Source organism: Corvus hawaiiensis, chromosome 13, assembly GCF_020740725.1.
Source record: "Corvus hawaiiensis isolate bCorHaw1 chromosome 13, bCorHaw1.pri.cur, whole genome shotgun sequence".
NCBI lineage: Eukaryota > Metazoa > Chordata > Aves > Passeriformes > Corvidae > Corvus > Corvus hawaiiensis.
Genome location: NC_063225.1, coordinates 4,792,388 through 4,855,987, shown reverse-complemented (window position 1 = coordinate 4,855,987; position 63,600 = coordinate 4,792,388). Strand labels below are relative to the sequence as shown.

Genomic DNA, 63,600 nt, shown 5'->3' with positions numbered 1-63,600 from the left:
AGGAGTTTGGGGCATTTGTGACATTGTGACAATGTACTTCAGTTGGGCCAGACCTAAAGGTAAAACAGATGTGGCCGTGAGTAGGCTGTGAAGCCATGTGTGTGATTCTAGGAAATGGTGCTGTGGGTTTGGGATCTACTGTCTGACAGACAGCAGTGTTGGAGGAATTGTTCTTGTCTTGTGAGGGTGCTCAGTAAGTTTCTTTCTTCAAGGCTGCCTGTCCTGAGATTGAAGTCTGTGCCTCAGCCCTGGTCATCTCCATCACTTAAAGGTGGTTTATGTAGTGCCATGGAAACTTCAGCCAGTGCTGCTTGTCACCAGATCTAACTGTACACTAATAAAGTAGCACCAGCTCCTCTCCAGGTGGTCCTGATGTGCAGTTGAAGTCTCACTGGGTGACTTGCTGCTGCATTTGTGAAACAAACGTGATTGCACAGCTTTATTTGAAACATTAAATTTTTAATCAAAGCTGGCTCCATTCTTTAAAATTTGGAATGCTCTTTAAAAGCTACGGCTGGCAATTAGTAGATAAAGCACTACATTTAGGATGTAAACTGTGCAGCAGAAGGAGCTTTCTGTGGTAGTTACAGAAAGTAATCTGCAAGACTCAGTAATAAATGAAGTAGCTTGTGCTTGCAAAAATGGCCTAACCACAATCTACGAAGCACATGGAGTTTATAGTAAAGGAAGGAAGGAATAAATAACTCTTAACTGCCTTATCATGGCTCAGAGATCCTGTATTTCCTCAGAGCATTTGCTAAACTTCCTCTTGCCCAGCTCAGAGCGTGGAAGAGCAGCAGCGTCACCTTTGGTAAGTGTTTGTTTCCTCTTTGCTGCTACTTCCATATTCTCTAGTCCTTCTCATTTTGATTCTTCCCTATTTCTGGTTTCTCTTTTCCTAAATATGTCCTTTTCTCTTTCCTCTTTGCCCTCCTGACCAATGTGCCTTTCACGTGATGGTGATGTTTCTGGGCCAGGCGGAGAGGAGACACCATAGATTTCCCAAGGAGGGTGGGGAAAACCTGTTATGTTTGTCTTTTCTGGTATCTGAAAAAAGAAAAGGTACAGGAAAAGTATTCACATACTCCCTTTACCACCACCAGTTACAAAGCAACTGCTCCTCTGGCTCTTGATGACACAGTGGGATCCTCACCTGGCAGTGCCCACAGTGCGGCAGAACCACACTGCTTCCACACCTGTCCTTCTCCAAGCAATCTCATAAACCTTCTTTGGCCTGGCATGTGCAGGGGCTCAGAGTTAATATTGAAGGAGTTTATGGTCCTGTTGTCTAAGCTTACATTTAGACTGGATATCCACCTTTCCGTGACACCTGAGAATTACGTGTCATGTTTATTTGCTTTGGCAGCGGCTCTGCATTTATCCTGGTGGTTGATCTGCACTTCAATCTGTATTTTGTGTCATCAGTTTGAGGTTAGCAGATTAACCTTTTAATTAACACTAGCACATTCACAGCACTACAAAACGCTTGAGTAAATCTGTCTCCTCACGTTGGACACTGTATTGGAACAGACTTTCAATGTGGTTTTGTTTCAGTTTTGGAATAAGCAGGTTCTATAACCCAGATCCTATAATCTGGCCACAAAACATCTTCACTGTGTTTAAAGCATTTCCAACAGTCGGGGGAAATTTTACAGGAAATCCTCCACAAGTTCATGCTAGGGGCATTGTGTTGTTTAAATAAGACCCCTTTTTAAACAGCACCTTGTGAGCTTGTGTCTCAGCAAGTGAGCAGCTGTCACAAATGATGCTGTTAGGTTATCTTGCACTGAATCCCTGGCTGTACAATTTGCTGCATTTTTTTCTAAGGCCTCTTCTGCCAAAAAAAAAAAAAAAGGTTGAGCAGCAAACCAATTCTTTGGCTTGGCATTCACAAGTATCTTCCTCTTTTTATTGGAGAGAGGTGGTCTTTGCTGTTTAGTTCTCATTTCAAGGATGTTTCCTCATTGGTTTCTACTTCGGAAAATGAGTGAATTTTCTCCTGCAGGTAGGAGAAAGCTGGGACTGGGAGCAGAAGTACCAGCCTCCCTGCTCTTTATGGTTGGCTGCACATGTGTCTTTGGTTTTAACATGGAGAAGATGGAAGGACTCAGTGCGGTGCAGCAGCACTGCAAAACTAAAAACCACACACAGTGCAGTTTCACGTGTGAATTGTGCAACTTCAAGGGCCCCTGAGCTCGTGGTGGGAGAATCAGTGTGGATGGAATCATTTCACCAGGGCCCTGGCATGTAAGTGACCCCTCTGAAGGTGAATGAGGGCAGTTGCCTGTGTCTTAGAGCTGTTGGATCCTTCACCCGCAGCGAGGTTCCCCTGTCATGGGAAGGCCTCGGTTTCATGTGAGGGTTTGTAAAATCATGGAAGTGTTAAGGTTGGAAAAGGCCTCCAAGAACATCAAGCCCTAACCCAGTGCTGCCAAGTCCACCCCTAAATTAAGTGCCACGTCTACCCATCTTCTAAATACCTCCAGGAGAGGTAACTGTGAGCAGGAAGACCCCATTTCACCAGGGTCACTGCCTGGCTGGGAACAATTAACAGCTGCTGACTCAGGCAAATCTCTGGCACTGATTAACCACTGCCAGGGACCAGGCAGAGGGGTGGGATGGTGACAGAGCAGCGATTGGTTTGTGTCTGAGGACAGAGGGTGGGATTTGATGCTCCTCTGCTCTGGGTTATGCCACCTGGAGAGGATCTTCTTCCTCAGAGGCACTTAGCACCTGGGAGGAGGGAGCTGTGTGTAAGCACGGACTGCTTGGGGTTCAGCATGTCTTTCATCCAGGTAGACAAGGACTCAGATTTTCCTCTCCAAAATCTCCCCTATGGGGTTTTCTCCACGAAGGAGGAGGTGAGTAACAGCAAACTTTGTTCTTGAGGTGGTGTAATTGTTCAGGGCTATGAGGGAGCAGAATCTGCCAGCAGTGTGGGATAAAGGAAGACTTCCCAGCCTGACACACAGGCTTCCTGACTTGATGGCAAAACTGTGGCTGCCACACTGTCTGTTTCCTTAGGGTGGTTATTTTGATGTCAGCTTCTTTGAAACTGCATAAGAGAAATCAGAAGTGTTGCTACTGCTGAGAAGTACTTTGGTTAATAAGTACAGTATTTGTTGTTGTGTGTTTTTGACCATTTTTGTGACATCATTAGATCTGTGTTTGACCCTTTCACTCCCTACGTGGAGGCATGGTGCATTTCACACTCAATTTTTTTGGTTTTTAACTCAGTCCATTTTCTTTGTGACTGTAATCACACCATGACCCTAAAGAAGCCCCATTAACTACTGCTCTTGGGGAGTTTGTTGGTGGCTGCAAAAGCATTAAAGCAGGACACCAAAGGCGTGTTTTACCTGTTTTTGCAGCTGACCTGTTGTTTTATTGCTGCCTATGTTTATGCAATGCTGCATTAAACGTGTACAAATGTGTCCTGTTTAAAGCTGGGCCCAAAGCCTGCAGGTTGAGCCAGCTCCAGGCCTTCTATTTTATGAGCACATAAGAAAACGTGGCTCAACCTTTCTGCCAAGGAGGTAGCTCCCAATTCCCAATTTTCATGAGAACTGAGCCCAGCTGGGCTGAACCTCACACCTCCGAGTGCCTGATGGGATGGAGCTCCAGAGGTGTGTCCTGGAGAAAGGGGAACAAGCCAAGAGCTGCTTCTCAGAAGGAAAAAGTGGAGAATTTATTTGTCATTGCTTATGGAAACTTCATGATTATCTCCTGGTTTCTACTGCTTATCTGTGTAGATTTAAAAAAAAATTTAAACCACAAGATTGTGTTTTCTGATGTGGTATTTTCCAAAGATAAAGCTGAGATGGTGCTTAATCTATTCCTAGATGTGCGTGCTGTTATCTGGCAAGTTTGGATTATTTTTCTGCCTTCCTCAGTTACTGTTCTCTGAAAAAAAATCTTCACTCATACCCTATGAAATGACAGGCAAGACTTAGAGAAATTATTTAGGAGAACAATGTTCTGATAGTAGCTGAATGTTTTAATGATTTCAGGCTCAAACAATTGGTGTCATTCCTGACGATCCCAGTTACAGATTAACCTGACGTGACCTTTAGTTTTTTTTTCTGCAGGAATGTTTGCTGAATAAATACTTACTACCACTTTTGGAATCTTGTTTGGAAATTAAAGGTTAAAAAATAGGTTTAATAGCATGGATCTTTGAAAATGGTTACCTTGGTGAGCTGCTTTTCAGAGTGGCTGCAATAGTTTGTCTCTATTTGTGTCCTAGAGACAAATAAATGGGGGCTGTGGTGTGTTCTTGCCCTGTGCAGCTGCCGTGGGTCTGTCGGTGCTGCTGCCCCGCCGTCGCCGCCGGCTCCGCACGCGCCCGGGACATGAACAGGAGCTTTGTGTCCTGGGCTGCATCTGTCAGGGGCTGCAGCCACATTCCCCCGTGTGTGTGGGATGCTGATCCTGCAGCCAGGATCCAGCGGGGATCCAGCCTGGGCTTGGCATGCGGGTCCTGGGCTCCTGGCATGGTGTGAGGATGGGTGATGTAGGGCAGCCTCGTCCGATGTGGCACAGGAATCATGTGCCCGAGCATGATGTGCTGCCTTCCTGGTGTCACCAGAGGAGTCCAGAGCATCCTCAGTCTTTTGGGGAGGAGCTGGGGGTGCAGAAATGCCTGTTTCTCCAATGGCATGCCCAGAGGGATGGGATCCATCCTGCCCGTAGCCCCTCCCTGCTTGCAGAAGGAGCAGGAGCATTTTCCTACTTCACAGCTTGTTCCAGACTTATGAGCTTGCTCTGCCATGCTTGTCACAAATACTTCTAGGGGAAAGAGGGCAGGGAAAGAAACCTCTGCTTGTTGTGCTGTCCTTTCCCCAAAAGGTGGGGATGAGCTCTTTTCCACCTCTCAAGGTCTGCCAGTGCTGCTTTGCCCATGGGTCTGAGCATTTTTCAGCAGCCAGACTCAGACTGGCTCTTGGTGGTCTATTGCTGTGGTACCAGACCTTTGTCCTGGATGGGTTAAACCCTCTGTGGTCACTGTCTTCCTCTATGCCCTCTTTGGGGCATTTTTGGGTACAAGCATAAACTTTTCTTCTCTTCCCCCCATGTCTCGATGCTTTGCAGCCTCGGCACAGGCTTGGGGTAGCAATTGGAGACCAGATTTTGGATCTCAGCGTCATTAAACATCTTTTCAATGGACCAGCTCTTGCCAAACACCAGCACGTCTTTGACCAGGTATTTATCAGAGCCTGTTCTAATTTCCACACGCATTTTAGAAATATTCCATAAGGGGCTTTAGCAACTTGTGGTGAGATAATGAACATGAACTGGAGATATGTTGTCAGGCGGGTTCTGGTAGAGCAAAAACCATCACAGGTGTCATAGCAAGGAGAGCAGGGGTGTTAGGAGTCCAAAGGTCATTTCCCAGGAAAGTGTCATCAGCCTTTGGCAATGCAGGGGTCTGACATGAAGCCCTAAATGTTAATTCACTCCTGTTTGTGCCTTCAACACTCCACGGATGGGATATTAATGACAGGGAGGTTATGTTAAGGATAAAGGCGAATACAAATGACCTCTGACTGCAGCTGGTTGAGATACCAAAGCCACCAGGGCCTGCAGTGGTGTGTTAGGATGGGGTGATGCAAACATCTGGCAGGTCCTGCTGCAGAGGGCTTGTGGTGTGTGGATGGGGGTGCAGGCAGCTGCATAACCCTGGCCATGGGCTTCCAACACCAGGATGAAAGTGTGGGACATCTTCCAGCATGTGAAGAATAAGCAAAATGTGGTCTTTTCTCTCCCCCCACCTCTGTGTGGCTGTCAGCCCACCCTGAACGCCTTCATGGGGCTGGGCCGGCCGGCGTGGAGTGAAGCCAGGGCTTTCCTGCAGAGGCTGCTGTCAGCTGGAGAGCCCACCCTGAGGGACAACGTGGAGCTGAGGAGAAGGTGAGGGAACAGAGAGTGGCTGCAGGCACAGTGAGATGTCACCTGTGTCACCTGAGTGACAGGGCACCAAAACCAACTGACGTGGCCACCTGCCTCCTACATGGGAATTAACTGGTGTTTGTGCACATTGAGTGCTTCCTTCTCTTAATTACGTAAAGATTAATCTCTGATTAATCCTGTGACTGCCCGCAGATCCAGGGTGTCACCCTCCAGCTGGAAACAGCGAGCTCTGCCCTGGGGTGTGTCCGGACCTGCTGCCTCTGTGGAGGCTGAGTGGGGCTGCCCAGGCGTGGGCTGGGCTGGTCCTCTGACCACGGCCCCTTCACCATGGCCTTCCATGGAGACACAGCTTCAAGGGTCCCCACCTCTCCCACCTCCCCCTGTGCCTCCCTCCCTGCCTGTCACACCTGGAGCAGCCATGGGGAGACCCCCCCCAGTTTGTCCTCAGCAACCACTCGACTTTGCTAAAACTGAGTATGTGGTCACGAGTCAGCTTCAGATTTGGGGCAGTGCAGTGGTGTAGGGGCAGGAGAGGAGGACTGTGCTCTGTGCTGTGCTGGTGGAAAGCGTGTGTGTCCATTAATCCCACACCTCTCGTTTGTCCAGAGTGATGCTTTTAACACCCCAAGTGCCTGCCCTGGCAGTGAGCAGGAGCTGTTCCTCCCTGTCCTGCCAGGGAGATTGGGAGGATTTAGGCTCCCCTGTGCAGGAGAGGGGTTGAACTGCTGCTTGCCACATGGATCTTCCCTGAGCAGGGCCAGCAGTTCACATCAGACACCCCAAGAGCCACATGCCATGAACTCATCCTTCCCATGCAGCAGAGGCGGTGGTGTCCTGGGCATGGGCACTGGGGGGTTCTCTGCACCCTTTGGGAATCCAGCCAGCCCCAGGGATGCCCCCTCCTCACTCACGCCCTTACAGCTGCTCCTTTTGGTGTAACCATCCCAGTAACAGCAGCCTGGGCAGTCACCAGCTTTTCTGCAAGGTCTTTTTGCTGCAAGGCTTTGCAAACTAAGTTAAGGAAGGAGCTGGGAGAGCGAGCCAGCCTCTTCCACACTTCTTACGGGTGGGAGCTGCAAGTTTTCCGAGATCTGAAGGCATCACTTTTCATTTCAGAGCATTTGTACCTCAAGCTTCTGCGACGATGCACCTGCCCGCCCACATCGGTGAGTCCCTCGCAGCCAGGGGCTCCTCAGCACTGCCCTTTGCTCCCACATGGAGCAGCTGCTTTATTTCCAGCCTGCTCAGACAGACAGATCATAGCTGTGACAGGGAATGTGGTTTGCAGCAGCCAGAAGTAGATTATTGTACATAATGAAAGGTAGGTGCTGTCCGTGGCACAAGAATAAAAGCCTGGGGAAGCTCAATAGCAGCCAGAACACTCCTGGATGCAATTTCCACTAAATCAGGGCTGTCTGGTGGTACATAACTCCTGTCATCAGGTTGGCATCACTGAAGGCCTTTGTGACTAGAGCCAGGCAAGAAACACTTGTTCAGTTTCCAAAAATTTCCCCTTTTGCCATCAGAAAATAATTCAGGGATTGCAAAGTTTCCAAGGCAGATACTCCAGCACAGCCTTATAAACAAGCATGAGTTTCCACTCCCAGACCATTACTCTGCATCCCATATCTTGCCTCCACTCCCATGAGGCCATGGACTGCTTTGGGATTAATATATTCATATAGATACATAAGCATTTTCTGTTTTCAACAGGAGTTTGTATTTGGACCCAAACCAACTTGATCAAAGTCACTTGAGGGCAGAACCTTCACAGGGGCAGGGATGTGAACTCGCCCATTTTCCATCCAAACTCTGTTCTGATCTGGCTTTTGCCTTCCACGGGGCACAGCCCTGCTTTGGGACAAAGTCTAGCCTGTCCCAGAGGAACCATGAGGAGTTCCCATAGGTGTGATACCTTCCTGAAAATAGTTCCAGGTTGAACATGTCAGAAAATTGCCGGCTCCCGGCTCCCACGAGTGCTGGGAATGGAGCCCTGCCGTGGTGTGACGGAGCTGTATCACACAGACACAATGCATTCAGGATTCCACAGCACTCAGGAGCAGCTCTGTCCTGTGTGTGGTTCCTGCTTCTCCTGAGTGGCTGGATCCTCCTCTGCGAGGCTGGGAATCCAAGGGATACCTTTCTGCTGGATCCTCCTGGCGCTGCTGGATAACTCACTGGGCTCACCAACGAGCAAAATGCAAACGCACCTTCCCAGTTTGAGCTTTCCCCCTCCTTGCCTGGGTTTTCCCGTGGATGCGGAGGGTGGGAGCTGTTTGCAGGGATGGCAGCAGAGGGCAGCAGATGCCCTGAGTATCTGCCGAGTCCCTGCGCCGGGTACCGCCGGCAAGAGGAAAAGCAGCGGGAATTGCCTTGTCTCTGGAAAGGGGGCTGCTGCTTTATGTCCTGCGTTTTCCCTCCTCTTCTCTACCGGAGACTTAAGGAAAAAAAAGACATTTTTTGCCTGCATAATTTATAGGTGAACTGTTAATCACCCCTTTATGCTATTAATGACATCCCCCGAGCGCTCTCGCTGTCTCCTCTCCTGCTCTTTTCTTTGCCAGGAGTGTATGATGTGCTTTAGCCCCCGCAGATGAGGGACTTTCCTGCCACTGATCCCTATTTTATGGCTTTTTTCCTCCTGCAGGAGATTACACTGACTTCTATTCTTCACGCCAGCATGCCACAAACGTTGGGATCATGTTCAGGGGGAAGGAGAACGCTCTGATGCCAAACTGGTGGGTGGCTTGGATTATTCTCTAGTGCAGCGATATTTTGCAGGCTTATCTGTACATATATGTGATGTTTTAAAGGTCTGAGTATTTTTTCAGGATCACACTGGTTTCAGTTCACAGCAGCTGAGAATCAATGTTGTCCAGAGTTCAATACCAGAACCCAACCCCACATGTCCCCAGCCTCAGCTGAATCTGCACTGCCCTTCATTACCCCCCACAGCAGTTACTGTGCAGCCCCCCAGTTCAAAGACAAATACACCTAAAAAAAAAAGGTTTTGCTGAGTGACAAGAAAGCAGAGTTTAAGATCCAAGGAATTAATCGGAGAAGTGGCACAGAAGTGCATTAAGACTGCAACACAGCTCTGGATTACATTTCACTTCCATCCTTGTATCAGTGAGGTGCTGAGGTCTGTGCCCATCTATACAGAGCTCCCTCTCCTTGTACCTCACACTCCCTTGGTGCTTCCAGCCCAAAAAGCTGCTCTGGCACACAGCTAACCCAGGCACTGTGGTGCTCTTTCTCAAGGCTGCACCTACCTGTGGGTTATCACGGCCGGGCATCGTCTGTTGTGGTGTCTGGGACGCCCATCCGGAGACCTGTGGGGCAAACGAAACCTGACAATGGTGAGTCTGTGGGAGGATTTTAATGTGGATTGTTACTTACTTTGGTTTTTAATTCTACTCCACATCATAAATTAGTGAAGTGGAAGGGTCTGGGATTCCTTGCCTAAAGCCCAGCCTGGGGTCAGGGCAAGAGAAAGCCCTGTGTTTAAGCCCATTTTCTGTTCCATGCCAAGCAGCACCAGCTGCTGTTTCTGCTGGACATCTATTTTCCTACCTGTGCCCCTGATGTAAAATATTCTTTCTTCTACCCCCAGATAAACCTCCAGTGTTTGGTGCTTGTAAACGTCTGGATATCGAGTTAGAAATGGTGAGTGGGTCTTTTTTTTTTCTCCTTATGACTTGAAAAACATTAAAATAGAAACGGGGAAGAAAGGGTGGGTTTAGCTTCTTCTAAACAGAATGTCCCATAGGGTCCATTCCTGTGTTCCTCTCTGAGCTGTCAGTGCTACAGGCAGTGAAGATTTCTGTGGTGCAAACCTTCCCTTTGGATGAGGAGCGGGGTGCCTTAGCTCATTGGGAGGTTTGCTCATGCAGCTCTCAGGCTGGAAAAAGCTCACCTGGCCAAAGCTGAGCACCCGTGGTGCAGTCAGGCAGCAGAATTCTTTCCATCAGCCACCACAGCCTGTTTCCTGGTTAGCAGTTCCCTCTGCACTGCAGCCAGGATCTTTCAGTGGACAGCTGGGGGTTTGGAAGTACAGGCTGTCTGCACCTTGAGCTAGAGCAGAGGAAGCCCTGAGTTCTTGGGAGTGGGATTCAAATCCCCATTCTCCTGCCTGGAAAGCTGAAACCTGTGCTGTGGGTGTTGTAAAAAAACATGTTGGGAAGGCACATCATGCCGTGGCTTAGTGTGATCCAGAAGGGGGAGTTTCATAGGATTGTTCATTAAGATTTATATCATTTTAATGGCTTATATAATTTTTTAATGATTTATTCCCAATCTTTCCCCTTTAAAAAAAAAGAAGTGGAAGAAGTGTATTATTGATGAAAATGGTTATAAAAATGAAGTGAAAGTCTTTAATGCTCTGTGCTTTGCCAATCAGTGCTATAAGGGGGGGATGAAGTCCCATAAAGTGGGGTTCCTGTGGTGCTGCCATAGCTCTGCTTCATAGCTCTGCTTCCCAGCCTGAGTTCTACTGCTGCCTGCTGTGAAAGAAAAAGGAAAAACTTCCACATTGTAGACAGAAAGAGACAGCTGAGATTCCTTGTGGAATCCTCTGCATGTGCAGTTTGTAGATTCTTAACGGAGCCGGTGCAGGCACCCAGTTCATGGCCTGCTTTACTTGGTTGGGCACATTTCTCCACCTGCCTGTTCTTCCCCACTGTCTCACCAGGCTCCAGCCACATTCAGTATCCCCTTGGATGACTTTAAACTCCTTCCCGGTCACTGCCTGCAGCAATCAGTCCCTTCAGTGGGCAAACCTGTCCTGAATCCAGACTGTAATTAGGAGGGAACATTTCTCCTCCTGCATTTTGACAACATCGTGTCCTTGTTTAATGTCTGTCTCTTAGCAACACAGAGCTCTTAAGTAATTCAAGCCTGCCAGCTTCATGGAGGGGAAGAAAAGGGGAGTAGGCCATGGGTTTTGTCCAAATGTGTGTGGGAAATGGTGCAAAACCCATCCTGCCCAGCCTCTGTTGCTGCTGTCTGTAACTCTCTGAGCAGTAAAGATTTTTAAGTTCACAAACATAATCAACATGTTGCTTTTTGATTTCAGGCATTCTTTGTAGGCCCTGGAAACAAGTATGGGGAGCCCATTCCCATCAGCAGAGCCCAGGAGCACATCTTTGGGATGGTCCTGATGAACGACTGGAGCGGTAACCGGTGCTGTGGGGATCTGCCTGGAGAGGGGGTTACAGCACCATGGGAAGCCCTGGAGAGGGATAAATTCCATATTTTAGTAGCAGAATGCTGATCCCTGAAACCACTGGGTACAATTGAAAGGGATGAAAATAAAGTGTTGCCTGTATTTTTCAGTGCCTGTATCAATCTGGCTTCGATCAATTAGCAGAACCAGGAATTTCTGCCTAATGAAGATTTATTTACTTATGGAAGAGCTAATATCAGTCTAGTTTCTTCTGGGCAGGGATGGAGGAGTCCTAAGAATGGTGATACCAAGGATGGTGATTGGTTTCAGTGTCAGGAAAAGGATTTGGCAATCACAAATCCCTCAGTCTCTGCAAGGACTTAACTTGTTGAAATTCTCCCTATGAGTGGCAAAGACAAGTAGCTGGGTATAAAAGCATTAATTAAACTGGAGGTAAAAATACTGGTTAAATAGGGCCTGGTTTGTTTTACTTATTGCTGGTTTGCCTTCCTAATCTATCTGATGTAAGAAAATTGGGTTGAAGCTTCGAAATGGATGGATTTAAATTAGGATTTGGGCACAACAGCTGGAAAAGGGCGGGGATAACATTTTCAATTCATGTTACTGCTTCATGGGTCTGATGGATGTGCAATTCCTAGGATATATTTACCTGCATTGCTTTGGATGTTCTCTTCCCAGGCCGTGACATCCAGAAGTGGGAATATGTTCCTCTGGGTCCTTTCCTGAGCAAGAGCCTTGGCACAACCATCTCTCCGTGGGTTGTCACCATGGAAGCTCTCATGCCATTTGTGTTGCCAAACCCTGTCCAGGTCAGCAAGGGAAAGGGCTGAAATAAAGGAAAAGCAGTGCTGGGAAAATGTCAGCAGAGCTGGAAGATCCTATCAGTAGAAATCACTGAGCTGTATCCATGCCAAGGATTGTCTCCATGGAATTTACAGTTGTGATTCTGCTTCTGAGCAGATGAAGGCCTCTGAGTTCAAATGCTCATTGGTGTCACTGGCCCTGGCACATGGTGTGCTGTCATCCTGCTTGAGCAGGACAGAAAAATCATCTCTAAAACACCTGGAAAATAAACTAATCAGAGCTTCGTCTGGGTCTCTAGTAGCACTTAGCAGCCAGCAAGTGGTGGAGGGAGGGTGGAGTCAAGCCAGAACATTTTGTTCAAGCATTTCCAGTTGTCTACATTATGTAGGTGGTTAAAACTGGAAAAGATAACAGAGTCTTGCAGAGACCTCACCATCTTTTCTGTGTAGGCACAGAGCAAAGGTGTGCTGGCACTCCCTTTGTGTTGGATTAACATCCATGCTGAAATGATGGACATGGCTTTTGCAAACCTTGTGCAGAAAAAGGAATTGGATTATATGGGTATCATATCTGTTCAGGAAGAACTTTAAAAGTGTGTGCATGAGACCAAACACAATGATAATCTGAGCAGTAGGAAGGGTGAAGTGAATGGGTTGTGCAGCACAGGCTGGGTACACAAATACTCACTGGAATGGCTTGTGGATTTTTTTCCTTTCTTTTTGTTCAGACTATGATGTGTTTTATATGCTCTTAGGATCCTAAGCCTCTGCCCTACCTTCAGGATAAAGAGCCCTACACTTTCGACATCAAGCTCTTTGTTGCTATTAAAGGTAGGGCAAAGCTGAGTGGGTTGCAAAGCTGAAATTGCCAATTAAATATTGTGGCACCACCACACCTTTCAGGCGCTTTGCTCTGGGCTCTGCACTCCTTCTTTTCCCTCTTTGCCCAGATTGCCTCTGTCACAGAGAGACGCAGAGCTCCTCCTGCTCCCTGCTGTGCCAAGCAGGGAATGCCCCCCAGGTGGTCAGCTCCCCTTGAGGAGGGTCCCTGAGGGGTCTCCTTGCATCAGCAGGGGTCATCAGGGTGTGGAATAAGCAGGTTTGTGTGGGATCCAGATGTTAACCCAGCTCAGCCCCCACCTTATGGCCCTGCTGACCACTAGGTCCAGGTGGTTTTCCTATAGGAGAGCAGAGAGTAGGAAATGGGCAGCTTGATGCTACTGCAGTGCAATCCCCACACTTGTTCTCTATGAAATCCTGGTCTTCATAGCAATAAAAAATGTTATTACTGGTTTCTCACTAGGGATTACAATGATAAAAGAAGTTTCCATCCATCTGTAAAATAAAAAGACTCCAACATCATTCATCCAACACAAACAAATTGCTTCTTTCTTTCTTATTCTTTATTTTCTGCAGGAGAAGGAATGAGCACACCAACTACTGTATGCAGATCCAATTTCAAGGTAAGACTCCAGTATCTTTTGTTTATTTGCAATCTTGCTGATGCCATCAGCTCCAGCCCTAGGCAATTTCAAACACTGCTCTTTGCATTAGAGTCATAGAACAGAATCACTGAACCACTAAGGTCGGAAAAGATCTCCAAGATCATCGAGTCCGAATGTTAACCCAGCACCGCCAAGCCCATGACTAAACCATGTCCCTCACATCCCCACAGCTTTTGAACACTTCCAGGGATGGTGAATCCACCACTTCCATGGGTAGCCTGTTCCAGTGCAGCTGAAGATCAGATCTGAGTCTGCATAGGAGACAGAGGGGGAAAAAATTGGAAGATGGTGATAGTTCCCCCCTGTGAGATGGAAACACCTGAATGCTCGATGGGGGGGCACCTCTTCCTGCTGCTGGCTTTGGGGTGCTCAGAGCATCCTTAGCTCTGTGCCCATTTGGTGGGGAGCTGTGAGGACAGAGGACTACAGGAAGAGGGAAATGCCTCTTGCAGTACAGCTGTGCAGCCACAGCTCTAATTTAGATGCCACTCACTGCTGCCAGCCTGGGTCTGCCTCATCCCCTCTGTGGGCAGCGTGGTGGCTCTGCCTCCACCCCCTGATTGAAGCCAGGAGATTTATGTGCCAGCTGCAGCAATTCTCAATCAATTTCATATTCACATTTGGCTCTTTGCATGGTAATTACCTTAATCAGTAAATCAGTAGTCAGCAAATCAGTAATAAGTAGATTTTCCTATAAGGCTGTTAAAATACTGGGTGTAATCAGGGAGCCTGGGTCAGCAGTACCGGCCTTAGAGAGGAAGAAGAGGGAAAATGACATCCAGCTGAAATAAGAAAAATTTAAAGGGATTTTTAAATTGCATGTTAAAATGTGGGTTTTATGAATGCCATAGGCCAGGCCACATGACTCCATTCTGCACAGCCTAATGGCCCACCAGAGAGGTTCATCCTTTGTTGCCTCCTTGCTTTAGCCTCCTCTTCCTCCTTCCTCCAGCACATGTACTGGACCATGAAACAGCAGCTGGCTCATCATTCCATCAATGGCTGCAACCTCAGACCTGGAGACCTCCTGGCCTCTGGCACCATCAGTGGACCTGTAAGTGTTGAAACAATGACAGCCTCTGGTCAGCAACTTGAAACCAACTGAGCAGGGCTTGGGTCTAAGCCCTGCCTGACCTGAGCACCACGAAACCATTTGCAGTTCTTTCCCTGGCACGCTGGGCTGCTGCTTTGGTAGCCCCAAAATCACCCTGAGAAGTGGTTTGGTTTGCGTAGGGTTTTTGTTTGGCTGGTTTTTCATGTGGTTGAGTTTTGGGGTTTTGATCTCTCCTACTTCTTTCCCTAAGAACTATTTTCCAACAAATGCAGATTAACTTCTGTGTGGAAGCATCCTCCCAATCCATTTACCCTCTATGAAGTGCAGCTTTTTATTTCTGAAAAGAATGTGAAAGGTGCCTGGGTGCAACTTTTAGTTTCTGCAATGAAGTTGGAGCCAGCTTCACAAGCTGTTACTCCCCTTGAGCTGCCATATGGACAGTGGCTGCAATATATGGCCAGCTCTCACTTTCTGGAACACCAAATACAAATCCTGTACACGCCGTTGCAAAGACAGCCTCAGGTAAGCTGTTTGCAAGCTGGGCTGCCTGTACTTCTCTTTTGAGCATTTCTGAGGTGCTTTTTGAATCTTCAAATTATTGTACTGCAGAATGACATTAAAGACTCACAAACACTCACCAGCTTTTTGTTCTTTTGAAGAACAAAATGTAATTAAAAATCTTAAACGTGACAACATAAAAGCACTGGATTTGTAGAAGTTTCCTCCACTTGCTTCCATTCTTGCTGTGGCAGACCCAAACTGCTTTAACAGGTTGAACACTGTGTTAAGTACACCAGGTAACAGCTGTAAGCACCACTGCTAATAGCCAACCAGCAATTAAAATGCAAAGTCAGGAAAAGGACCCAATGTATCAATGAATTAAATCAACAGCAAAACTCTGTTCTGTAGAGGTAACATACTTGTGTGTCTGCTCCCAGCAGCAAGAAGCTGAACAGCAGGAAAGATACTAAAAAATTGTTTATTTGTTTATGAACTCTTGCTGCAGGAGCCAGAGAGCTTTGGCTCCATGCTGGAGCTGTCCTGGAATGGAACAAAAGAAATCCCCCTTGGCAGTGGACAGTCTCGTAAATTCCTGCAGGATGGAGACGAAGTAATTCTGACAGGTAATGGCTGGATAACTGCTCTTACACTGCAGCAAGGACACATTTCCATAGGTTGATCCCAGCAGGACAGGCACCTGGTGTGGAGCTGGGCTACTCTATACATACCTGCTATGCAAGCACAGTTGTTTCCATCCTACCTGTCAGGAGGCTCAAGAAGGTGGATGGAAATTTCCCTGCCATAAATGCTTTCTAGATGAGATTATTTGCTTTGCTAAGTCCTTAATGCTCTTGTTATGCCACTGTGTGAGCACCAAGGAGATGATGGAGGTAGGTTTGCCTTTATGGGCAAAAATACCCTGGGACTAGGAGCAGTTAATGTATTGCTTCCACCCCAGTCCAAGTTCGCATGTGGAGCAGAGCTTGCCAAATGCTGAAAAAAGTTATTTTTCAAATAATATTTCATTTGTAACCTAGGCATATTCAATGGAGTGTGTTGCAAATGAAGTATGTGGGAAACAGCATGAAGCCTGCTGGAACAGCTGCCCAGCTCCCCTCTGAAAAGGGCTCTGCTTGAGAGCTGTTTCATGCTGAGACATGTTTTAGCTTTCATCTTGATAATCTAAGGATTTTATGAATTAAAATCTACCACAGTGTTTTGTGATCTAAATCCCACTCCTGCTTCTTCTTAACCCAAAGCCTAGTGCAAAACAAATCTATTTTTTCCTTTCCTCTCATCTTTGTGGCAGCAAATATTTGGCAAGAACAGCCATGAGAAACTTTTGGTTCAAGCCTGCAATGTCTTTGCTATGTCATCCACTGAGATTTTAGGGAATGTCCTGTGGGATGTTGTGCGTCACCAGCTGAGGCCCAGCCAGTGCCACACCTGGCTCTGAGCAGCTCCATCCTGCTGATGTGATCAGAGATACCTGCACAGGAACAAATGGCTCAAGCGATGGGAAAACACTTCACAGGCGTGGCTGAGGGCAGAGAAAATGCGAGTGATGAACACCCAGGCAGCTGCCTCACGGTGTGATGCTCATATGTGCCTGTGTACCTGCTCAATCCAGCCAGGACTCTCAGGATTTTTGACAAAACAGTTTCAAATTATGATCTCTTTTTTTTTTTTCTGAAAAAAATTTAACAAAAGCCAAGAATTTTCTGTGGCAAAAAAAAAAAGAAAGTAATGTATGTATTCCAGTCCCCTGGCAGTGACTCCTTAGTGGTTTTGGTGGTGCTGCAGCCAGAGGCCCCGTGGCTCCTGCCTAGCAGCCCATCCAATAGCCTTGAAAATCGTGTTCCTGTGAGGTGCTGCTAGTTTGACAGAGGAAGATGCTGATACAACTGGAGATTGAGAGGTACTGGAGAGAGCCATAAGTGATGAACCCGAGGATTCCCAAATGCCTCTGACATCCTTCAGCCTCCCAGCAGCCCAGTGACTGCTCATGCTGCAACGTGGAGACATCTGACAGTGCTCTCTACAGGCTCCCCATATACCCAGGGACACTCCCCTGGCAATTCAAAGTGCCACACTGCCCTCCAGAGTCGCCAATCTCCCTCCAGTAACTACGCCAGGAGCCCTAAATTAGGGTACAGTGATGAAGATCCCTGTGGAGTTGCACCCTGATACCCCTATTGGCAAGGAGCACCTCACAATTTGGGGGCTGCTGGCATGGGGAGCCAGCTCAAGAAAAAATGGGACCAGTGCCTGAGCCATGTTGTTCTTCACACGCAGGACAAGCTATGTTAATTAATTAAATACTTTGAATCCTGAATGTCTTTAACCTTTAAAGATGGCATGGTGGCATTGCTGCAGAGCTGGGTGAAGGCAGTGAGACAGTCCCATGTTCATTGATCTGCTGGGCTGTTTTACACCAGCACAGTTTGTGGCTGTGCACGCCAGGGCATTGCAAGGAGCCCGCTGCTGCTGGGGCACTTTGGGAGCTGCTCCTATTTAGTGATGTACAGCAGGCCCAGTGCCTTAAGGCACCCTTGGGGCAGGGCTGGTGCTATTCCATCCTCTCCCAAGGCGCTGCCATAAGCTCCTGCCAAGTGCTCAACACATCATTTCTAGTTTCCTGTTTCAGCTTTGTATTCTTACGCCCCGTGTGGGACCTATTTCAGAGACCTAACACATAAAATGAGAGAAATATATTTCTCCCAAGGAGTGTCTCAGGGAGGGAGCATTTCAGGGGAAGAGCTGCTCCTGGTGTTGGCAGTTGCCTGCAAAGCCCTCTCAGTAACTCCTTGGCACACACAGAGCTCAGGCCAGGGCTGCTGGCAGCACAGGGCTCGCTTTGTTCAGTGTGCTGCTCCTTGGTGCTGCTCTAAATTGTGCCTGACAGCAGGGATAACCAAACTGGACTGAAATAATCAGCCGCTGCTCAAAGGAAAGCTGGCAGTGAAGCCTAATGAGTCAAATGGAAGCTGAGCTGAGCCTTACAGTGCCTTACTTATGGATGAGGATTACCTGGCAGACACCAGGACGGTGTCTGTGGCACCACTGTCCTTGGAAAACTTCGTTTCAGCCTGGCTGTGAGAGCTGCACTGTGGGTTAGAGCTGGCAGGGTCTCTCTTTGTGCTGCAGTAACTTTGGCTGCCCTGCAGCCTGAGCCCACCCTTTCTCTTCCTCAGAGAAGGTTTCCACTGATCTGTGCTAAGGGTGGGAATTAGGGTCTGTTCTCTTGAGCTACTTCTTAGCTTCTTGAAGGCAGCTGCTTTTTATCACATGCAGGTGATTTTTCGTCAGGAAAATCCATCTCTAGCTATGAAACCAGTCCTTAAAATGCAGCATATGCCACTTGTCCTTCCTTTGATCAGCTGCTGTAGCAGAAGGCTACAGTAGGTCTCCTCAGCTGTTTCTTCCCAGAATAGACTTCCCGGACAGGCCAGAAGGCCCTGGCTGTGTCCCTCCCCTGCTCTGCCTGCAGCTTTGCTGGTGGCTGCTGTTTGTGGAGCAGCTTGGCTGGCCCATGGCAGCACGAGGAGCTGCAGCATCCCTGTCCCAGCGTCATCTCCTCCATCACACAGGAGCAGGGAGAGATGGAGTTGTCCTGTAGTCAGAGATGCTGTCACAGCCCCGTGAGCTCTGCAGCAGCAGCCAGCAGACCTTCCACACCCTCTTATATAACAGAGGATTAATGAGAACTTGGAGTCAGATGCAGAATTTCTCATGGAACTAAACCACTTAACTTTAGCAAGCAAAACAGCTTCTGCAAGGGTAGGTCCTGCTGTCTGAGGGGTTTAATGACTGCCTCTCTGGCTGTCAGCATCCGGATATCCCAAGAGCAGCCCTGATGCTGCAGAAAGAGAATCCAGATTTACTTGATTAATTGCAGGGCTGGGCCAGGCAGTGAATCAGTTTGCCAGGTAAGATTGATGGTGCTGCAGGTTAGGTTTGAAAACAGAAATATTGCAGGCACATCTTGTTTGTTCTCTGATCAGTTCACTGAACTTGCATACTGCTGTGTTTAACAGCTTGTGCTTCTTTTTTTCTCATATTCCTGGGCTACTTGAACTCTTCCAGGTGTTCTCTTTTTTTTACCCCTCATTGCATTTCTTAAATGTTTTCACTTGGTTTTGGTCTCTTTATGCCTTTATTCACTTTTATTCCTGGTAAAATCCTTACAGAACAAGCTGTGTGTTGTTTTCTGTCCCTAGGTTACTGCCAGGGCAACGGCTTCCGCGTGGGATTTGGCCAGTGCTCGGGAAAAATCCTTCCAGCCCTGTCGAATCCATGAGGACTGGAATAATCTAACATCCAAGGAGGAACCCTCCTCCCAGCTCTACCAGTCATTGTGCTTTATTCTGGTTTATTATTTTTATATGAGTGATTGGAATCTTACTATTTTTAATTATCAATAAATATCTGAAAGGTGAATGTGGCTCTCTGGTGTGATAAGAAAAGGATTTTTCAACGCTAGCTTAAAATTCTCAGAATATGAATAAGATGATTGAAATGGAAAGTGAGATTCTTAACTCTTCTACCATATTAATGTTTTTTTCATAATTATAAAAAGAGGCTTTCAAGTAAGCTTAAATATTCAGAGTACTAGGCTGATGATAAGAGCTGAGATTCCATGCTGACTTCCTTTTTCCACAGTGTTAATATGCTGGAGGTGAAATCCTGAAGGCGAGTTGCATATGGATATTAAAACTTGTAGACCTTCCTGAGTAAGAGTTACATTACTGTGCCCTAAAATAATTTGCAACAAAGCAATTTGGGAATGTGATAATCGACACAACTGAAGGCAACAGGCAGGAGGTCCCTGCTCCTCCTGCCCTTACATAACCAGAAGCAACTCTCCTGCCCCAAAAGAGATTTATTCCAGTCCAAAGATGGGAGCCTGTGTTGGGGCACCCCTCAAAAGGTCGTGGAGATGCCCCCTGCCTCCTGCCCTGGTTTAGAGAAGGGAATTCCCTATTTCTCTCTCACCCTGTGCACCAGCATCCCAGGGGTCAGGGTGGGGGGTGGAATTTCATCACTGGAGTGATCCCCAGGCACTCACTGGTGGCAGTCACACCTTACCACCCAACAGGGGCTGTGGATAGAGGACACCAAGGAGGCCAACCCCCTTCCTCCACCCCTAAAAGGCATCTCGTGCCATGGCATCCCCTTGCAGCAGCCAGTAAACAAAGCCACATGCCACTTTCCTCAAGTGTAAAGGGCATCTGCTGTCTCCTGCTGGCCTACAAATCAATTTAACTCCATGGCCAAGTGCCAAATCACATCAATTAGAGGATATTACTGACTGAAGGAGCTCGGGAGACCGGATAATGAACTCTGGTATAGTGCAAGGGGAACTTGTTAAATATTTGCTTGGTCCTCAAAGTGAAGAACCTGATGAGGCTGCTGGCTCCATGTGGTGACAGCAGGATGAGCCCAGGCTGCTGCTTTTCCAGGCTGGCCCATCGCTGCTCCCAAGGCCTACCAGGTAGTTTTGCTGATGTGGGTCATGAGGGTGTGTGATGTCATCCTGAGGAGCACCTGGGGCTGACCAGGAATCTGAACCTTATGGCCATGCAGAAGAGGAAAATGAATTTGAAATGAAAATTAAAGTGCCAGTGCAGATAAATCACTGCTAATGGGGCATGTGCACTGAAATGCGCTCTCTTCTAGTGTGCAACAATAATGGTTCTTTAAAGAATGATATTGGGAGGTTCATCCCCAAATCAAGGATGACCTGGCCAGGAAAACATTGGCTCATTGTTGTTTATCAAGGAAAAGCTATTTTGCCTTCAGGCTCTTGGAGCTGAACTAATAGGCAGATATTTATTTAATGTACTCTGACTGGGTCATCAATTTATAGATGCTTTGTGCTCTCTTTTGACCTCAAAGGACAATTGTGAGTTGACACCTTCCCTCTTGGATTTAGAAATAACCCATCCTGTTCCTCTGAGCACAGCCCAGCTTTGCTGCTGGCAGCAGCAGGACACACAAAGCGTTTATCCAGGAGAGAAATTTGTCTGCAGAAGCAACATCCACGGTGCAGCTTGGCATATCTGATGTTCTGGAAATGAAATGTCTGAGGGGAGGGGTGCACCTATACAGAGAGCCAGGAGCTGATGTCAGGGCAATATGTCATCAGCCATCAGCTGTGACCTTGCTGTAAGACACTTCACAGCCAAGAAGGACCGTGGTGTCAAGGCTTTCTGGGTGCAGGAATCCTTAGGGGAACTGTAAATCCATAGTGCTCTTCCAGAACTTTGGGCAAGGTAAAGGCGAGTCCTGTACACAGTCAATGAGTTCCCCTCCCAAAGAGCCAACTGGATGCTGCAATTCCTGCCAGCAAGTGGAAACTGGGCTCGTTGCCTGGTCAGGCAGAAGGTCAGTGGTGCTGAGACCCCAAACCTGGCCAGGATGGAGGCACCCAGCCACAGACCCTTCCAAACTGGCTCCTGCCCCAGAGCCAACCTGCCATGCCGCAGCCCTGAGGGAGGAGGGTGGCTTTGCAGTGGCCACTCTGCACATCCCTGGGCCAAGCACCCCTGCACCATGCTGGGGATGGGTGGGAGGTGGAAGGATCCCAAGGTGGCTGAACTGAGCTTCTCTAGCCCAGGGACATCTGGAGAAGTCCCAGATTCCCAGAAGGTGGGTAATTTCTGGAAAGAACCTCAGACACAGCATGTTTCAGAGGTGAGCTGGCCAAAGTCCAAAACCTCTCTCAGGACAGAGCTCAGAGTCATCTGCCGCCTGCTGCATGGATGGGGGCCAAAATGCCAGGAGACGATAAAAAACGAGACAAACTTTTCTGTGTGCCCACAGAAGGCCACTTTCTTTTCGCCCCCAAAGAAGGCAGCTGGCTTCTGTTTGGGTGGGCACTGCGGAGAAGGGGAGCCCATGGCCACGCTGCCCTCGCAGCGAGCCTGGGGCCACCAGCACTGCTGCTTCTCCTCCCTGCCGGGGTGCCCTGTGTCAAGGGGAGAGTGAAGGGCACATCTGTGCTGCAATACCCAGTGCTGCCCACAAAATAGCTTTGGCCTGGGACCAGCAGCACCCACTGCCTGGGGGGGAAGCAGCCTCTGACCCAGATTTTGGGAAACACACAGGTGTTCTGGGCACCTTCCGCTTGCTCCGCCTCCCCTGGGGCAGCTGGGACCACTTTGCACCCTTGTCCTTTAAACTGAAGGTCATGGAGCTTTCTTCTGGTTTTGGGGGAAGCTGAATAGGGGTGAAAAGAGCAGGCTCTTGGAACAAGAGGGTGCTCTTGGGTCAACAGGCTGACTGGCTGCTTGGAAAAAGTTTATTTTTGAGGTGCCAGTTTCAATTGGGTTGATTCCCTCTACAAGAGCTTCTCGTGCACTTTGGGAAGCTTTTGTTGCAGTTAGGGTTGAGCATGGCTGTCTCTGCTTCTAGAGGTTATTAATTTTCATTTGATTTAGATCTGTTTTTCTTAGTTTGCTTACAGTCTGGCTTCCAACAAGAGTGGAAAAAACGTACAAACAAACCCAAAGCTCCTTTTCCATCAGCCTGTCATAGCACCAGGTTTGTGGGTTTGTAACCCATGTGTAGAACAAGAAAATCCTTCCTGGATCTTCAGAAGCCTGGAGGAAAAAATAAAACCTTTCTGCTGTGTCAGCCACCTGCGAGGCCTCATTCATGCAATGCTGTGTGGGGAGACAGACCCTGCATTCCTGATCAGAGGGAATGGAAGTGTGCGTCTAAGTGGAAACCACAGCTCTTGTGCAGGCCTGGAGCATCCTTCTCCTGCCTGGTGTTTCCCTCTCAGCAGAGCTCAGCAGTTCCCAGCAGCAATCCGTGCTGGAGCACAGCGATCCCGGGGGTGAGTAGTGCTGGGGTGTTGGGTGAGAGGTCTTGGAGCTGCTTCTGGGTTGTGCTGCTTTATCACAGGGTGGGCATAGAGGCAATAAATCATCCTGCCTGAGAACATGCCACCTGATTTTCTTATTTTGCCGGCAGCAAAACTGAGGGCAGTTTGGTACTTTGAGATGCATTTTTTTACAGATCAAAGCGTCATCTGGTTGGTGCGTAGCGAAAAAGCTGGGTGTAATTTATAACGGAGCTGTTGGTATAATTAAGTGTCAGAAAAAAAAAAAAAAAAAAAGCATGGAATAAACCCCTAAAATGTATTTCAGAATTTAAAGGAACCACTGGCTTTTTGCTGTGAAATGCAGGCACTCTTCACCTGAAGTCATTTTCTGGAGAGATTCTGAGTAGAAATGGATGCTGTATCTTGGAAAAAAAAATTCTTTTTGATGTGTTTGGGTCAGCAATATTCATAATTCTTCCATTACCCAGGCAGAAACGAGTCAAACACTCTCTCAGTAGCTGTTCAGGGTCAAGGTAGTGGCTTTGTGAAGAGGGACAGAGCTGGTAGGTGATATTCACATGGCTTTTGGTGTTAAGCAGTGAGGCAGGAGACCATTTCTCAGGTTTGATTGCTGCTTCTGTTCAGAATGCCTGCACAGGTGCTGCTTAGTGAGAAAGGAGGAGATCATTTCTGGGATTTTAAAATTGATTGAGGGCTTTGGAAGTACGTGAGGGACATGCTGAGGTACTGGCACCATGCTGCTCCATACAAATCTGCTGTGAGCTGCTTCTCCTTCTCATCTTTCCTCATTCCTGAGAACTTCCTCACCTCAACTCTTTCTCTGTTTGGTTTTCCTTGAAGTTTTAATGACAGACCTGTGCTTTCTGATTTTTACTCTGCTTTCTTGATATTGTTTGCTCCATGAGCAGCTGAAACAGAGAAGTTGTTAACACCGTTAATGAACATCCACGGGAAATGCTGCAGGAGCAGAAGTCCCTGGTGGCAGCTGGGCATCCCTTGGGTCAACCTGGAGGATCAACACCTTGGTCCATGAATACTGAGGGACTGGCTGGAAGCTGCAAGCACAGGGAGGGTTTCCTGTCCTCTCTGTGTGCTGGATCCAGGACAGGTGTGCTCAGGGCTCAGCACTTCCAGCTGGCACCGCCACTGCCCTGCAGAGCATTGGATGCCCTGGAGCTGTCGTGTCCTGGGACCCTGTTTGGGGGGGCTCTGGCATCTGCTGCAGGGGCTGAAGTCTGCCCAGCTCTGCTGCCTGCTCACCCCTGCCAGGTACTCCCTTTGATCTGCAGAGGCAAGACGGCTGCTGCTGGAGAAATCCAATTCATCTTAAATATAAATAAGTTTTGAAAAACTTTGCATTCCTTATGGCTTTGGCACACTTAATGCAATTTTAATACATTTTTGGTTTCTGATTTCCTTGTGTGGGCTTCCTGGCCAGGTTCCAGTATGAAACATGGAACTTTGTAACTAAGAACTGTCATTCAATATTTCTTAACACCGTAGTGGATTGAATTATATACGATGACCTGAGAATACCAGGAATTTCAAATTGTTTGTTGCTTTAAAAATGTGTGTGTGAGCAGAGTTCTCCTGGTTAGCAAGGTATTGACCATTTTTAATGAAAATGGTTTTAAAAAAAACAAAAGGTGCAAAGGAGATGGCTGAAGTCTGAGCACAGCATTTCCCCATCTGAGTCATGTGTTGGCATCTGGGCTGAAGCTGCCTGCTGAGACTGTAATGACCCAGCAAGCTGGGGACCCTTTGGCCAGAACAGGCTGCAGCAGCATCGCTCATGTGAGTCCCTGGCTTGCCATCAGTCCCTGTCTCTTTCAGAAAAAACGTTTCCAGGGTGTCCGCTCAAATTCAGCTGCTGCTGGCCTCAGTTCAGGTCTGCTCTTACCTTAGCCAGAGTAGCTGTACTGAAAACAGAGTGAAGACTCCAGCCTCTGCTTCTGACTAGGAGAGAGGTCATGATTTATCAGTGGGGTTTAGTCTTTGTGGCAAACTGGGTTCTAGGCACAAAGATCCTTCTGCCAGAGGACTTGCTGCAGGGACAAGCAGATCTATAAAGCACCCAGCTTTCAGGCAACAGAGCCTTTTTTCAAGATGAAAGAATTAGCAATTCATCTCTTCATGTTTTCCAAGAGGAGGAGTTCCCTGGGTGCTTTTTACACTGCATATCCCACACTCTGTGGCTTCTTCAAAGAGACCCCCACGGAGGCTCCATGCTCTTCATTTTCAGTTGCTAGCAGGAGGGATTCTGGTCTCAGTGGCCCTGTTTCTTTTGGTATGCAATTTGTTACTGATAATGAATTGCTGAAATACAGATACTGCAGTCCCCCACTGAGCTGAAGCTCAGCTGAGTGCTCTTCCTGACCAAGGGAGTAACCTGAAATAGCCCCTTTGGAAAAGCTGATTTTCTGCAGAGCCACAGGAACACCTGGGGCTCCATCAGCTCTTTCCTGAGCTCCCAGGAATCTGTAGTGGTGCAGCTACACAGGGAGTTGTTCTCTGCTCTCACTCTCCAAGGAGAGCTGTCACGAATGTACACCCTTCTTGTAAGTCGTGTTGTGTTGTGAGTGTTTTTACAGATGTCCTGGCAACTGGAAGAAAACCACAACAGAGACAGCAAGGAGCTTTTCCATGTTGAAGCTGTTTATTATGTTAGATAAATACACTTGCAACAAGTTTGAGTTCTATCCTCTGAGCGCAGTTGCTGGTAGTATGGCACAATGATTAAAAAAGAACCAAAACTAGCAGAGGCACTTGTTGCATGCAGCTGAAATTACTACCGAGCCTGGTGATGCAGCTCCTGCTGAAAGAGACATTCCCTGGCTGTGAGCACGGATTTGCTGGCAGCGTCGGCACCAGCCGGAGCTGCAGCGATGCACCTTGGGTGGGAGAGCCCTGGCTCCCAGGGGAAGGAGCATAAAATGTCTGGCTTAGGCATGATGCTCAGTATTGCTTTTGGTTAAAGAGTAGTGAGGTTGTGTGATTGTAACCAGTGGGGAAAGGCAGAAATTAGAAGGAATCATAGAATATGCTGAGTTGGAAGGGATCCATCAGGATCAAGGAGTTCAACTCCTGGCTCGGCACAGGACACCCCAAGAATGCCACCATGTGCCTGAGAGTGTTGTCCAAAGGCTCCTTGAACTCAGACAGGCTTGAGTCCTGTCAATGGTCACAAGAGTGAAGAGATCAATAGATTGACATTATCTCTAAAAAACCAATCTCGTTGACTTTCATGAGGTCATGTAAGTGAATATTCAAAGTTTTATGAAGACCTTTCTTGTCAACAGAAGGATGGACTTGACAGGCTATGCCAGGAGGACAAGTGCCTTTTTATTAGAAAATAGAGCTACCCAGAGGGGCCTTTTCATTAGGATTTTCAGGAAAATCCATAAAATGGTTTGTTCATTCAATGGCCAAAGAGAGAAAAAGTGGCAAACATTCTTGCAAAGCAAATTTATCAATTTGCTTCCTTAGCATTTGTAACCCTTCATTCTCACACAGGCTCTGCTCCTGCAAGGACTGTGTGTTGCTGTCCCTGCCCTGCCAGGGCCATGGCACGGGACTGACCCTGGTCTCTGTAGTCAGGCAGCCTGCTCAGAGGCTTAAACTTAAGCACCTGAATAAGTCCTTAGCTGAACTGGGGCTTATCAGTGACATGTGACAGTGCCAAAGAGTCCTGCATGCAGATAAACGCCAAGTGAAGTATTGGCACTGGGAGGTGTGAGGACAAGCTCTGTCCTTGCTCTGCATCAGCTGTGAACGCAGCCAGGTGACCTGAAAACTGAAAGTGTCTCTAGCCTGGACATTATTTTGTTATTTTGCTGAATTTGTAAGTAGCCCCACAAGTGGGATACGAGATTTAACGACAAAAACCAGGTTCCAAACTTTAGCCCAGGGAACAGAAGTGTCATTCTTTGAGCTAGGACACCCATTCCTGTGGTACAGGTAGCCTCAGCCACGAATACAAGAACAGTGGGTTTGCTCCAAGGATGATGAATATTTAACATTCAAGCCTGAAAAAGTGTGCTGTTACTGGTGATTACCTGGCTAGCAGAAGCTGAGGCTAAATAACAGCCTGAGGAGCACTCTGCAGTGGGTAATGGAAGCAGTGGAGGCTATCAGGGTGAAAGCTACTCTTCGAAGTTCCTGCCTCATGAATGGGATCTCCTACAACAGAGATCAGCAAAAATTGTGTGGTTCAAAAGACCCATGCAAAATTTCCATATGCCTCATAGCCTGCTATTTTGGGATCTCTGTATTTGCAATGTTGAGCACCTTGCATCCTCAGAAATCAGTGAGCTGTGTAAAAAAGCCAGGTGCCGTTTGGCTTGGCTCAAAATGCTGCAATGAGAGAGTAAACGGGGGTCTGGACAAGTCCTCTGCCTGGGGAGAACTTCCCCTGCAGTATAACGAGATCCAGAACTTCCCTCTTGGTTTCAGCAGGAAGGGTTGTAAGTAAGAACCTCATTTCTGTGTCCCTATCTAAGGCTCTCCAGGTGCTTTCTGGTATTATTAGATAGACAAAAGGAGGTGTGACAAGATCATGTTGTTGCACCCATTTCTCTGATGAGTAGACTGAGGCACGTAAAGAATTGACTTGTGAGATTATCAAAAAAATGTGTCGGAGCTAGAACAGTGCTTCACAAAGTCTGTGTCCCAATTCCTTGTCACAGCCTTTGCTTCCACCTTTCTCACCCACTGTGCGTTGTCTTATGGCAAGAACCTGGGGGTCAGGTAGGATGGTGAGGAGGAGAAATGCAGAAATGCCCTTCTTGAAGTTTTGTGCTTTCAAGTCTTGTCGGTTCATGGTGCTTGCTGTCGTTGCAGTACCTGCTCTGAATTGCTTCCTTTCAGTCCCGTAAGCTGAACATGTAGCCATGAAGAAAAGGCAGCCATGAGCAAACCTTAGAATTTGAGGAGTAGAGGACTTTGGAATCCTACAGTCCCCACTCTTCAAAAGTAAATAATAAATTTCCAGAGCTCCCATGTTCTCTTATGCCTTCTTGCATAATGGCTGTCTTAATGAATTGAGAGAAGGAAATGTACCTTACAAGTCTGTGGGGAAAAATCTTCCTTTGAAGGAGCTGAATTTCTCTGAGGTAGAATGCTTATTATTGTGTGTTACTGTAAATGTTATGCTGAGGAGTCTGAGTGACAAAGCTGGGACAAAAGTCTCTCTGCTTACTGTCCTTGTCATTCTAGTCCTGTCTCATCCCACTGAAGTACACCTGAAGCAAAAGATGGGTGAAATTGCATGTGGAAGCACTCTTTGAAAATCACAGCAGGTTCTATGTAGTTGACACCAGCAGTGTCCAGGCTCTGCTCCAGGGACTTTTGGTGCCTACCAAACTCATAGTCAGTGGCCTGACTAATCCAAGGGTCCATGGCAGAGGATATGCAGGGGTTTCGCATGAGTAGGGTAGAGCAAGGTGGTGCTATGGGGTCAACAGCAGTCCAGGACCCCCTCAGTTGGAGTGCTCCTGTGTCCTGGTCACTGGAAATATGGCTGCAGTGGCCAGGGAGTGCATGCGCAGAACCAAGTGAGCCAAGAATAAATCTGCTCGTGTAATTCTACTTAACCAGAGGTACTTCAGCACTTCTACTTAGTGATGCTCTGGTATATAAAATCTGGGCCTTTCCTAAAGTGCAACTATAATGACTGAGAAAGCAATTGATATCTGAGGGAATCTGTTTCCAGGAAAGGCAGAATACCCTTGTTGCTTTTTCATGGTATTGATGGTTACCCTGGGTTTGTGGGTGACATTGAGGGTGGGACAAACTATGCTAGATCAAGAGTTATGTTAGGAAAAGTCTGGAGAATCTTGTGCTACTTGAGTTACAATGACAACTGTAAAATAAGAGTTGCTGCATAGTAGTAAACTCTGCTGCCACGATGGCTTGCTGATATCTTGACCTGTTGAGCAAAAATAATTTACCCTATGTGCTCTTGGAGATAGTGCCTTTGCCCTGCATATCTAGAAATGGCTGTTCATGTGCCAGCCTTCCCTGTGGGTAAAGGCCTCCAGGACCTCAGCATTCTATGGCTCTGTCTGGGGAATCCCTGTCAGTCGTCGAGATGCTGCTCCTCCCACGTGGACGTCGGGATGGCGCTGTAAGGGTCCATGATGACTTTTGCACAGCGAATGATCATCACAATCAGGAAGAGGCAGAGGAAGACAAAACATGCTAATGTCAGTCCCTTGTCCACGTCAACGTACACGGGCTCTGGGGTTGGTCCCTCCATTGCTTAGGCCGCTCTTCATCTGGGTTTGCATTTACTCCTAACATCATCAACCACCTGCAAAACAAACACGGTGTCAGGCACAGGTGATTGCAGCTCCTGCACATGGGGAAAATCAGGGGTTGTACTGGACGCAGATACTTTTTGTAGCCCTGATAAATTCTTGCAGGGGAATAAACCCAATGAAAATGTTGTAGCTCAGGTAACTGAGAGCTGTGAGAAGAAGAATCCTCATCTCTGCCTTAATTTAGCCCACAAATGCTTCTTGCTAAAATATTAGACACTAAAAAGAGATGTTAACAAGGAAAAGAGAAGCAGTGGTGAATGAGCACTATCCACTTGAATTATCATCTCTTAAAAGAGGCACAGACACTGTTCTTGTCTCAGCATTTCCTAATCAGAAAAATATTTCCATTCCTCTGCTAGTGTGAAAGATCAGACACATGGCAGAGCAGACTGTTTCTATCCCAATTTTCCTCTCTGTCCAAACATTCTCTGTCTTTCACTGGTGCAAAGCAAAGTGGAAATTATGCATACTTATTTTCCATAATCTTTTAATCTCCGGTACTCAAGGTTCTCCAGGCAGTAGATTTTTTTAGGAGCAATATCATTTTTAAGTGGATGTTTTATCATCCAGAGAGGTACAGGTGATTATGTGATCAGAACAAGGATTATCTTATTCATTGCAGATGTCTGCACAGCTGAAGGTCTCCTCTGGCCTTCCTGAATCCATAACCAAAATGGCCTCAGCAGTGATTGAATCCCTCTGCAAGTTTGATTCTGGAGAGTTCATCAGCTGATAACACAAACTGCTTTGCACAGTTGTGCTGAAGGAGAGGAACTGACCTTACACAGAATTGAGTCACTGCCCAGGGATGGGAGGTCTTCTCCTGACATGTTTGGCCAAGGTGGGAGAGAGAAGTGTTGAAGATCACAGTGTTGAAAATCAGGACTACAGAATGCCTCTTTACAGCAAGCAAAACAACGGAGTCGTTCACATTAAATGCAATAATCCATCTGAGAGCCAGTCCCTGCTTTTACTGGAGAGGAGAGATGGGAATAAGGAGCTGTTGAGCCATAGGGAGGATTGGGTGAAACTGGGGTATCAAACAGCTCAGCTGCTCTCTATTTCTACATCAATACAGAGAGGAACTCCCAGGTTTTGTTACACAGACAAGTTTTCCTGGTTATGTTTCCAGTGAGCTGATGCTGCTGGCAGGGCTGTTGCAGTGGTGGTTCACATCTGGCTGGAGCATCGTGTTCCTGCAGCATTGTGCTGTGCCAGCTGCCAGTGATGTCCCAGAGACTCCTGAACTCCTGTGCCCTGTGAATCTTCCTCAGGGTGAACCAAAGACCTTTTATTTTAAAAGCGCACAGTTTCTTCCCTGTCTCATAATTTTTTCCTTTTCAAGTGGCTTTCTAGCCTCACAACCTCCTAGATCCCACAAGGCAAGTACAAATCAGCTGGGCTCTTGAATTTATTTTAAGCACAAGGATGTCCGTTGTTTTTTTTTTAATTTCCTGAAAGCATAGAAATTACTGCGACAGCCGGTCCTGCAGCAGGGGAATGAAAGAAGCTGATGACACAGAGCGAATGAAACCAAGCAGACATCTCATGATCTCATGTATTTACCAGTCACATCTTTAGGAGCTCATGGAGAAATCTCTGAGGAGTGAGGTCAGGCTTGTAATGCTCACCTTGCCTGGCCAGAGGTCTAATATTCCCAAGAGACTGCTACCCCTCTATTTCACCAGCCAAGAGATCTTACATTGCAGTTTATAACTTCATTTGATGAAAAAAGGGTTTGTCAGCAAAGCTGAGTATTAAGTATGAATACTTTATGAATACGAAAGAAAAAAGTGTTATCAAAACTGCTAATGTATCCCAATCTTTTCCTGCAGTGCTCTTGTGAATGTCCTACAAGGATGGGTGTGATTTTTAAATTTATTTTTTTGCCTTCCTGATGTTCTGGCTGTTGTATCATGTGGGGTTATTTTACCCTAAGTTACCTCCTGCAGAATATCAGAACTACCTGGTAATTTCCATCAGTACTGATCTTGGAGGGAAAACTGCATTTCCACTCAAATGTACTTTCTTTGGAAAGATGAATCATTTACTCAGAAAATGATCAGAGGTTTCAAGTAAAGATCTGTCCCTTGGGGATTTTTCTCTTCAAAATGGCATCACCCAATCTCGTGGGAGTTTGGTTTAAGTGCTGCATCCCTCTGCTTCCTTCTGCCCCCAGCACTGTGCCTGGAGGGTGCTTCTCTCCTGCTGGAAGGGAAAAGCACATTATGGAAAGGATAGGCCAGGCAGAAGGTTTTACCCAGAGAAAAAGGGTGAAAGGCTGCGGCATCTGAGCCGTAGTTTGCACAGTAATTTACGGTGACAGCTTGAACCTGATGGTTCCATGTTTATATTGATCTGTTTTGACAAAAAGTAGGCATTTTCAGTGGGACTAGAAATATTTTTTTCCAAAAAGCTGTATTTTTGATGTTGTATAAACCACATGTTTTCCCTCCTTCTGGTCTCCCCACGAACTTGTTAATGTTTTGATGCTTGGCACTATTCTGCATTAAGTCACTGCTGATGGCCAATGTGTTTCTAGGGGCTGGCCAGAAGGATCTGCCTTTCCAGGAGGCTGTCCTCACTCTCAGCTTGGCTGCTGACCCACATCCCTCAGCGCACCAGCACTGTCAGAGTGGAAACCTCTGCAGCTCCTGCCTGTCAAAGTGCTCACGGGAGGGTTGGGTGCCAGGAGGCATTTGGTGGTGTTCCATGCTGTTAGTCACTGCAACTGCATTCCAGCAGGCTTGGCAGTGCAGGGAGTCCTCAGTGCTGAACAGAGCTGGGTGCTGGAATGGGGTTGTGCCTGAGGCAGCTGTCTCCAGATTATTTTATTGTGCCTGGAACGCATCGCTGTTCTAGATCAGGCATCTGGGGACCGGCAAGGGACAGTCCCCAAATGCAAAAGGAGTTATTTACATGTGTTCACCAGGGCTGTTTCCTCTTGGGAAAGTCCAGCTCCCAGGTATTACCATGGACATGCTGTGTCCTGCTCTCTGCCAGGTGCTTGTGGCTCTCCATCTCTGTAACAGCTGCACAACTTGTCCTGCTTAACTTCTATTTCCTTGGCCAGCACCTCCACTCCCCTTTCTCACTTCCTTGGTGCCCAGCAGTACAGCCAGCCTTGGAGTGGGCTGTGGAAGTGTCTCACAGGTTGAGGCAGATTGGGTCCATGCTGGATGCTCTACCTGCATGTCCTGCCCTGTATCCCAGCCCCGGGGGATGTGCTGTGCAGGTGAGCAGAAGGGTTTTGCAGTCGGTTTTTCTCAGTCTGGCTTGTGAAATCCATCAGTGCTGTTGAAGTTAGCTCTCTCTCCAGCTACAGACTGGTTGGCTGAATGTTTGCTGTTGTTTACCAGCAGGGTTGATGTTGACAGCATTATATGTGTGGGGAAAAAAAAAAAAAGATCTGTAGAAACAATTATAAAGTTTCACACTTGAATGATCAAGTTTTCTCTGAATAGCTGAATTGTAGAAAATTACTTTTTTTCCTAGCTTGACAGCAATGGGCCTTAGAATTGTATTTTTAAAAGTTTTTTCAGATTTGTTGAAAACGTGATTTGGTCTAAACAAAGCCAAAAGATGAAGAAGGACAATCCCTGGTTCAAACTAGGCAGTTTAGCAGTCCTGAGTGAATGTCTTGCTGTACACCCCCAGGTGTTTCAGTGCTGTCTCTCCCCCTCTAACTCCTCTGAGAGTAGGTGGGTGCTGCAGGCAGGCTCACCCAGGGGTGGAGCTGTGCTGGCTGAGTAGCACCAAAAGTGGCTCTGTGCACTTGGCTCCTTGAGGGTTGCAGAAGGCCAGGACCAGGCAGCAGCTGTGTCTCTTCAGAAGGGTTGGAATCCTTGAGTTTTGATGCCCTGCTCCCCTGACTTGTTTTTGTGCCTCTGTTCTGGCAGTCAGGAGACCCTGGAGCTGGGTCAGGTGCATGGCCCAAGGACCAAGAACCCTGGTACCTCACTGAAGACTCCATCCTGAGCATTAGCTCTTGGCTGGCTGTTTTGTGTCCCAGTGCCCTTTTCAGGAGGGATTGCCACAGAAAAGAGATTGTATTCAGTGTTTATGACCTTATGCATGACATTGGCACCCTCATTAGTGTACCAGCTCTGTTACAGGCTCTCTGTAACACTTGTGCTCACCAGTGTGTCTGCATTTTGCAATCAGCCCCACCTGATTCCAGTTCCAAGATACTTTAGAAGATATGGGTTTGTTTTTTTTCCTGACCTGACAATCTTGGCACTGTCACTTTAAATATAAACTAATAATGTACCACATACATTGCAGAGAGCTGGTTCCTGTGCTGGTTAATCATGTTTCAACTCAGCTCAAAGGATTTATTTCAAAACATTCTCTGTTTCTGGTTTCTTGGTTGGTTTTTTTTTTTCCCCTTCTATACTCATTTCCCAAAACAACAGCTGTACAGGGAAGGAAGGGAAATGATGAGATTTCACGTATGCAAACAGATCCATACCTTCCAGACCTGGGTAGGAAGCCTGTCACATCCCAGCATAGCAGCATTGTGGAGATAAAATCCTCCCTGCAGTCATATTTTAAAAGTTTTGTCAGTCAGTGGGGCTTTAACGGCGTCTGGGCTCCGCTCAGGTTCACCTCTACCCAGACCTGGAAGCAGTTCTCACCGGGGTGCTCTGAAAAAAAATAATAATTGACAATTGCTCCTCACGCAGGATGTGGGCGTGACGGACTCGTTAAGCGGTTGGGAACCGCTCCAGCGACAGCCTGAGGCAATCGGATCCACTCATGCACAAGATGGATTCATTTGTCAGGCATTCCCTAGAAGAACATTTACGATAGGAAGAGCAATGTTCAAGCCTGAAGTCATATCAATATTTCTTCTTAAACGAGCAAAAAGTCCTGTTTTTAAATCATAGTGAAAGATCAGCCAGGTTTGAATTGATCCTGCTCAGGAGTCTGCATATTTAGTTGGGGCCTGGATTATTTGTTTAAACAAAACTGCTTGATTTGTCTGAACTGACACACCAGCACCGAAAAACTAATAATTATTTGCATTTTTTTTTTTCAGTCTGGTTTGGGATAATATTCTATTTTTCATGCACACAAAATAATTTCAACCAGAAAAACTTTTAAAACTTGATGGATGACAAACCTGGTTTTTTACACATTGCTGTGGAAAGGAGTTCTAAGGTGTAGGATGGGAAGGCTGAGAAGAACAAGGCAAAAGATGAGCCCCAATCCCTCGTGAGGGAACTCAGCAGGACAGGCTGCTGCTCAGGCAAGGGGCTAGAGGTGACTGGTCAGGCAGGAAGGTGAAATGCTGCTCCAGATAGGTATTGTGTGTGTTTGTCAAACAAAGTCACCTTCAATTTGAAGTTCAAATCTATAAAGGAATAGCCTGGACACTTGATCATACTCTAATATTCTTAACAATCTAGTTTTGATTAAAAACTCACTGCCTCTGAGCACAGGAGTGAAATGCTGTAGATAGATACAGACAGATGAGCTTCCTGCTACACCCTGAGAGCAATAATAGGACCTTTAGCTTAGTCTAAAAATTAATTGTCCTTTTATACTTACAATTCTTTCAGCAGAAAATCGATACTTCATTTCAGTAACTCTGCCTTCCTATAAGCATGATTTCTCCTGCGTTCCTGAAGGCAGGTTTAATCTTTGTTTTTAACTCACTGTTTGGCATTTTGTTTTGGTTGTTGGACTATTTTATTTCTTGCTTTACATAATGACTTTAAATCTTTATGCTCAGCTTAGCTTATGCAAACTCCTCTATTCGATCTAGCCCTCGGTTACAGTCAAGAGACAAATAGTCTTCCCTCCACACACTTGCTTTTAGCCAGTTGTAAATCACTGGATGCCAGCATTCCATCAGAAGACTAAAGACATCATTTGCAAGTGCCCAAAAGTTGAAAACAAATAAACACATAAATCAATCTGGGGAAGGTTTTAAAAATTGCTGTTGCACAAATGTTTCCTTCCTACACAGCCCATGGCAAGAATAACATTGATCTTCATTGAGAAAAAAGATGCAGCACACACTTAAAATAACTGTGGGCTGCTTATAATTTGAGAGCATCCTGAATCAAATAACCATTTCTCCCTCACTTCAAGGAGCACGTGGAATTATTCATTAACAAAAGATTAAAAAATAGAAGGTTGTGGTTGGGAGCAAGTCTCTGTTCAGAACTATTGAGTGAACTGCTGGACAAGTGGATCTGGAGTAAAAAGTGCTTCCAGCTCCCCAGAGCTCAGCTTGTGTGGAAAACCCTTGATTAAACTTTGCCGAGGTGAGAACATCTGGGAATCTTTCTCAGAGGCTGGAAGTGGTGGTTCAGAGGCAAAAAAGAGGGGTAGGATCAGTGATGGACTTTATGGGTTGCTGGCTGGACACGAGGGTGGGAAGTGATAGGACTCAAGTAACACAAACAAGGGCGAGTTATCCAGGATGGGGTTGCCTTTGTATCAGCTGCTTTACAATCCAAAGGGGAGCAGGAGGAGGAAGGAAATCCAGGGCTCTCTCAGACCCCAGCTCAGGGATTTTGCTACCCTTCCCTGGCACTGTCCTGGGCTGGCCAGGCTCATCCCTGGGGAAGGGAGCTCTGTGTCTCCTGTGAAGGCGGCAGGGACATTCCTTTGGTTCCCTGCTTGTGTTTCTGCTGCGATGTGAGAGCTGCAGGGATTTTGCAAAGTGGTCCAACCCATCCTCCTTGCAGTACTGGCTTCCACCCTGGGGCTGTTGGGGACACTGATTCATCCTTTAGCAGATAATGCCTGGAAAATGCAGAGCAATACCTGTGATACGAAAAGTTTAGATGAGAAGGAACATCTGTCTGCAGCAGGACCATCCTTCACACAACGTGTATTTTGATAAGGGGGCTGAAGCTGCTTTCCTTATCACTGCTGTGATGCAGTGTGTGCATCCCCTTTCATCAAGGCAAGTGGCAAATGCAAAGGAGCCTTAGAGAAACAAATGGATTTAGGCTTTAAAGCCAAGGCTTGTAAGGTCTGAATAGATATGATATAAACTCATTTTAATGGAGTATCTGCTTTTTAAACTCTCTGCTATTTAAATCCTCTGAAAGGAGACAAACATGCCTGTTGGTCCTGGCAGTTATTTTATAAATTAAGCAGTGACTGTTATCCAGGAGAATTATAAGCAAAGCTATGGAGAAATTTTTCACTGCAGCAAAGCTGACAAGGAGGAAAAAAGACCCATATTTTTCTGTACTGCTCTGAATTTGTTTATTGTTAGTTTTACAAAAACAAAAGGCTCACTTCAAGGTAGAACAGCAACCCCTTGTTACATAAATATTAACTTGTGGTGGTGATGTCCAGTATTCTCTAACTTGCAGGATACCTCTGAGAGACATCTTTTGCCCTTTCTTCTTGAAAAGCTACATACAGATTAGATTGAGGCTGTATCAATGTTTTTCTAATTGAGGAAAAGTATTGTGGATGAATTCTCACCAAAATAGCTGAGTTATAGCTGTAGAACTGCCACAAATATAGGCAGAAAGAAATCATATAGCCCTGCTTCATCTCTGAATCACTTATTTCAAATGAAAAGTTAAATTCTTGCTAATGAAGGTAACTCCTAGTCAAGAAAGTTTTAAATTAATAAGTCAGTGGCAAAACATCCAAAATAGTTACTGGTTGCTTTGCCATTGTAATAACTGCAGGTACACATTAATCCATACTGATAACTAATTCATACACTTTTTTAAATACAGACTTTTCTCAGGTACTTCAGAAATTTGTGAGGAGAGGGCTTTGATCAATTAAACATAAGCAAAAATAAAGCTCAAAGTCCGGAGCGTGTTTTGGCTCAAAACAAGACAAACTGACCCAGGCTCCATACAGAGCTCCCATCAGAGGCACTGCTCCTGTCTGTTCCTTTTCTGAACTGCTTTGGTCTGCAGGGGATGGTGAAGGATGGATGTTTGTAGCTTGTGCTCATGCACAAAACCTGCTGTGCTATTGCTCTGATTCTTCGTGGTGATGTACCCAGGGCTGTGATGCCAGCTGAACCACACCCGATCTTAAACTGGAGAAAAAAAAAAAGGCTGGCAAAGGAGTCTTAAAGACTGAATGAATAAGCCCGAGATGTAGCAGAAATAAGGACTTGACTGCAAAGCAGGACATGAGGTTAAACACTGTCAGCATCTGTTTCTAGGTCACTGGGCAAAAATGGACCCCCAGGAGGAGCAGCCCCAGAGCCCAGAGTTGTTATTGGGTAAGGATGAGAAACCCTTAGAAAACAATGGCAAAACCAGCCCTGCTTAAACAGATTTCTCTCTGCTCACTGGTACGAGGAATAGGAGGAAAGAATAACTGAAGGTCTGAAATGAAAAGTTAGGGGCCCCAGGTGATCCAAATGAGTTTGGGTTAGGGTCGTTTCAGGGTGCAGAGCCTTGTGCTACGTGGGACACCCACAGCAGCTTGCTGCTTCTCTCTCTCCAGCTGGAAAGCCAGAATTGTTGCAGCATGTTATCTAATTTCAGCTATAATTTGCCAACAGGAGAAGCAGAAACATCGTTACTAGTTTTTCCCTGTTTTCTTTTCTCAAGAGAACAGTTTTTCCCTTGCTACTATAAGAACTGGGAGAATGAAAGTTGGCCTGTTTTCAGAGGCACTGAGTGCCTCCAGCACCATCTGGAACCAGTGTGAGCAGCCAAACAGCTCAACAGCACAGAAAACCTTCCTGTTTTCAGACCCCCCTTTCTGTACAGCTCTGCACGTGAACACTGCACAAAGATTCTTTCTGATGAGGATCCAGTTGGCACCCACATAAACTATATTTTCCACTGTCTCCCAGCAGGGATGGATTGCATCTTCCTTCAGAGAGAGGCCAGATGATTTTTATTACAAATGAACCAAAACCTTGAGTCAAGACATGCATTACATTTTCCATGACAGCCCTGGCTGGAGTGAAGGATCCTGATAAGAATTTAAGGATAATTGAGCTCTAGTCTATAGCTCTGTAGGTAGGTAACAAATATAGCAGCCTCCAAATTTGGCATGTCACCAGGTGAGGCTGGGTGAAAGGATAAATGGCCCATTGCTGAGATGAGTGAGGATCAGTCAGGACCCTGAGTCTGAGCCCCAGCTGCTCATGCTCTCTGCCTCTTGTCCTTCCCTAGGACATGTGGGCAACATCTATTGCAGTAAATCAAATGTGCCCAAGGCTGGTTTTTGGCATCAAGGCTGGCTGGTAAAGAGCTGCTTGTGCAAATGGGGACCAGCTTTTTAGCTGTGGTGTTAGGGTAAGGGGTAATGGTTTTAAACTAAAACAGGGTCTTTTTAGATTAGATATAAGGAAGAAAATCTTTACAATGAGGGTGGTAAAACACTGATACAAGTTACCCAGAGAGGGTAATGGATGCCCCATCTCTGGAAATATTCAAGGTAAGGTTGAACAGGGCTCTGAGCAACTTGATCTAATTAAAGATGTCCCAACTCATTGCAGGGTGCTTGGAACTTGATGACCTATAAAAGTCCCTTCCAAACCAAACCATTCTGTGATTCTATGAAATCCTGTTAAATTAGGCCTCTGTGGCAGGTTGTTATAATGTGATTATACAGAGGGATGACAAATTAAACCTGTAAACTTAAAGTATCTTTTAGCTATAGAACGTATTTATGAGAAGTGCCAGATGGATGGGTGTAAAATGCAGTTTATGTTTAATCAAAGACAGAGAACAGACAAAAATGATCTCTGAGAATGGTGAAAAAATGGGCCTGTTTGTGACTGGGCTTTGGCAGCAGGAGGTGGGCAGAGCACCAATTTAGTGATCACCAGCACAGCCTGACACTGAAGACTGTCCAAGTAGTGAAAAGCCACCCAATGATTATTACCCTGGTTGTCATTTCTGGGGCATGTTCCCTGGATCACCTTTAGGTGAATCCTCAGGCACCCATGCCCTGGGGGTGCTCCAGGCCAGGCTCCAATGCAGCATCCCTGCAGCAGCTCTGATCCATGCTGGTGATGGCTTTGGCCAGAGCTTTGTTTGTGCTTGGGGTTTTGGGGGTGACTGATGCCGTTTCATTCTCTCCTTCCCTCTCATCCCAATCTGTATTGATGATATTCCCAAGTATAACCCACAGCCTGAGTGCTACCTGTGTTTCTACACAGATTTTTTTTCTGAGTGTGTACTCATGTACACACTCTAAGTATACGTGCAGCTTTTTCACCACATCAAGAAAGGTCCTTTCCTCAGCTGGAAGCTCGTTGACTTTTCTGTAAAACTTGTAGTCAGAAACACTCTTTAATTAAGACTGTACTGAAAGGAGCTTTGATTCCAGACGTGTGTTACAGCCTGATGTTGTTTTCTCTGTCACTGCAGCAGATTACTGTAAGTGTAGTCCTTGATTAAAAAGATTGTGGGCAATTACATTCCATCTCCACATCTTCAGCTAGATCAGTAGCTTGTCAGTGGGTCACTGGGAATCAGACTGCCAGAACCTTTGTACAGGTTCAATTTATAAAAGACTGGTTTTGGCACAGCACCCAACAGTCCCAGACAGCCAATACCTTATTAATGCACCATTAGCCACAAGGAACATTTTTAAGTGAACCTAATGTACAGGGAGCCACGAGGGCTTGCCTGGACTGACTCAGCAGTTTGGAAGGTCTTTTCTCCCTTGAAGGGATCACACTGACTTCTGAATGTGCTCAGATGTCTCAAACCTAAGTGCTCTTTTCCCCCTTGTAGGTGCCTTTATTATTTTGGTTTTTATGGACTGGGATCACTGTGGTTTGAGGAATAGATACCTGCCATAGGGGAGTTTTCTTCAGGATAACTAAAATGGTCAAAGGGGCGATCAGTTACTTTATAAGTGTCTGAAGAAGATGGGAAAAAAGCGGCTGAGGAATCATGTTTGAACCACACAAAAATCATAGACCAGGTGAGTGGGAAAATTGTTTCCTCACAATTAAAAAAAAAAAAAACTACCAGTTTTTAAAAACAGGTAAACAGTGGGGGGCATTCAATGAACTAATAGACAACCAGCTTGTAATTGAAAACAGGACTTCTTTATTCAGCAGGTAGTAACTTCCCAAACTTGCTACCACAGGGGTCTGTGGAGAGTGCCAGCAGGCTTTTTGAGCTGGAGGAATTACAGAAAACAGGTCCAGAAACAGACCCTGAAACCATGAACCAGAGGTCTTCCCTATGACTTCCTAATAGAACAATTGTGGGTGTTGGAGGATGGGCTGCAAAACGTGGCCAGGCTAACACAGGGTCCCCAATGAGCATCTCCCCTCAGACCACTGGGCTGCCCCAGCAACAGGTTTTCATGTTCTTATTTCTTGGATTGATAATGCTTTTGGGCTGCCTCTGAAAAGTCCCCCTAAGAAATGAGAAGATATTTAAGATCTGATCCAATTTCAACTTCAACTTCTATTTGTATCTGTAAGTAATATAGATCTAATACTTTTAAAACCAGGCACTGATCTTTGCTTCTAGTTTAACTCTGTCTCTTTATATTTACTGAATATATTTATATTCAGTGCAACAAGGAGATTCCTCAAAAGCTTTTCATGCATGAAAAGAAACTAAACTCAAACAGCTCAATCCTATGAATAATAAGGTGAGATGTGTCCCAGTGGGTCTCTGCCTGTCCATGGCTGCTATTTCTTTATTGTCACAGGCTCATTTTATGCCCACACTCTTGGAAGTTTAATTAATTGCAAATTCAGGTGATGGAGAGGTGCTTTGCAGCACAGTAGACTTTGGGCCAGAAGCAAATATACATCTAACATGTAGGAATTCCATCCCCATGTCTGTGTGGGCTGAGAGAGAGACAATTACCCTTGAGCACCATCTCGCCAGGCACGCAGCTCGGTACAGAGCATCCAGCCAGTGATCTTTAAAACTGTGCAGGGAGCACGACATGATGACACCATTAGGATTAACTGTATTTTCCTACCTCATTTGGTGTACTTCTGTGTGAAGATTTATGTTAGGACAGGAACTAACAGGACTGCAGTCATGACTCAATACAGAACTAGCTTTTTCTAAGGCAAATTTTTATATATGTGCAAATGCAGAGCTGGAACTGATTTTTATTTTTTTTTTTTTTTAACTGTGTTCTTTCTTTCCCCTTGGACTGTTTTCCCTGCAAGGTCTTCTAGATGATCCTACTGCTGAGCCTCATGGTACAGGATGACTCCAGATCTCCCACAGGTTCAGTGTGCTGCAGCTGAGACTGGAGCATCTGGAAGGACAGGACACAGCTCAAAAGCAGCCCTTACTTTTCAGTTGCTCAGCTGCAGTTCTGCCTGGTGCTGTTCCATCAGGGCTGTGCTCAGAAGATGTTAGTGCTCACGTTCCAGCAACAGTCACACTTCTTAAAACAGGGGTTTGATTGAGGAGGGGGGGAGCGAAGTGGCAGAAGGAGATTTATAACTCCATCATGCTTCAGCATCGGCCTTCTCTTAGAAGGCAAACAAGGGTAACTGGTTTTGCCCAGTTCTGCAGTGTTTCTGATTCACAGAAATAACAAAACCTCAGGATCTTCTCCCATGTCACTGCAGGTTAGCACAAAGAATTACCTGGATGCAGTGGCTGGGAAAAAATGGTTCCCTCTATTCTGAAGAACCCTGACATTCTCTCAGAGGGTGGAAGCCTCTGTGTAGGTACAGGCTGGCACACAGAGGTGTGTGAGATGCTCGGGGTTTGTGGAGGGGCAGCGAACACAGTCACACGGATTATCTATGGCAGGACAAGGCAAGGAGCCAGGTTTGGTTTCAAGTTGTCTGTTTAGAGCAGGATTGTTCAAGTTGCCTGTAACAAGAAAGCACAGACCTCAATTCTAGCTGAGTCTAGGAGTTAACACTTCCAAAGGAAGGCAAATAAAATCCTATGACTTTTTCAGTTTTTCTGAATTACTGAAACTAATTATTAACTGAGAATAATATGTTAAGCAAAGATACAAGGGAGCTCTTCTAACAGCAGAAATCTCCAACACTGCCCCACAGTCTGTAAGTCTGGGCTCTGCCTCCTCTTGGTCTGCTCTGCCAACTGAACTTTGCAAATGGAGATTTCCTCCAGCATCTCTGTCCGTGTACATCACTGTCCCACCTGCCCCCACAGCTCTGAGGTGGGGCAGCAATGGAAAGCAGCCCGAGATTGCTATAAAATTGAGTTCTTGTAAGAATGCCAAGACTCAAGTAGGAAAGTCATGTACAGGCTGGTGGCTAAAGCAGATGGAGAGCAGGAAGGAGGTGGAGAGCCTGCTCACACACAGCCTGATGCATGTGGTGTTAACAAGGTCAGCAACCCTGGAGTGATACGTGGAGTAAATAATGGGGCCCGTGTGGCAGAGCTGCCTCAGGCACATTTCCTGGGCTGAAGGAACACTGCAACTGCAAACCATTTGAAAGCAGTGAGATATACAGCACTCAGCTAGAAAAAAGCTCTTTATGGGCATGCTAAAATATGGCCTGTGCATGGCTGGGTACCTCTCTTTGAATGACTTTCCCCTAGCAGAGAAAAATGTCTGGCTTCTATCTACATGACTGCGAGCACCCTTGAACTAAATTAGTTTTGTAAATGCTGGACTGGCAGTGGGAGGGTTGATTTCTAGAGAAATTATTTTAATAATAAAATGCCTCATAAAAACTGCATTGACTTCAACCAGGCAGACTGTGGGCAGCTAGAAAGTTCTGACTGCTTCACTTTAACCCAGTGCTTTGGGGCTAACCAACACACTAATGTCATCCTGGTTGTGGTAAATGTCTCTCATGAGCACAAAAATCAAGGGCAGCATTTACTTGGACATCTGGTGGGTCAGGGCTGAGGAGAGTGTGATACTCAGTGGGTAAACTTTGTGCTTCCAAGACACCTCTGTGAAATCAGTGGGATGTATGGGCTGGCAGCCTACACTTGGCATTTCCCACATTTTGCAGTGGTATGACAAACACAAACTTCAGATCTCCTCCCCCTCAACCTTTTTTATTCCGTGCCCTGACTCACTACTGACTATGCAGTGAGAAAGACAGTGGGGTTTGTGCAGTGCTGGGTCTGTATGTCTGAAGGTACCATCTCAACATCTTCCAAGCCTTCCAGAAAATCAGGTCTGAGAGTTAAACAGCCTTGGGAAACCCTGCTGAATTTTGTCTCTGAGGAAAGCCTTACTGCCAGAAAGGGTGCTCTGATGGGAACACTGCATTCCCAAGACAAACTGCCCTTGGAATCACTTCCCCTTCTCTGCCAGCTAATAAAACCCTAATTTTCTCAAAGGGAACTTCAAGCAGAGTTTTGACTTTGAAAAATAAGTGCCAGCAATTATCTGCCATTTGATAGAGCCAGTTCTATTGATATGCAATATTTAATAGGAAGTGTTTAAATATTATAGTAGCAGCATAAAAACCTACACTTGACCACAAAGAATGATGTCCAAATGATTCCTTTGGCATCTACTGAAGGTATAGTTTAAAGTAAGTCTTCCAGAAGTCTGATAGGTTGTCTTGTCACAACTTCTATGAAATAGTTTCCTGAATGCTTCCCTGGGGTGGGTTTGTTTGATTTTTCTTTTTTTTTTCCCTTGGTGACCTGCTGCAGTGCACACCAATTAAAGCATTTGGCAGGTTTCTTATAAATATAACCTTGAAACTGTGGAGCAGACTACTGGTGAAATGTGGCCAGCCTATGCTTATCTGTCCATCAAATGACACTGTAAATGCCATGGTTAGGAAGGAAAGCAGATCTGCTTTTAAGAAATTGGGGGTATCCTCACTACACACCAGCCTGGTACAGGGCCCTGTCAGCTTCTGCGGCAGGGACTCCTCTCCACCCCCTTCTATTTCAGGTTTCTGACAAAGCTAATTATGGCAGCAAGTGACTTGCATCAATGACATTCAGGGAACACAAGCATTTGTGGGCTTGGGAGCTCTTGAGCATTGCCCTGTCTGCAAATTTTTCTTCTTCCAGTGAAAGTGTAATGGTTTGCTATTTATTTATGTTTAGAAAAACTCCTTCACTAGACATTCACCTTTTCTACTTTACCACCAGTCTTGGATAATTAACAGCCTCAGAGACCGGCTCTGTTATAGGCAGGGACTCTAAAAACTATCTTCCCTTCTGTTATTTTTTTTTTTAAGCTTGAGAAGCAACATCACTTTTCTGACCCTAAAAACATAGCCTGGGAACTGGATCTAGGTTCTTTTCCACCTCACAAATCACCACCCAGGGAATGATTCCTCACTGGAACTTGGAACAGCCTAATAGTTCAGGAGCCAGGAGACATCCTAGCTCCCCCACACACCCTGACCTTACATATGGTGTTGCTGCATTGCTACTGGATATAAAAAGCCTACAGGATCTGCTTCAGTCAGGAAGCAGCTGGGACTGTGAATGCAGATGAGAAGCAGACTTAATTCACTCAAGGAAAACGAGGCCAGTAGAAAACGAACATTATTTTCCTGTCTATAATTGCATTTTAAGTGCATAATAAGTAGACGATGGTAAGCATGTGCTAAAGGGTCCAACTGTTCTTAATTGATTAAAATAGCTTCTGAAGGCGGTTCTGTGGTGGATCTAACACAACGTGATGTTATACCATTGCACCAGGATGAGCTTGTGGTCAACTACGTGTCTCTTCTCTGGGTCAGAGAGTTTTCCACAGTTCAGAGCGTATCACTTGGTACTGACAGTCACCTGCCTCTGTCCCACTGACCTCAGCAGAGGGGCAACTGCAATATATCAGCACCAAAAGCCTGCTGTCTCCCATGCAAGCTGGAAGAGTCTTTTCCAGTGGTTAATGTAAAGTTCAGCTTCTAGAAAGCAGAGATTGGTGGCCAGACGTGCCAAGCTGGGGGCATTGTGCCCAGCTGCTCTCTTCTTTATTTCTTTCCCTCTATCCCAATGGCAAGCCTCTGATACAAAACTGGGTGGGGTTTCACCTGGGTTTGAAAGTGTTAATATTAACTTCCCCCTCAATAACCCAGAGCAAGTCTGGGAGTGAGCACAGGATCAGCCACCCTGGCAAACTGCAGGGAGGGGAGAGTGATGAATGGTTTGGGATGGACAGGTGGAAAAAAACCAAAACATTTATCCCAGGTCAGCAGGGTGAGGGGGGACCACGCCTGGCTCTGTCCTGGTAAATATTGCATTGAGTTAAAGAAGCATGGTGAGACAGGAATTGGGTTTCTCCTCTGTGGGAACTTCAGACCTGGGACTGCATCTTCGCTGAGTCTTATATTTCATATCTCAGAGATGGTGGAAAAAAGGTGAGTATTTTCCCTGTAAGATAAGGTAGGAAAATCAAGAGTCTCTTCTCTCTGTGCAAGGAAGATACTAGGAAAAGGAGTTTTCTGTAGGGTCCTAGAATGAAAACATTATTTATCCTACCAAGGCTTTTGGTCTCCAGCCAGAGAATGTGGAGTGCACTTCTGAAGTGTCTTGAAGCTGGCTGCAGTACAGGTTGCCCAATATTAATTAAAAAAGAAATAACAACAGCATAATCATTATGGCCAGCCCAGTGTTTTATCCCACCTACTTTAAATAGACTAAATAAATCACTGACTTAATAAATAATTTTCCATGAAGTAGCATGGCAACTGCTCCAGTTCACTGGCAGGCATGCAGACAGCAGAGTCCTGGCAGAACTTGAACACCCACATTTGAAAGGCAGCATCTCTGGGCCTTGTCTTTTAATTGCAGAGCCTTAAATCACACGACCCATCTTGCTCCAGGCTCCATGTCTCATCTGTGTCCTATGTTAACCTGTTGTCAAAATAAATTTGATTTTCAAATACACAAGAGCTGGGCTGATACTTTAATTTTAGATCACTTATCTGAATGCAATTTTCACACAAGGATTGAAGCACATGCCTGGCTTTAAATAGGTACTAAGGGCAGTCCTGAGAATAAAGCAGTGAGGACAAGATATATAACTGCATTTAGGTTCCTAACTTCTTGTAAACTTGTTTAACACTTCACAGATTGACAGAATGTTCTGAGTTGGAAGGGACCCATGAGGATTATTGAGTCCAGCTCTTGAGTAAATGGTCCATATGGGGATGGAACCCACAAGCTTGGTGCTGGCAGCACTCTGCTCAAACCAACTAAGACTTGAATGAGAACAGGGGTTTCTAGGAAGGATTCAAGAACCAATTTACTCCTATGCCTTTGTCTTTTAACCTAAGTCCAGCTAATACTGTCAGGTTTAAAGTATGTGCTTGGTTTGCTGGATGGCACCAGGAATTGCCTGTACATTGCAGTCTCTGTACTGGACATGGTACTTCTCCACCTTTGTCATTGAATGTTGAGGCAGAAAATTGAAGCATTGCTAATTAAAGTAGGAAGGAACTTCTCAACTTTAAAAATTAATGCATTTAACTGAAATCCTCCCTGGAATTCAGTTGGTTTCCTCATATCTCAAGAGACAGTAACCATCTCTTTCCTGTAGGTTAAGGGGTATGAATTAATTTCAATCCATGTGATAAGTGATACGAGATTAAGCTGGAAAAAACAAATCATGAATCTGTGCTGACCGTGCATATTATTTAAAAAAAGGCTCAAAATAACTTGCTTAGTAAATGGATACAAAGTCTTTGACATCATAGGTGCTTCAGATTAACATCTACACAGCTGCTAAAGTGGAAGTTTGTCATCCCAAGTATTAAAGGGAAGGAAGGTCAGAGAAATTAATTAAGCAAATATATAGCAAGCCTGACCTAGCAGTCATTAGAAACTCAAATCAATGGGAATTTATCTTGCAGGACAAAACCACTACTGCTTACATAAATATTAAAGAACCATGGGCTTGGACCAAGTAGATAGAAATCTATTGTGGAAGGCTTTTCTTCCTAGCACGGGACGTTTTCAAGAGCATTTAACTGCGCTTTTCCATTTTGGAACTGAATGGTGAATCCTGTCCCACACTGACTGAGACCACAGCCTCACACAACCCCTTCAGCAGCATTTGCCCTCAACAACAGCAAATTTGTCAATGCCTGACTTTATTAGTATGAAAGCAAGAGTTCTTGTAGCAAAAAGAGAACTCCCTGTGATAAGTCTTTGGCCAGGGTGGTAACAAGCTCCATTTGAAGTTTCAGACTGCAGCGATGTTCGCAAATGACAAAACCAGCCCTGGCTCCTGGGATGTGCTGAAGTTCATGAATGGCAGTTCTGTCACTGTCAGAACTCGGAAGACAGCACAGGCCAGACCTCTGGGAAACATCCTCTGGATACCTGGAGTTCCCTATTCTTATTTGGGAGACGTAGTAAATAACACCAATACCAATGGACTTACATATTCATTTTTAGCCTTATTTCGCATCTTTGTAGAGGTTCCTGCCAGTTTCAGTCATGCAGAATCATGTCTCCAGTGTCTCTGAACCCTTTTCAAGAGTGGCAGCAGTCATCTGCAGGCTGCTGAAAGAGCTGAGTATCTCATTTATATTGCTCGTTGTATCACAGGCTGCTCTTAGGTCTCTGAATGATTTCTCTCTTTGTATTTCACAGGACACAGCATTGGTAACTGCTGTTAGATGTTTCAAGTGCTAATCTTTTAAGAAGAAAAACTATTTAGCTTTCAGATTCATTTGCTTATGCCCTACATGTTGCCAGACTCTAACTGTAGATAAAGTTCACCAAATGCTGGACTTGGTGACAATAATATATTCTGGAAGTGTTTCACTGGAAGCTCTGAGCAGTGACTGGGAATAAAACTTCTCCCTGGTTGATGTGGTTCAGCTGTAGATAAATAAGCACTATGTGCTTTGGTACATTCCCTGTGCATTCTGCTTCAGTGCTTCACTTCCCCTTATTTTGATTATTTTTTTTTTCTGGCATAAACTTAACATAAGACAGAGCTGTGCAAACTTGATAACCTTAAGGAATTATTTGGGACACAGTGATCTAGGCATAATTCTCTCCTCATTTATCCCCATAAACAATGAAGTCCATAAATCACCTTCCATCTGCTTTGGCATGCAGTGGCACTCAGGCAATGCTATGCAGAGCTCTCCATCATGCAAATATAGGCTGGGACCCTGTGGCCAGTGAAGTCAGCAATGTGAAGGCTTGCTTCCTAACAGCAAGCAAAGAAAACCACCAGACTGAATCTTGATTCCTCGATCCTTTCCTGTTTTCTTTTTCTGGGCATATAAAAGAAAAAAAATCAAACCAAATCACACAAAAAAATGCATGCACACAGCACAGCACCTATCTATTGATCTGCCTTTACCTTAAATACATCCTTTTCCTCATTTGCCACCCTCTGAGCTTGGTGAATTTTATGAATCCTGTTTTAAAATATGGGACAACTGAGTTGTGTATAATGCCAGCTTTTTTTTTTTGAGGGGGGATGGGTGGGTGGGGTGTGATTTTTAAGAGAAAATCTTCTTTTTAAGGGTTTGACTCCAGATACCTAAAGTGATTCTCCACTCTGTCTGAAAATGTTCACTCAGAAACTTTAAACTACAAACTGTAATATTCGGTTGTTAAGGCAGCAAATTATGTGAGCAGGGTGTTGTACTGCTGTGAGTTGAACACCTTGGAAATGCTGAGGCATATTAAAATATTTTGAAGGCATTTAATGAATAATAAATGTATTTGTTATTGCTATGCCACTCAAGCAGAGAAAACAACTTCAGCTTGCATGAAAATACACCGACAACTGCTCTGCAGCAAACAGAACTTGATTATATACAAATCTTTCCTGTGGCTGGGGTAGAAGTATTTTCTTGAATGCCTTTACTCATCATCCCTTCCTTTTTGCAAAGGAGTACTGTGGTTTTCCCTCTTTGCATGCTTTGCACTTCCTCGCCTTTTTTAGTTCCAGCAACTGGAAACTATTTCTTCCCTCTCCTTCTTTGTAACCTGGTGAAAAAGTGCTTTTATTCCTTCACAGATTCCTTTTCTAAACAGCAGCCAGCAAGGACTTTACGGGGCAGTGATTTTCACAGCACCCTTTCAGCGTCCCCAGAGTTGTTCTGCTGTACAAGCAAATGCAGCGTATTTTTGAGAAGGACTGAAAGTAAATTACTCCAGATTTTCTGCTCTGTAGTCCCACCAGTGTTTTAAGCACAGCTTCTCAGAAAGTTACCGAGATCTAAAAATAGATATGAAAGAAAGAGGAATATAGAATCACCTTTGCTATTTTGATGTGGTTATTATTCATTCAAACACATTCTCGCCCGCTAAATGTATTTTTACAAGACCTTTAGTAGTTATTCAACACCCTGCATGTCAATTTGCTTATGGGTCCAATGAGCAACATGTTAATGCCAGTTCATATTAGCAAGAACTGTGCAGGAAAAGAAAGTGCTAATACAATGAAAAGAAACTATAAGAACAGAAATCAGAAAAATTTGCTGAGCAAATCTGTTTAGAAATAGAATTCATGCTTTGTATTCCGTTCTTCAAATAAAGGGGGAGGAAACTCCTTAAGATAACCTTACAAAGAGATCAAGTCGGGGAAAAAAGCGCAGTAGTTAGCCCATGTTATGTGATAAAAGTCAAAAAATTGTAGAAACTTGATTGTTCCTCTCCTTTTTACTCTGACATAAATTGCAGTTAGAGCACTTACTGATTTTTATTTCATGGTAACACAAATACAGGAAAGAATATAGTAAGTACTGGACCAGATCCCACTTTCCTCATCTCTACATGCTTAGTGTTCTAATTTCATTCCTTATTTTAAAATTCTCTTTGATTTGGCTTTCAAGGTGAGGAATATTCTTGACAGTGGCAGTGACATGGCACAGCAGAAGGACTGGCACAGCCATCTGAAGCTTTTTTGGAGCTGCTCCTGCTTTCTCTTCTCTCTTACAGTAGCATTTTGCAAAAATCCATTCTTTTAGAGAGTGATGCTCTAATAATGGAGGAAAAACAGAAGTTTAGACTAGATTGTTGTTTGCTGCTATGAAGTAAGGTGGGAGATTAAATAATAGATCATGTACAGAAAAGGTTGGAAATTAGGCTAATCGCTCAAAAATTCTGAAGGAAGGGCTCTTCTTATTTTCCCCTGCTGGTTACTACTCTGTTTTATGGTTTAAACTGCTTTAAAAAAATGCTGACTTTCTCTATGCCATTGAACTTCCAAATATTTCAGAGAAGTGCTATTGGGCAGCTGTGTAATAAAATTACTGTCTGCTTGCAATCATATATTCTGCTGCTGACCAAAGATCATCTTCTCTCAGGTCACTCACAGAATTTAATAGAGCTGGGGGAGAAATTTTTCTTTTCCTGATCAAACTTATCACATTTTCCAGTCAATGGGTGAGACACTGTTGGATTGCGTGAGGAAGAGGGGGAAAAGCAAGGAAGATGTCCTAGCTAGGGAGCTGGGGTTCTAGTTTGAGGATTTAGAATTATTCCTTCCCCAAGCCCCTTCCTCCCTGAAGAACAGAGCACCTTGGTGGTATGGCTCTAGCTCCAAGGGAGGCAATCCTGGTTTTCTTGCAGCAAGCAGGTTTGAAGTACAGTATCAGCTGTGTTGGTTACAGACCACGATCTTTTCCCAGAGAAACAGTGATGGCAATGTTCTTTGAGAGGTTCCCTGACCTCTTCTGCCTCTTCTCCACTTCTAACAAGGGGTGGCCTGGAATTACCTGCTGTGTGATTTTGGAGTTAGGCTTTTGTAACACCACACACCTTGCACTTGGAGAAGATGCTTTCAGCCAATGCTGAGCCATTTTGAGGAGCTCTATGTGCCCCCAGACAAGGTCACTTGGGCCATCTCAAATCTTGCTGCTTCACTCCCCTGGGCGTGCTCAGACTCTCACTGTCCTCCAGACATGCAGTTCCCATGCTTGCCACTGATTGATATCCATTTATTATCTCCCTAGAACAGATCTAACCATGGTACAAACTATTTTGTACATCATGAACTTTGTGTGAGCAGATGTAACTTGCAAATGGAGGAAGAAAGGTGTTGCAGGACACATTTTTTTTTATTTTAAAAACTGAATAAAAAGTAGGTGAGGCAGCACAGATTCCTGTTGTTCACTCTTTTTCTCTCTTTGTGGGGTGACTTGTTCCATTGCCTCCTGTTATGTTTACTAATGTGTAGCTTAAATTGTCAGTTAAGCTACCTCTCAATTTAGCCTAAGGTTTTAATGTAGGAACATAAGGAGATTACAGGAACAAATTGTCAGAAGAAAAGAAAGCTAAAGACAACGGTTCTGATCCCTATACAAATAAGGAAACAAGACTTTCTTTACACAGAGTATCCCGTTCTTACCAAATCCAACAGATAAAATTCTGCTAGACTGCCAGTGTTATTTCCTTCTCTGCTATTAATTTTAAAAATTCTGCAGGCATGAATGTTTTGCAGATACTTGCTTTAAGATACAAATAATTGTCCAAATGCAAATAGGAAAATACAGTATTTTTTTTCCTGGAAGATGGAAAATCACTTGGAAAATTCTTCTGCACTGTGTCCAAAATATCAGCAAAGCATTTGTGCACTTCAGTGTCCCAAGGCAATGTTCTGAGAATGATGCCAACCATCATTGATTTCCATTTCGGAATGATTCCTTTACAAAAGTGTTTCGGTTTGAACAACCAAAAGCAGCCATAAATTATTTCCTTTCTCAACATTCCCATGCTCATTCTCTGACAACTATTCACATAAAAGCTTTGTCCTTGGTGGGTGGGTAGTAGGGAATGCAGAAAATCACAGGTTAGTACAAAAAGGGTGGGGTGTTTATTTGGCATGTGTGTGTTTTCTGACAGTCTCTAACACTCCCCTTCCCACACGGGCTGTCACTTCAGCATCACTTCAGCCCTCCACCTGAGAAGGGTGGGCTTCAAGACCACGACAAGTTCATCTGGCTCAGACTTAGACCTGGGATTACCCCTTTGTGACATTAAAATGTCAATAATGTATGCACCAACCTTGCCAAATCTCTCTCTGTCCTCTGCTTGGAAAGCGTTGACTCCACAAAACCTCCTTTTAGATGCCAAATTCATTTCTTTCAATTCCTGTGCTGGAGTCAGCTTCCAAGCAGACTCCACAGCAGTTTGCTACAGCTCCTGCTTCCAGTTGGCCAAGCTTCGAAGTGCACTAGAAAGGCTCATATGTTCCTGGAGATGAAAAGTTTCTCTTTACTTCATTCACCTGAAAAAATGGCTTTCAAAGCTGTGCTAGAGCTATTTCCAGCAAAGTTCATGTCGATGTGTTTCAGTTATTACTGTGGCATAGCACATAACGTGGCCATAACTGCAGATGGGGTAGGGAACTTTAATAAAAAGTATTACTTCCAGTGTGCTAGGGTTATTACTATGTTTCCAAGACAGCAAGAAACCAAGGTCATGTATCTTTAGAAGTTACCTCTTGTCAGCCAAAACAGAGTAATAGACTGCCTATGAGCTCTAGACCATCTCAGGAAACCAAATAAGTTTAAATCATGAAATCAGAGTTCATAAAAAACCTCCACCTAGGTTGGTTGCTCCTGTGGTTCCCTTACACAGCCAGTCTGTCCCTTTCAGCGTTAAACTATAACTCCTGTGAATTTTAACTCAGAGTTCAATGTGGTCCTCTGCTGCCAAACTGCCCAGTGAAGTCACTGGAGCACACAGAATTGGTTTTGAGGGCAGCAGGTTTACATCCACTCTTTAATTTCAAATATATGGGGCCAAGTTGCTCTGACAGCAATGGTAACTGCAGTGCAGATAAAGGGTGAGACTGATCCTTTGTATTTGCAACGTGCAGGCTGTTAAGTTTCACCTACCACACATGCAGCACGTCCAGGCATTTGAAACCCAGGCAGGTATCACAGAAGAGTTTGTTCCATGCTCATTACAGGCATACTTCAGTGTTAAACAGAACAAAAAGAAAAGCAGTCAGCTGAGGTGTTTTCTTATGGATGGCAACTGATTAAATATCACCTGAAAACATAACATTGCTTTTAAAGCAGGATCCCAGGGGTGGGGGAAGCAGAAGGCTCTTCTGTGGAGTCAGACAGCACATTTAGCTCGATCTCTGCTGTGTTTAATCTGTGCTTCCCTTGCCCATGGGCAGGGCTAAGGAGCAGTACTCATAAGGTGCTATTCCTTCAGGTCTACAGGCTCAAGGAAGGAAACTAGGAGTGTTTAAAAAAAAGAGGAGTAGAAGAGCTCTGAGCTTCCTTTGTTCATGAGAAACTCAGTATATTGTCTTCATAACGTAGACAAATGCTACAAAAATTTTGTGGTGTTTGTGGACTCCAGTTGCTCTCAAGTCCTTCTTAGCAGCCCTTTTTAGTGGGCAGCTGGTGGATACCCCAAAGATGAACCCCGAGGTTTGCATCTGTGTGTATGTACTCGTACACAATTATAAATTAAATGCCCTCTCTGTATTTTACCACTATTCAGCCTCTTGCTTTCATGGACAGTGATGTTTCCTGCACAGATTGTGCTTCCTAACAGCTAGATAGTGTCCTTTTAAGTCAATCACAGTGTCACGGGGTAGTTTTGGAGACAAGTACTGATGTCAGCCATTCCCTGACAGGTTGCTGTACAAGTCTGTCCAGTGAGCTTGGAATGAAGCAGCACATGAACATACCCCTTCCTTGGCTGCTTGCTGAAACGTTCAGCTGCTTTGTCAAGACAGACAGGTGTATCCAGCTGGGACCCACTGCTTTTGCTCTTAGCTTAGAGACAGAAAATGCCCCAGCACTAAATATTGCTTCAGGAAGCTTACTGTGGAATATATGCTGCTTGCATTTTCTTGCCAGATCTTGATTTGATGGAGTTTTTTGGGGTTTTGCTTCTTTCAGAGAATCTACTTCGTTTGTATGCACTTATTATTTCTCACCAAAATCTCGGTTTTACAAGGATTATATGAAGGAAATGCTTTAAATCTATATAAAAAAGAGTCTGTTGTTGGTTTTCTCTACATTTTGAGATCTAAGGATGTCCAAAAGGCTTTTTAAATCAAATCCCAAGCTATGAAGTATTATACAAAACACCCTCCCTAGGTGCAGTATTTCTGCATAAGAAAAGTTACTCCATCTACTTTAATTCTATCTGTAACCAAATTTTATTTGTGCCTGTATTATGCTTTCATTCCTCTCCTAAAATATTATTTCCTTTGTTCCACACATAATTTAAATCAAGACAATATTAGAAAACAAGAGGATGGCACAAAACTTAATTGTCTATAACAGTCCAGCTATGAATATTTAATGTGTGTGGGACTTAGGCAAATAAAGGCCCTGATGGGAGCTGGGTGTTTGCCCAGGAGGGGCTGCTCACCATGGCCAGGGTTTGCAAGGTCACAATCTCCTGCACTTCTTTTTTTCTGCATCATAAACATCACCAAAAATGCTCCCAATATACCTTCCACAGAAGTCTCTTGGGCTCTGATGCAAAGTCAGTGGGAGTCTCCTCACTGCCTTCCATGGATATGGGATGAAGACCCAAAGCAGAAGGCAGCTGGGGAAAAACTCCTTCACAGATGCAATTCTGAGTTTGTTCTGGTTTTTTGTTTGTTTTTTGCTTGCTATTAGCAACCTGTTCCCATTCTCCAGGCAATTCTTAAAAGAGCTCATTACTAAGATGTGGCAGAAGGAAAATGATATGAAGAGAAAGCAGGTGTTTCCAAACTGGAGAATCTGCTTCTTTCCAGAAAATACCCATAGTGAACATGGAGATGAGAACTGTCAATGCTGTAATGGTGTGACAGAGCCTGAATGGGGCAGGATATAATGCGAGTCATCTTCAGTGTGCTGACCAAATATAGCACATGAAAAGAGTAAGGAGAGAGATTTCTGAATACTTCTGCAGCTGAACAAGAATTGGATCAGCTTTACTTGGGTATTTCCTTTCTGGCTGCCTTTTGCTTGAGACTTGCAAAACTGCAGTGATGATACAGTGAACTCACAGGCAGAATATAATCCAGAAAACACCATTTTCTGGTGGTTTGCTGATGCAGATGGCAGAAAATCTCTCAGTTTTTCTTCCTGGGAAACTTTTCTGCTGGCTGTAAGACACAAAGATGATCATGTAAGGTTGTAAAAAAAAAACCAAACCAAAAGCAAGCAATGTTTTGTAAAATTGTGATTCTAAATATAGGGATTATCTAAATTTTAACCTTGTGTGATTTTCATATGCGGTGATGCTTTTGAAGCTCTGCTAAGGTTACTGTGCAAGGATATAAAATACTTTATTCAAAAATGCTCTCATGTGCTTGAAGATGAAAGCTTTGAAGCATAAATCCTAAAGAATATTTCAAAATGGAAGACAAGATGAATGCAATGTTTATTTTTTCAGAGTTCAGTAATTTTGGTTTGGTTACTTTGAGTTTCTTGACTTTGAGTAATTATGACTTATCATTATTTGGACTTCTAATAATGGGAGACACCTTCCTGACAAGATCTTACAAAAATTGGCTCCCTCTGTGTTGAAAGCTGAGGTTTCCTCTTGTTTTCATTCCCACTATTTTTCATAGTCCCTGATGTGGTTTTTGGCTCATGGGTCTCACCAGGCTTTTTAAAAATCACTTCTCTGGGAGTGTTCTAGGAGAGGCTGGATGGAGCTCTGAGCATCCTGGTTTAGTGAAAGTTCCTTGCCCATGGCAGGGAGTTGGAATGAGATGAGCTTTAGGGCCCCTTCCAACCAAATCCATTCTGTGATTCTATAATTGATCTCCTCCCAGCTGAATTATGCTCAGACTGAGGGCTGAATTCTAAACTAAACTGATGAAAATCCAAAACAATTCTGCAGCATATGGTGTGATGTGGTTATTTGGTAAGAAGGCATAGATATATTGGTGATGCTGACAGAGGGAGTGGGAGCTTGAATTTGAATATGGAGACAAAATTTGATGGGTGACATTGGCTGCCTTGGACTGGTTTATAAGACAAACTAAATGTGTGAAGCAGCAAATTCTCCAGTAATCATGAAATCAATCAGATGGGGCAGGGAGAAAAATGGAAGGTTTTTCCACCAGGTAGTTTAGATTTGCTTGGGCATGTGATACTTCACAGCCATCAGTGCTGGTTGAAAGTCTAAAGCAAAGCCTTGAAGGAAAACCTGTGATTTATGATAAAAAGAAATAAATCATTCCCTGTTTCTAGCAGAAGAAATGTGAGCATCTGTGTTTTCAGCAACCTTCTGTCTCATTTCCTCATCTTCCCCTCTGAACAAAGTCCTGGCTGACACTGGGGGATACAATGTTCTTCCTTCTAGGAATCCCTCTGGCTGACTACTATGAATTCTGAGTACCCATGGATAGGATCCCCAGAGGCTTAATCTCCCCAGGGCTGGATGAAATAGATTTGAAACTCAAATGCTAAAACAATGCTGAGAAGAGGTGTGTGTCTCTGCAGCCATTGTGCAAGAAAACCCTTGTTTAGTTCCCATATTTCCTTTCTATTTGTGTCCAAAAGGAATGAAAAGATCATTAAAGGTTCCACGAACTCATGAAGATTCAGAGCTGAGCACACAGCATTTGGAGTTTCTTCCAGATGTTTCACTGAAAATCAGATACTGATTTGCAGTTTGTTGCTCTTGACTATGTGTTAGAATACATACTTCCACAGCCTTCGTTTAAAGCTCAATGTCTTGAATCATCTTCCAAAAAGCCAGATGCCAGAATTCTTGCCTAAAGCTTTAAGGAATGGATGCAGAAGGTGATGGGATCCTGGACCAGCTCTTCTGCACCTTCTGAAGGTCGACCTGCCTTAGCAGGTGCACTTTGAAGATACTTTGCCAAACACAGCGTGTGATCTTTCTACTTCTTTGTGGGTTTTGTGTGCATATCTACACCTTTTGAATAACACTTGGGAAAGGCAGGCACATCATTTTTGCTCCTGTTTTAAATGACAGCTCAGGCAGCAGGCTTTAGGAAATACTCAATCTTAGTCCTTTAATCCTCCTTGAATGCTACTGCACTGCTGCTTTACTCACAGTAAGTTCTGGGGTTTGTGTGGGTGCAGAAAGTGAGGAGAGTCACTGTGGCAAATGAAGTATCCTGAATTGCAGCTATTACACAGTATTAAGTAATTGCCCTTGGTAAGAAGTGATAGTAGAAAATAATAGCATATTCATTTTGTTGTTGAAAATGGACTGTCTAAGCATGTATCCCAATTAAATTCAATCGATGCTCACAACAGATAAGTACAATGAAGATTCTATGAGATTTTCTTTCATACCTACGAATAAAATAATTACTATGCAGCATATCTAAGTAGTTGATGCCACCAGAAAGTCTACCCTTGAAAAACAAGAAAGGAAGAAAATGTCCTTTCTTTTGTAGTTAGAAAGAAAGTATTGACTATGCATGTGGCACATTTTGGATGTCACTAGCTGTAAGATATATTTCTCTATAAACATGACAGTTCTACTAAGCATGGTACAAAAATTCCCTGCTCTTGTAGGAACACAGCTAAACTTATCTCTTTGAGAATGTGCTGAATGTTGTGTCTTTTAATGTGACATCATCTGCGCCGTTGGTTCCTGGTGCAACTACGACACACACTTTCACTGGGCTTTGAAATTATGCAGCATGTTTATCCACCCACTGTATATTCTTTTATACAGTTTTGGACTGGAAGTTTTGTCTCTGGTACTTGAATGACAGTCGTATTTCTTACTGGCAGGGAACGCTGTCCGTGCTTCTACACGTCAAAAGCTGGTGGAAATACAGTGATGCAAATTAAAGTAGTTCAGGTGACTACAGATGTTGAGCAGCTACTCTTCATTAATTAAATTGACTTGCAGCTCATTACTGGCGATGTAGGACAAAATTAGTAAACTTCCCTTTGCGTGTTTCTCTCTCAGGTTGCAATGCAATAAAGTGAACTTGACTTCTGAGGCAAGGCTCCTGCCAGGGTTACTTACAGACAAGATGAGGTGAAAATGTTTCTTTACTAATATGCTTATTCTAGACTGAGAAATTAGATTTTATACCTAATGTTCTCCATTTTACCTTTGACATGAACAATAATACTTGGCAAATAATTCTGAGGTTCCAGTTCAGGAAACACATTTTGATTAGAGACTCAGAATTGCATGAAAGCATAACACCAGACATAATCTTTCTTTTTGTCTTGTGATTCTCATTATGAATCCAGTGACTTTCCAACATCTAAACCTTTATTTGCATTTCTTTCCCTCCCCCATTTTGTTCCTCAGAGAAAATAATTTGAAAACAGCAGCTTGTTAAATTACCAGAGTTAGTTTACCTGAAAATATCTGATGATAATGTCATCAAAATTGTGCATTGTGAGCACCTTCTAGTTACAGCTAAAACGCCTGCTCTCTCCTCATGACAGATATACCAACACTGGCTTTATAATGCTCAGTCAGAGATATATCTTATAATAAATCCTCATATGTTCCAAGTTTGCTACTGGCTTTGCTGGAAATCTAGATGGAGAAAACAGGGAGAGATGAGACACACACGGATTGTGAGCCTGTGACTGGAAAAATTGCACTGATCTTAGGTTCAGGTCCTTAAATGAGAGCAACTGTAGCACCTATCAAGTGCTCATAAACAGAAGGGGAGAAGTTGGGATTGGAGAGAAAGGGATGGGGGGAGCAGATCAGATTCAGATGTGATCCACCCTCGTTGTAGATTTGTCCATCTTCAAAGTTGTACGGCTAATGAAGAATAATTATCACTTATTAATGTTGCATTATCTTGGAAATTGCAGCTCAATAGCACCATATGTCACAAGGCTTCTCTTAGATGAAAAAGAGAAAATCCTCTTGACTGCAGTGTAAGAGGAAACAGCTCTTTTCAGCATCTGAGCATTAATCTCAAGGAGAAAACTCTCCAAGACACGCATGTTGCACAGGAATTAAAAGGTGCCATAACTTCTATGGTATTTCTTGGTGTTATCAGCTGTGCCTGGGACTAAACATTACACAGATCTTCAGCAGCATCTCTGCAAAAACTCTTTCAGAAAAAAACTGAACTTCATTTGTCTAATTTTTGAGAATTATCCCTTCAAATATAGGGACGGCTACAAATTTTGCTCAAACCTAAAATGACAGATAAAGCAGAGGGATTTTTCTTTCTTCAGTATGTGAAGACTTCCAATATGTTTCCCAGTATTTTACAATAACTAAATAAACCCCCCAACTTTTAAACAAAAATTGAGTGGGAGAACCAAGGAATTCTTTCGTTAGTGCTCCTTTACAAGAGGCCAATGGCTATTTATTATTGACATTTGACTGAGCAGCAAAACCAGAATCCCTAACTTTTGGCAGTCGCATGTACTGCTCTCTTTAAAAAAATCACCATACATTGCCTTAAAGAGTAAAACATGCCTGAAGCCCGAAATGGCAGTGACAGAGCCTAAAGCCGGAGCTCGTAAGTCACTGAGGAAGCTGTACCAAAAAACCAGAGGAATGAAGCTTGGTAGTAGTTCGTAAGTAAGAGAACAAAAATTTGCTTTAAATGCTGCACAGATCTTTCCAAAGGCCTGCAATTACTGCCCAAATGCTAATTTTGCAAACACTTTCAAACTATGTAAAAATCCCTCTTCATACAAAGCAAACTTTAACTCATGCTTTCCCTCTCCTACTCAGTACAAACAGAAAGCTGCTACTGCAGAGTACAGAAACAGAGCATCTGAATCTGAAGAAAGCCACAGCTATCCTATGATAAAGTGCTGCTTACAAACATTTATCTACCAAAAAAAGCATCTGCAATTTCAGACCACGGTGAAGAATTTACCACAAACTAGAAATCAGCCATATCTGCTGAAGTGAAATAAAAGTATCACCCACCATCAGGGCACTCATTCACATAGTTTCCATCTACAATTCATCATTACCCAAAGGCACAGCCCCTGTAAAGCCAGCATCAGAGTACCTAGTACTAGTACAGAAAATAGTTTGCACCCAGGCACAGGAAACATGCTGCATGATTAAGGAGAACACAAATGCCCACTGACATTAAGTTATTAAGCCCCATCTCTGTTCAAACACTGTCAAACACGACTACAGAAAACCCCCCCAAAGCGAGCAGTCCTAGTTCAGCACAGGACACACAGCAAGCACACCCCTGCAACACCCACACAGCCACACAAAGCAAACCACACAGTCCCTGGCACTGCAAATCCACTCCATCCCCTCACTTCGTTTAGAAAGAGCAACAAAAATCATGCAGCCCTGACACTGCTCCCGGACTGGAGGTTGTGTCTCTCCCAGCAGAAGCGGCAAAAGGCTTCAGCTCCTAATTAGCCCGGGGAAGCGGTGCCTGCTGCAATATCCCAGCACTTACTGCATTGCTTTTCAGCGGAGCAAAAGGGGCTGCTCCTCCCGGGCACACATGGCTCGCTCAGCCGGAGGGTTCTCTATTCAGCACAATTCAGCTCCAAAGTCTCTGCATGTGGAGGGGAATTGCCTGTGCTCGGTACTGGGGGTTTCTGGCTGCAGTGGCTGCTCACCCTACCCATTGCCTCTGGTGTATGCTAAGTAAGCAATCCCCTGGGTCTTCATAAGGAAAGGATGAAGAGTCACAGCTTTCGAGAGCAGATAAGGTGTTCTGCCGAGAGCCTCTGTGCTTCCATGGCATTTTAAAGGCAAAGGGGCTGGGGATGCTTCATCTTGCTTCACAGTTCTGTGTCGTGCAAGTTGTTGTATTCTGCAAATTACAGTGGAATTCTCAGCCAAAGGCTAATTTATACGTTTCAGAGAGACCTCAAGTTAAGCATACAAATTCAAGCCAATGCATTTTGAAATGTTGAGGAACGCACTCTGGCAATTGAACTAAATTTTCTGGTTTTCAGAAGTACAAGTGAATGGGAGGGGTTTCCTAGCTCTGAAACGTACTGTACCAGCCCTGCTGGATACAGTCAAAAAGTAGTAGCCTAAAACTTCATGGATTAACATCTCACATTTAACAGGCTCCAAGCACTGCTCTAGTCTTGGAGGAGGGACTGTCACCCTTGTCCTTTGTCTGCAGTGCCTGTCATTTACGGAGGCTCCTGCAGCAGATGGGGCAGAATTGACGAGCAGTAATAATGAAAAGGCAGAATGACCAAGAGCCACAGTGCCACTCAGTTCCTGTTAGGGGCCCTAATTTTTCCACTGTACTGAGATGTTTGACTCTGTGCCTTTGGGAAGCTGTGGGGAATTGCCATAACCAGCTGGGGTATGGGAGGGTGGATTTGTGAAGCCGAACCACCGCCCTCCCCAACCCTGACCTTCAAAGGGACTCTCAGGAGAAAAGCCCCATTCTGGGGCTGTGCTTACCTGTTACTTGTTACCTCCTGCAATTGCTAATTGTGCCTAACCATGTGTGGCAAATCCGTGAAAACAAATACATTGCAGTGCTGTGGGCAAAAATGGGGATATTTTTTCCACATAGGCACCCCCAGTAGATAACACAGGCATCCTTAATAAACATTTCTTAAGACCAGGTACTGTGTAAAGTGTTGATTCACTCATCCCCCAGGGCTCTTGGGCAGGGGAGATTTTGTCTGCCACTGATGGGGGCATTAAGATATCATGAGAAGAGCAGCAGCTTTTGGTTGGTGAGGGAAGGTTTTGACCCCCTTAGCAAAGGTTTTGAGCATCCCCAGGGGCTGATTATCCTTTCAGATAGCACAGGGAAATCCCAGCCACCAAAACAGTGTGGCTAATAAATTTTTCAGGATTATTAATTGGATTCTTTAGAAAAAGGGCAGTCAAGGACAGGCATCTAGAAAGAGCCCATTTCCTCTTTGAAATGTGTTTTATTAGCTGGACTTCAGTTTCTTCTGGAATTTCTATATAAACGCAGCTTTCTGTGATACCTGTCAGCATCATTGGTCCTGTACCTATTGTTTTCTGTGCTATAATTTCTGCCTGTGAAAATGCCAAAAATACTCTGTCTTCCTGGCTGACAGATGTTGCTGGAAAGGTGCTGCTTTGCACTTTCACAAAAATAACACCTCGGAGGAGATGGGAAACCAGCACATATCAGTGTCAGCACCAGTGGGTTCCTATGAAATGAGAAGACATTTCTACAGTAGCAAAACTGACCTTTTTTTCTCACTCTTGTGCTCACAACTGTGTTTAGCACCTCAAGGTAACAAATTTGTTGAGTCATAGAAAGCAAAAACCAACAAAGCTGCCTTGAATTTTAAGTTTGTTTTGTATAGTAATTATGCGTTATGCGTGCGTCTTTACTTTTAAAATGCAGACAAGGCACGGTCCCTGTCCCAAGGAGCATCCAGTCAGGCCAGACAAAATGATGCAGACTTGTAACAACCAGGATTTCCAGGTGACAGCCTTGTTGCAAGCAAAGCAGGAAAACCTGGATAGGTCTGGGAGCTGCAGTATTGGTAGCAGAAACAATGAACTCACCCTGAAGGTTCTCAGCTTTTACAGGACCCTGCAGAAAGGCACTCCAATTTTCCTCTTTGTGCCTCACCCTTTTGGAATGTATTGATCCTTAGAGTAAGTCCATTTACTTTCCTTGGTTGGAGATAAGATGTAATGGATTTATTTAAAGTATGAGTTGGACAAAAATAATCAAGTCAGGACCGTAATTAGGTATGGACCTTTTCAACATTCCAGGAAACAGCAGCCCTGGCCACGGGCAGATAAGTAATTATTCTAACAAGCATAATAATCTCATGTTCTGGAGCTGTGGTTAGGGAAGGATTATAGATTTCAGTGGATCATTTTCCTTTGGTTTTCTGGGCTCCTTGCCTCAGTTCAATAACACAGGAACTCTGCTATGCTAACACATCACTTCACTTTCTGCTGGTAACAGTATTTTAAACCCTGAAAACAAAGAACCAGGCGACTGATTTACTGGGGAGAGGCAAAAAGGATGACAGTATGGACTCAAAGCCTCTAGGAGACATGGAAAGCCTAAAAGCACAGTTGTTCCTTAACCAAAAACCCCACAAAACAAAAAGAAACCCAAAACTGTCTTTGCAGTCACTTCAATAAAAAACCAAATATGTTGTAAAATAACTCTCCCACTTGAGGACAGACCAATAAATAGCCTGGAAGTGTGGGGCTGTCAGGTTGTTGTTGTGTAGGGAGGTACCAGTGACTAAGAAGCAGCTTTGCACAAGATGATTTAACTGAGGAGATTTTCCACGCCAGTTGGAGAGTGTATTGTATTTGCAAACTGCGATAAAGGAGAATTGAATTTTAACCTTCCTGCTAGAGAAATATAAAGGGTTTATAATTGACTCTGGATGTGTACTATTGAAGAGAGCCATATAGTGCAGAGTGCTTCTCTGTGAGAAAAGTAAACCAGTTCAGGTACGAATTTACACTTGTTGTAAATTTAGTTATTTATTTGTCATAAATACATAAATATTTATATAGTAACAGCATAGCTGTGTCAACAACAGGCTCCAACGCTTAAAAAAATTTGGGAGCAGCCTGAATTAGTGTTACAGGTTAATTATGGCTGCCTTCAGTAGCCCATGGAACATCCTGGCATAACTTGTGGTAGTTACTGTGGAGCAGGGTGAAGAGCTTGGCCTGCACAGTGGGAAGCTGAGCTGCAGGCCACTGTCTGCAGGAAGAGCACCTTGTCACTCCTCTTTCAGCTGGGCAAGACAAAAATGGGGAGAAAGACACTGAG

The 63,600-nt window shown here is 44.8% G+C and overlaps 2 protein-coding genes across 6 annotated transcripts; one reads left to right on the top strand and one right to left on the bottom strand.

The window, feature by feature from the left end:
• The first annotated feature begins 2,688 nt into the window (after positions 1-2,688).
• On the top strand, positions 2,689-19,398 carry FAH (fumarylacetoacetate hydrolase). Its single transcript, XM_048317625.1, has 14 exons — positions 2,689-2,861; positions 5,092-5,202; positions 5,789-5,910; positions 7,027-7,076; positions 8,558-8,648; positions 9,172-9,269; positions 9,524-9,576; positions 10,985-11,084; positions 11,774-11,904; positions 12,654-12,729; positions 13,315-13,361; positions 14,356-14,457; positions 15,464-15,581; positions 19,179-19,398. Exons 1-14 carry the CDS (start codon positions 2,691-2,693, stop codon positions 19,256-19,258), a joined length of 1,350 nt encoding a protein of 449 aa, XP_048173582.1. The 5' UTR covers positions 2,689-2,690; the 3' UTR covers positions 19,259-19,398.
• Positions 19,399-25,443: 6,045 nt separating this feature from the next.
• CTXND1 (cortexin domain containing 1) lies at positions 25,444-60,763 on the bottom strand. Of its 5 annotated transcripts, none has more exons than XM_048318168.1 (5): positions 60,289-60,761; positions 54,937-55,035; positions 51,969-52,883; positions 33,602-33,776; positions 25,444-29,120 (listed from the first exon to the last, which is right to left on the bottom strand). In XM_048318168.1, exon 5 carries the CDS (start codon positions 29,064-29,066, stop codon positions 28,887-28,889), a length of 180 nt encoding a protein of 59 aa, XP_048174125.1. In that variant the 5' UTR covers positions 29,067-29,120; positions 33,602-33,776; positions 51,969-52,883; positions 54,937-55,035; positions 60,289-60,761; the 3' UTR covers positions 25,444-28,886. The 5 variants fall into 5 exon arrangements, with proteins under 5 accessions (XP_048174125.1, XP_048174126.1, XP_048174127.1 ...); XM_048318169.1 differs by having other exon boundaries at positions 51,969-52,157; XM_048318170.1 differs by lacking the exon at positions 54,937-55,035 and having other exon boundaries at positions 51,969-52,157.
• Positions 60,764-63,600: the final 2,837 nt, after the last annotated feature.

Bases quoted from the DNA above. Each gene is read 5' to 3' on its own strand.
- CTXND1 (XM_048318171.1), bottom strand. From the start codon at position 29,066: ATGGAGGGACCAACCCCAGAGCCCGTGTACGTTGACGTGGACAAGGGA.
- FAH (XM_048317625.1), top strand. From the start codon at position 2,691: ATGCCACCTGGAGAGGATCTTCTTCCTCAGAGGCACTTAGCACCTGGG. The intron at 2,862-5,091 runs GTGAGTAACAGC...GATGCTTTGCAG, and splicing joins TTTTCTCCACGAAGGAGGAG to CCTCGGCACAGGCTTGGGGT. The intron at 15,582-19,178 runs GTAATGGCTGGA...TTCTGTCCCTAG, and splicing joins AGACGAAGTAATTCTGACAG to GTTACTGCCAGGGCAACGGC.